Here is a 72,089-nt window from a genome sequence, read left to right as displayed (position 1 = left end):
CTACACAGAGGCAAGATGGCAACAACCCTGAGAGGAGTTCACAGGCTCCTTTAAAGCACAGTCAAGGGGAGGTCCTATGGCAATTAGCTCATCTCAGATATGATTGACTTACAAATGGCAATCATATTGTCATGCACTAATTGGTTAGGGCCAGTCTGGGGCTGGTCAGGGCTACAGTTTTTCATTTCGGGGCAGGCCTGGACAAATCCCAGTCTTTGCTTTTATCTGGTTATCACCTTGACCCTGCTGATTGTGGAGACTGGCTCAGGCCTGGCCTGGCCTGGTCTAGTACTGCACGGACCAGTCCCCCTCCTTGCTGTTGGGGGTGTTGAAGATTGGGTGCCCCTTTATTGTGGCTTTTCCCTTAGAAACTGCTTGTTCAGTCTCAGGAAACTGAAATGGAGGCTGATCTTTGAGAGAAGACTGAGCAGCCTGTGCGGCATCTGCTCGGCCCTTTCAGGAAAAAATGCTGTCTGAACAAAGACTCATTCTGGAAGATTTTCCAGCGGCTAATACTATTTTGTGGACTCCTTCAGGTCTGGCATATTTCTTGCTAATTTTATTCTTTTCTATTATTTGAATATTTCATGCTTTGATGGAATATATTTTGATCAAATCTGTTCCTTACTCCTTCCTCTCCATTTCTCTCTCTATCCACCCAATAACACCTCCCTTCAATTCATGTGCTTTATTTTAAACCCAATGAATCCACCTAGTGCTGTGTGTATTTGCATGGGACTAGGACCATCTACTGGATGATGTATATCCTCTCAGGGTTCACATCCCTGAAAAATTTCTTGTTCTTCTTTCCAGCAGAGCTGAGGAAGTAACTCATGATATTCCTGGAGGAGCTATGAGTAACTTTTACTGTTGGTATTGTTATTGTTGTTTATTTCTGTAGATGTTTTCATTTCCATTATGTTTTTAACAAGGAAAAGCCATGTTTGGTGTAAAAATATTCTCTTTCCCCATATAGGCAATTACTAGTCTTAAAAGTTGTCAGCTTCTCTTATGCCATTCATCTGTCACTTATGCCCCCTGGTACTTATAATAATTATAATTTTTCTAGTTTTTTCTTCCTTTTGTCATTTTTATTGGTTCAATAATCAGGTAACTATTATATTTTAAATAGTATTGGTGATCCTGGAGAGGCTTCTAAGCTGAATAAAAGTGTTTATAGTGTTTAAAATGTCAGCTTAAGGTATATTTCTTTTGCCTTGGTGAGAGCTTGAAATTCAAATTCAAATTTAGCAAGTGTGTGTGCGTTTAGTGAATTTTGAGCTACATAAGTCCCATGTCTTATCTGTAAAAGTGATCACTATATTTTAGCCTTATTATAGTTCTTTCTAGTTTTAAAATAATACTAGTATGTAGGCTCAGCGACAGAGTCTTAGCTCTCAGGGCATGCATACCTCTCTCCATCAGGAGGAAAATAATTCACTGAATGTAGTGAAACCTGCAGGTAGGGTTGCTATCTGCCCTTTGATGACGTCACACCCCAGAATCTATTGTAGATTATGATGATATGCAAATTACATAATTTTATAATATTTGTAGCTGATCTCTTTTTGATTTAAACACATTTCTATTTTCATCCACTTTCTTCTTCAGCATATTATATTACTATAAATTATGCTTGTTTTATTAGCTGCTTGATAAAATTTGTCTTATATTTACTCCTTGAGATTTTTTTATAGCATAATTGATTATTTTGAGCTCTTTTTTATTATTACTTCTTATATTCTGTTTCCCTTAACTAGTTCTTTTTAACCTTCTTAGAAATATCACTTACACAATTTCCTTATTTAATACCAAAATACTTGAAAATATCTATTTTTCTGAAGTTTCTATTTCTGTATGTAAAGCATAGTCTTTTCTCACTCCATTTGGACTGCTAAGAATGCTAGACGAGATGATTTTAAACATAAGGGTTTATCCTTCATAGTTCTGGAAGGAGTAGCGTCAAAGATGATGTTTTTGGAGAGCTGCTTCCTGGGTCAGACAAGGCTATCTTCTTGCTCTGCCCTCACAGTGTGTGTGTGTGTGTGTGTGTGTGTGTGTGTGTGTGTGTGATGATGTGGAGGGTTAAAGAGGAAAGAGAAGTATATGCTTTTTCAGGTCTCCTGTATAAAGGTCACTAATCCCACTCATGGGTCTCTGACTTTGTGATCTCATACAGGAGTCAGAACATGAAAGAAAACAATTACCTATTGTAATCTAGTTGTAGCTGTTTCTTTTCGTTTCAATGAAAATGAATATTTTCATGTTCATATACATCTATGTTGGTTATTTATGCTTCTTAAAAGTTATAATCATTTGCCCATTGCTTAAGTAACAGATTATTTTATTTGTGTCCTAAATTACATTTGAAAATATGCTAGATGTTGATTTTTGGATTGCCATGTGTATTGAAGAGGAGCTGTGTCTTTAATTCACCTTTAATTTGAACCATTACCTAAACTTTAAGTTCTGCACTGTTGTTGGGAAACAACTCCACCAGAGCACACTCTCGGACGCTCTTAAAGTGGAATAGCAGTTTTTATCTCTGACTACTGGCTATACGGGAAACTTTCCAAATTCATGCAGTTGTGAGTCTTTGTGTTTTGTGCACAAAATCCATATTCTAGTTGACACACTTCACTTAGAGAGAAAAGCTAGGGAGGAACAAAACTACAGAAGCCCAAAAGGAAGATGAGTACATTTAGGGACTTTCCTGGATCCTGGAACTACTGACTATGTCTTTAATGGATTAGGTCTTTGTTAGGGTTTTGATGGATGTTGGGTCTACCCGGACAGTTTTAAGATCAAAATGCTGCCTTCACCATGGCATCAGTTGTGTTAGGGTCCAGGACCTGTTACGCTGTGACTTAATCTTGCCTTACTTGGTTTTCACTTTCCTTGTTTTTCCCCCCAAATAGTCAATTACTACAGGGCTAAATTATGGGATAATTTCCCTCAGTCATCTGAGACATTCTCATTAATTATTTTCTTGCTCTCATCCTTCCCCTTTCTCTTCCTCATTCTCTAATTTCAATTTTTATGTTTGTTTAAGATCTGTTTAGTATTTTGTCACATTTTATATGTCTTCTAGATATCTTAATGGAAGAGATTTTGCTGGTTACATACCCATTGGTAGGTTAGGTTTACAATATTTCCTTCATAAATAGCAGGTTTGAAAGGTGCTATAGGGCAGACAGCCTCAGGACCGACAGTGTAATAGGAACAGATACTCTGAGGCTTATACCTATTTGTGAAAACTATGTGTACCTTGACATCCTACCTAGTCTTTGCTATTTACTCCCTAACTAACAACAGTGCTATGGTGTTAATTAAGGTAGGTCAGTTACTTGCTGCAGAACACAGGACTGAGCCACAACAGTGTGCTTGTCTTCACTGTCAGGAAGATTTCAGTGGCCTTGACTAGCTTGCCGTTTGTTTGTTTGTTTGTTTGTTTGTTTGTTTGTTTTCAAGACAGGGTTTTTCTGTGTAACAGCCCTAGCTGTCCTGGAACTAGCTCTGTTGGCCAGTGACCAGACTGGTTTTGAACTCACAGAGATCTGCCTGCTCTGCCTCCTGAGTATAAAGGTTAGTGCCAACCTGCTCAAAGGTTTATTTATCATGTATATAGTGTTCTGCCTGCATGTAGGCCGGCCCGCCAGAAGAGGGCACCAGATATCATTGCATGATGGTGTGAAGTATTGTGTGGTTGCTGGGAATTGAACTCAGGATCTCTACAAGAGCAGCCAGTGCTCTTAGCCACTGAATCATCTCTATAGCCCTGGATAGTTTGCTGCTGTCGCTAATGAGACACTTTGAACTCCATATCATGACTTGGCCCGGTTTATGACCCTTATTCTTCTGGTTTGCATTGAAAGTTGGCAAGCTTCCAGGTTGTCAGACAGGAGAGGGAAAGGGGTGGAGGGGGGAGGGGGAGGTAAATGGGAGGCAGGGAGGAGGTGGAAATTTTTAATAAAAAAAAAAACCCACAAAAAACAGACCAAGCATTCACCTGATGGTAGTATGTATTTTTCCAGAATACACAGGGAAGCATAAGCCTGTGTCTACTTTCAGTGGTAGAGCAGACAGGGTGCCAGTAATCTCTTTTTGGAGAAGAAATTTTTGGACATGCTTTGGCATCTAATTTAATTTGCATGATTCTGGTTATTCTCTCTCTCTCTCTCTCTCTCTCTCTCTCTCTCTCTCTCTCTCTCTCTCTCCCTTCCTCCCTCCCTCCTTCCCTCCCTCCTTCTCTGTGTATGTGTGAAGATGGGTGAGGGTAGGAGGGTGTAAATTTGTGGGCGCATATGCACAGATATGCAATATGTATGGAAGCCCATCGTAGTTGATGTTGGGTGTCTTTCCTTGATTGCTCTTCATGTTTATTTTTTGAGAAAGAATCTATAAATGAGCCCCCAAACTTGTGAATTAAGTTATATAGGCTAGCCAGTGAGCTTTAGGACTCTACCTCTGCCCTGCTCTCTCAGGGTTGGGGTTACAGGCACACTCCATCTTACCTGACCTTTAATGTCGATTCGGAGAATTTCTGAGAATGTGAACTTAGACCCTTGTGCTTGCATGGTAGGCATTTTATCAATGAAGCAATTTCCTCAGTCCTATTTCTATTTAATTAGTAAAAAATACAAACAGGAATCTAGCATGTATATATATATATATATATACACACACACATATACACAAACTCATGTGCAGAGGCGGGGAGGGAGGGAGAGAATATCCAGAAATGTATAAATTAAACCAAAATGTGTATATTTCCTTATCATTTTAAACAGTCAAGATGATTTGAAGATTCATCCATAATTTATGTTGTAGATAGTGTTTATTTATTTTTGCTTTCCAGTTTCTCTTGGGTAAACAAACCTATGATTTGTATGTTATCCTATAATGGTCTTCCATGTAATTTTTAAACTAGGATTATTTAAATAAATGCTTCCCATAGATATGGGAACTGAACATTTTTGTCATGTTCTACATTTTTTAAAAGGGCAAGTGTCTAATCAAAAACAAATGTTTCATCAAATATGTTTTTCCTTCCCTGAGATATATATCTGTTTTTCTCATCTGTTGTGAGAATGACTGTTGTAGCAATAACTGTTTTTTGTTTGTTTGTTTGTTTGTTAGATTTTTTTTGAGACAGGGTTTCTCTGTAGTTTGGGAGCTTTTCCTGGAACTAGCTCTTGTAGACCAGGCTGGCCTCAAATTCACAGAGATCTGCTTGCCTCTGCCTCTGAGATTAAAGTTCTGGGATTAAAGGCATGCGCCAGCACCACCCAGCATGCAGCAGGAACTGTTATGGCTCATATCTACCTTAGTAGTTCATGATGTGCAAACATATCTCCAACTGTCAAAATCAACAATTCTGTCACTGGATGTAGTCTTGGAAGCTACATAGGTATTGCTGTGCTTTGGTCAAGGCAGTGCAATTTATGCTATCTGTAGTTTCCCATGAGGTGAAATGCCTTTGCCAATACATTCTGTATTTTTATTTCTTTTTTGTCTATGCATGGTACTGAACTTGCTAAATAAGTTAATTAGAAGCAAGTCTTCATCTTGTGTCTCGGTGGGACTGAGAATGTCATTGGTGGCTTTTCCAATTTACCTCTCTCGAGGGCACCATGTTTATTTTATATGATGCATTATATTTTGCTGGTTGTATTTGGTTATTATTCTATGGGGTTTAGCGCCTATAGTTGTGAGCTAGAATGAGTCATAATTTCCATTTTTTTCACACTGTCATCATCAAATTTTCTAGCAAGATAATATTCGTCTCACAAATGAACTTGTGGGTCTACTCCCTTCTCCGGTTGCCAGCCACCCTCAGCGAGGAGGTAGAAAGTCAAAGCGAGGGAACAGGGGAGGATGGCTTCTGAGTCAGTGGAGACAGCTCTCTGGGGAGATGATTTAAGTGTTATAACTCTGTTTTCTTCCAGAAAGAAAGGGGAAAATAAAGGCTGGGGACAGTGGTTGAGGCATCACCTAATTTGCATTAAGTGGCATGCTCCTAACTTAAAGCTTTGTATGAGGCAGTGAGGTCCTATAGTAGAACTCCTGGTATAAATCTTAGTAACCCTATGTATAGCAGGGGCTTCTAGCAGAGAATTGTGATGAGGGTCATGCTTAAGATAAATCAGGCAACCAGGATTAGAGACAACTTTTAGATAAGGTCAGTCCTCCAGGGTCCAGGGGCAGGTAGAAAGCAGGAAGTCTCGCTGAGGAGGGAGTTCCCATGTCCTTGAGTTTTGGAAAAAGCTGCCAGGTCACGACAGACTGTGATCTCTGACCAGCAAGGCTTTCCAACAGAACTGGGGAATGGTCCTTAGTTTTGTATGCACTGATAGTTCGTATAAAAGTAGAATTATTATTTTGTTGGATATTTAAAAATGAATTTGCAGCCAACTCTTGCCCACAGTTTTATACTATCTTATAGGCTGTATATGTGTTCTGAGGCCTGTAGGGTGCTATATTTTCCTGATTTCTGGATGTCTTTGGTACATTATTATAGGATCTGGCCAAGCAGACCACTGTGTGGCTAAGAGTCATTGCAACATTGAGGTGAAATACTTGATAAAGTGGCAGTACTTGTATACCTGCCAGGTTTAAAAATATCTTCTTTTTAAAAATTCCATTTACAATAAAGTAGAAGGTGACTCAATGACTGACTGCATGCAGGTGTTGGGAGTGCTGCTCATTTCCCCAGGAAGTGATCCACACCTGGACCAGCAACGATACTTGCATGCAGCACGTGATTATGCTGTGATTATCCATCCTCAAGACTCAGCTGCCTCTCATACCACCAAGGACAGATATGAAAGCATTATCCTTGTAACTGATAGGGTAAGAGTTCTTCATTTTTCCAGAGAAAATGAGTTGTTTTCAGTTGACAAGTTTGATACAGAGGAGAAATTTCAGGGTCTTTTCTAGAATTGTAGTCACTGCCAGGTAGGGCAGAAAAATCTATGTGGAATTTTTTTTTTCCATTTCTAAAGCTACACATTTCACCTGTGTGTTACAAACTGTGGGAGCTCATAGACACAGTGGACTCATTAGGCCTAAAACTCTGACGTATCCCCCAAGTTGCTGAATAGATTACTTCAGAGTCCATAGACTATAATAGTAGTCCTGAGCCATAGTTTGAGAACCTAGTAAGATATAGGAATTTCTCCTTTTCTGGTGTTTTACTTAAAAAGCTTCCTTTTGAAGTAAGGCTGACAGAAATATTTCTGTTAGGAGTGCCATAAAATATTTTTAGGGTCAGTACTTTCTTCCATACAGTGTTCTGGGTTCATGAAATGATTTTGGTGGTGGGCTTCAGTGGGACCGTGACTTCATGATGACTTTGGTGGTAGGCTGTGAGTTTATTATAGTGTTTAGATGTCTGCTTTCAAGTCAAGGAATGGAGAATTTTTTTTTATCAGGTCATGGGAACCTAGTGAGGATTCAAGAAAGGCATCCTTCTGCTTCCTTTAAGACTCCACAGTCAATCCACCATTCTAACTAGGCCATGGAAATGGCTAAGTACTGATGTCTATGTCTCTTTCTTTGGGCAACAGGGGCAGGATGGAAGCCGGCTTGAGTACTGCTGTATTGTTCACTAGGCTGCTCTTCAAATCTTAGAGAAATAGTCTGCTGCCAAGTAGACTTAGCTTAGCAGCCTGGAATAGAATCCAGATGAAGCACAGACTACAGACATGAAGAAGAGCCCCAACCCTGGTTACTTACAGTCACCAGCAGAGGGCAAAGAGCCTTTCTTTATGTGGTTCATCTTTGACTGTCCATTTTTTAATAATATAATGTGAGTTTAGATTATATTTGGCATTTAATTGTTTTTTGGAATGAAACATACCTGTGATTGTTTTGTAAAGTATATCTGTAAAGTCAAATTAATGTATAATAATCTACATGAATAAAACAGAACAAAACTGAAAATACTAACATGCATGAACAAAATAATGTAGTATTGTTTAAATCCTTTCATATATAGTGAAATACAATAAAATACTTTATTATTCTTTATATTTAGGACAATTTCAAATTTCCCATGGTTTATAGTTTATATTATTGGTACTCACAACATCATGTGTGATGATTGCTGCAGTTCGGGCACACAGCAAAGCATTGATTGTAAGTATTCACACATCTGGGGCTAGCAAGATGACAAAAGAATGTGTAGTGAGATTTCAGAAGACCTAAATTTGGTACTCAGTATCCATGTTGGGCGGCTGTACAGGCAACCCGAGCTCCAGAAGATCCAAAGACCTTTTCTGTCTTTCATGGGCATCTTCACCCACGTGTTTACATACACACATATACACACAATTAAAATTAAAAAAATATATCTTAAGAGTCCATATTATTATTTTTCAAAGAACTTTGTCTACCTCATAATGATTTTATTGTTTTATCAATGAAAATATAATACAACATAAGATGGGTTCGAGGCAAATTTTCCCTTGAAAACACTGTAATCTTTTGTTTTGTTTGTTTAGGAAAGGTTTTCATTTTCCAGTTTAGGCTGCCCATGAATTTGTGATTTTCCTGCCTTGGCCTTCAGATGTGCGTTCTTAGCAAGCACTTAGAGATCCTTATCATTTAATCTATTGTCTTCTGAGATTTTTATTGTGGAGAATTCTAAGATCTTAATTTCTGATATTTAAAAATAAGCTTGTGGGTATATGTATGTGATATAATGAATTCTTTTCTCTCTACTTTTTTAAAAAAATCTTTCCAATAAACATCTAGGAATGTCTTCTAATCTGACTGCTCTTTCCATTAGAATAAGGTAGTCCCTCCTCTTTTTGGTTGCAGAGGTGGATATGTTCCAAAACCCCCAGTAGATGCCTGATGCCATGGTTAGTACAGAATATTCTATATACTGTTTTTCCTATATATACTCATCTTTGACAACTTTGAGAACTTTTATCTTTTAACTTAAAGTAAGCAGTTCACAGCTTCTCTTTGTCATAACTGAATTGCTATCATCATTTCTCTTGTGACAGTAATCTGTTGAACATAAGCCCCAGGAAACCACCACAGCGCATCTGGTAGCTAGAATGGCTAAGTACCTAATGGTATGTAGTTCTTGAATAAAAGATTGATTCATAGAGTGATGTGTAGTTTATTACACTACTCAGAATAACATACACTTTAAATTCATGAATGGTTTGGGAATTTTCCATTTACTATTTTCAAAGTATGGTTGACAGCAGGTAACTTAAACTAGAGGAAGGCTAATGTGCCCATGCTTTTACTTTAAATCATGAATGCAGTTACAGTAACTAGTTCATTACATATTCCAAACAGTCCCAATTATTTTTTCAATTTCCTGTCTTGTCCTTGAATAGTATCAACTGTATATTAGCATTAAAGCATGTTAATGTCTCACATGTCCTGAAGTTACACAGTATCAGTATAAAAGTATAAGCCATTTGGTTTTAGGGTGATGATTCAGTGGGTAAATCAGCTACTGCCCAAGTATTGGTGTGACTGAGAATGCTGTAAACACAGGGGATGGGAGGATTCCTGGGGTTTGCTCTCTTCCAGCAGGGTTCCAGGTTTAGGGAGAGACTCTGTCTCAAGGGAATAAGGTAGAAAATGACAGACCATGACACAGCATACTCCTCCGTCCTCAATACGCACACATGAACACTCAGCCATACACACTCACACACAGCCACACACACACAGCCATACACACAGGCACACACACACACACACAGCCACACACACACACACACAGCCACACACACACACAGTCTCACACACACATAGCCTCACACAGCCATACACATCGCCACATACACACACACAAACATAGCAACACACACAAAGCCACAAATACACAGCCATACACACAGCCATACACATAGCTACACAGACACACAGCCACACACACACAGCCACACAGCCACACACACACACACACAGACACACACACACACACACACACACACACACACACACACACACACACAAATACAAACAATTTGGAAACTTCAGTGTTGTTTCCAAAGAGTGTTGTTAACATGATAAACTGTGACTAAGCTTTAGGATGACAGAAAAAGCCTCTCTTGAGAGCAGAATCAAACCTCTTAGTGGGATCTTTGTAAGCTCTAGCTCCCCTTTGTTAGTGCCCCTAGGTTCGGAACCCTCTGAAGATCCCTTGTGTAATCCTGCCTCAGACTCTCTTCAGGTTTCCCCCACCTGTGTTCACAGACTAGCCTTTGGACAACTCTACCTGATGTTTGCTTCAGGAGGTTGGCATGGTCTGTTCCCTCTGCCTGAAGATACTTCTCCCAAATCCTCTGCTTCTTATCATTGCACAACTGCACCCCTAGAGCAACCTCCAGTGACTTCCTAGTCACTCTCTTTTATTCTCCTCCTCTTGGATCTTCACAGAATGTATCGGCATTGCACAATTTTTTGCTTTTGAATGCTTTTCTCTTGTCTCTCACTTCACTCAGGGAAAGACCTTATCTACTTCATGGCTAACATTTCCTGAATGACAGAGAGCTCCCTTTATGCATGAACCATTTTAAATATAAAACTGCTTGGTATAAATTCTTGAGACTTAGAAGACTCTTGACTTTTTGCTTCATAGTCTCAATTCAAAGATAGAATCATCAATTTATGAGTTATCTCAAGAAAGATTGCTTTTACCTCGTGATTATTTTTTATACAAATTAACATGACTGCTAATATATTATTTCCTATATAAGATTAATACAGGAACAATATATTTGAATTTTTGAAAAAATTAAACCATATTTTTTTTTTTTGCTGATTCAGGGTTTCACTATGTAGACAGGTTAGACTTGAATTTATGATTTTTCCCACCCTGCTAAGTCTTGTGGTTATAGGAGTGTGTCCCTATTCCTTTATTTTATTAGCATCTTTTGTAAGAAGTCAACAAATGATATTCTATACCTTTTATTCCATCCATGTATAATAAATTTAAATTGTTTTCTAGGCTTAAAAATATATATTTTATTTGCCAAATATGTGTGTCTGTGTATGTACAAAATGCTTACTTGAACACATTTTGTTTCTGAGACTTGAAGGTAAACCACTTCAAACACAAAGTAACGAGGACTTCTTAGGCTCCCCAAATCATTTATGTATTTCTTTCTCAGGCAAGGAAACCACGACTAAATTACTTTTTAGAAGTAATACATGCAAAGGACTATCTCTATAAAATGAATATCATAAAAACCACTCACATATAGCTCTCTCCCTAGCATCTGTAGATAGATGGCTATATAGGCCTGCCATTGGATATCAGAATATTGTGGGTACTCGAGTCTCTTAGATAAAATGACATAGTGTTTGAAAATGATAAACACCTCCTGCTGTATGTTAAATCATCTCTAATTACTATGCCTAATACAGCATAAACACCGCACAAATAGTTAATTGCCCTGGTGTGCTGCTGAAGAACATGCAGGACTGACTGTCAACGGGGCTGGTTCTCCATGAAGCTTCATTACTAACTCAGATTACAGCTTCTGTTGTAGAGAATTCTAGTATCTTATTTTGTTCGGGAGGATTTTCATTTGCCTCCTTTGTTTTGTTAACGGCCTATAAGTCTCTAAGAAATAAAATCTCTAGCTTAAACTTATGTAAGCAATTTCAACTTATTCTAACTATCTTGTAAAAGATACTATATAACCTTGGAGACAAGGTTGAGAAAGCCAGATACTTTTGCATTTCTATTCATTTCCATAATCATGGCTACATAAAAAAATATAGTCCCAAATGAATATAACATAGTGTACGACTGTTTACAAGGTCTCATTAACAGCTGTATTTTCTGCTCTAATGTTTAAAGTTCCGTACTTTTTTGAGTTTGGAACAAACAGATAGTATGCCATCTTCCTTTATGCAAGTGGAGGGTTGGCTGGACTTTGGTCACACAGTGATACACAGGTCTTTATTATTTTGGACACTGATACAATGAATTTAGTAAGCATTCTCCCCAAACTAGCATGTGCTCTTTTATTACAAGCATGATGAACATTGCTGATATGGGTACAAGCTTGGCTTACGTAGAATTGGCTGATATCATTAATTGGATATTGAGTAAAAATAGAATACATGATGGTTTTTCCAAGCATGGTTGACTTTAAATCAGAATATTAATTGTATGCCTTAATGTATGGCATTCTTTAAGCTCAAAGAGACTTAACAGGTAATATTTACCTATCATTCTATACAACTTTCAGATATTTAACTTTGAAGGAAAATATATTTGTGTGTTAATAAAGTATCACAATTAAATCTTTATTTTTCCCACTAGAATGAAATAATGAATCAAATGAAACAAGAAAAATGGCAAGGAAAGATTTAGCATAAAACAATACTTCTTAAAAGAGAATATCAAGAATGTTATGAAAATATACACATTGCTTATAGAATGGCAGAGTCCAGCCCTTTACCTAGAAAAATTCAAGGGTACTCATGGCCTTCAAGCATCAAGTTAGAACCTTAATCTGGGAATGGACCATTCCTACACAGATAGTGTTCTGAATTTATACTGAAAGTAAATACAATAATCTCTCTGGAAGACTATCTGGATGTGTTTTTTTCTCAAACCATAACTATTCTATTTTGTAAGAGGGACCGTATTAATTGTTATATCTTTCTTTGCCAGAGAAAGATTGATTTAGAATGGGTCTAAACAACATTAATAAAGTCAAAAATAACAAGAGAATATTTAAAACTATGATTAATGAGTGACGATTGAACACCTATCTTCTTTAGTATGGGGTTTGCAGCCATTTGCATATTCTATTCAGCCAACAATCACATTTTAAATTTTAATTAGTAGACATTAAAATATAATTAGCAGCAAATAACAGAATGACAAAGCTAAATATTCTTGAAGAACAAAGGAAGCAGCGTTATTTAGTCTGAGTGTGACATGCTCTTCCAGGAACCTGAGGAGTCAAAATATCTTCTTCAGTTTTCCCACTTGGCCTCATTCTTTATCTGATACAGAATATTGATAACATGAGGAGATCTGTCAAAACCAGGATGTGCATTCTTCGGACTCGAGATCCCCAAACCTCAATAAACACACATATTAAAAACAGCAGCAAATTCCAACATGGTACACACACAACAAAATTAATTCATTTATCAGAGACATATACAATTTAAATATGCATTTTCCAGGAGGAAGCAGAGGACAACAGAGACAAACTGTAGCTATCAAACCAGTGGAACAGAGAGACACACTACAGAATTCACACAATACGTGAGTTATAAAAGAAAAATAATGCTTTAGGAAAAGAAGCTGGTGGCCTAATATATGCTCATGGGTACATTTGCATATAGAATGAAGAAAGTCAGCTTGCATGAGGGTCGTATCTATCTACCTTGAAGTCATATCACACATACTAGAAGCAATTTACAGAATTTGCCAGGTTTGCATATACAGAAATTGCAAAATGAATTAAAATACATTGAAAGAGAGCACACTCAATATGTATGAATATAAACCTCCCAGGATTGACTAGGATTGGCCATAATTGGCACTTGCTACCACGGAACAAGAACGGCAATCAAGGAGAAGAAGGGAAACTCCAAGAAAAATTCCACGGGAGAAAAAGAAGTTGGTTTTTTTTTTTTCCAAAAAAAAAAAAAAAAAATTGCTCTGATTCTTCCTTATGTAAAATGAAGTTGCATGTTGTTGATCCGCAGTGTCCAGCATTTTGCTTTTTTGTTTCCCCAGCTGGGGTGCTGCTTGAAGATAGTTTGCATGTCTTAGGCTTGTCATCTTTGTTTGCTTCATTCGGATTAGGTGTCCCTTAGTAGGAAATTGGTGGAATCCATGGAAATATCTACTATACTGATGACTTTCAGGCCAACTCCTGAGCAGTTAGTGAAATGTAGATTTTATTTGTTGAAAGAAAAGAAGAAAAAAAAACAAACAGATCTTGTTGTTAGAAAATGTCCTAGCGCTTCACATTAATTCTCTTCAAATAAAAGATCAGCGACTTCCCAAAGAAAATGCTATCAATAAAGCGTGTAATAGCCTCTTCACTTATGCTTCCGGAAGCTGATGTTCCTTGTGTAGGTAACTAGAGTACAGGGGTGCAGAATGGTGCTTGGAGTTTAGGGTCAACTTTGCTGTCCGCTCCGTAGATTTTACAGGCGATTTGCTCTTTGCTTTAAGAAGAGAAAGTGATATTGGAAAAAAGTCAGCACTTTAGATTAAAGCAAAGCACCCTTCACAAAGCCACAAACAAGAAGCAGGACAGAAAGTCCATGGCTTGTAGCTATCCTCGCACCTGCGGAAGAAGTTATAAGATATTCGCTCATCTTGAAGATTTCCAATGCTCCTTATTAGGCTGTTTTAAACACATACATATATATATTTAATTAGCTCGCCAGCTTGGCTCTGGTGCTCATGAATGTCTTGGCATGCACTGCAAACAACAACACATACAAAACATTTCAGTCCCACGAAGCTGGTGGTGTCTGATTTTAAACAATGCCATCCCACAGCGGGGAACTCAGAGAGCAAACGCACTCAAACACGTTTTCCTTAAGAAACGGCATGAGAATCACTTCTTGTGATCGTTTGGTTGTTCCCACCCATGTCCCTGAGAGCACATTTTCTATTTCACTAGTGTGTTAGTGTAAAAGTGCAGGACAAATCCAAAGCTTAAGGGCACCATGCTGCTCAGTGCAGAGGACTCTCTTGGAGGCTACTGCCTCGCGGGGATTGACCTTTCTCAAGCTTTTATCTCTCAAGTCTGGGGGAGAGCTAGCAATGCCAGGAACTGAAGGAGTTCTGCATCTAATTGTATGTGGTGGAGAGGGGATGAAACTGCAGTCATAATTCTTTCTTTATTATCCAATCAGCTTCTAGCCTTAATGGCATAATAGCAACTAATAGTAAAAACCAAAAACATGAGGGACAAAAACACTTTTTCTTCTTCTTCCTTCCTTTAGTTGGAGAATGATTAAAGGACTTGAAAAGGAAAATGGGTGAGAATTCAAATTGTTCAACATTTCAGCTCAACCAGGTTGGCTCCCTTAATCGCAGGAATAGAAAGTGATGCCCTCAACCACCTGCTGCGCAGTAGGCATGTGAGACTTGGGAGGAGCCTGTGGAAAGACCAACACTGCTGTTATTCTGTCAGGTGGCTTTGGTGCTGACCCTGATTTCCTTTTCTGGGAGGTGGCCTGTGCATGTTGCATGGTACTTCCTTCCATCAACCTAAGGACTGAAGACTTACTAAGTGTCCTGTATTCAGCTTCTGTGAAAATGTTACTCTCAGTCCCTTGGGGCTCTAAATACAGAGAACAAGCAAATCAAACATGCATTCAAATCCTCTGTTTGTAACTAAGCATGTATTCCTGTGAGATTTTGAAGCAAGATTCTTTGACAGAAAGAAAAAGACAAATTACTACCCAGTTCTCTAAATCGCTGATTGCACTTGATTTGACACAAATATATATGCTACCAAAAGAAGTTTTAAAATGATGAAAGTAGGAAAATCTTGGGAAAAGGGTTCACTCTAGGAGTTATTTGGTGATGCAGCAGTTTCCTTTCCAGGGTGAATGTTAAAAGTTGGGTTCTAACTGAAATTTTGTTTCTTGGAACTCCTTTCTTAGATCTACCCTTTTCAGAACAGGCCTGGCCTATCATCTCTCACACATTAAGGAAGGAACAGCTGCTTCATTTTGACTCAGCATTTTCTGTGATATGTCTAGCATGTGCAAGTTAAAGCATAATTTACATGAATATTTTAATGGGAAATCAAGCCAGTCTGACATGGTTGAAAATATTTGAAAGTAGTCGGAGATTTGAATTGCCTTCAGAGGCACAGTCCACCATTGGAACACAGAACTTCCTGTTCTTCCAGGTTGGAAGCTTTCATTCTCTCTAGTTGCATGCAGTCGGTAGCACATTTCTAATTAAATGAATTTATTTCTGCCAGGACAATCATAAGGACTTCGTTCTATGTGGTAAATTCCACATTCTGTTTCATCACATCACAGAGTCGTTCCATGTTATTTCTCTAAGACAGTGGAATTTGAGACTCTAAAATGCCGTAGTCTGTCTTATGTAATTCTACCAAATTAACAACACTGGCATTTTATGAAGATTTATACTAATTTCAGAAAACAATATTGTCAGCCAACATACTTTTTTTTTATTACATATAAATACCAGAAGCAATTGTTTTTCATCAAGAATGAACCAGCAACTCCCCAGGCACTCGCTTTTTCCCCCGTACAGAAACATTTCACTTCTGTGAAACAGTAAGCCAAGACTGCAGTCAGAAGTCTTGAGTTCCACCTTCCGCTGCCATTCACCTCTGAGATTTCAAGTGACACACTTGTTGTTTTCTAAAACACACTTGTTTTCTAAAATGAGCCTAACTGTGCATGTATTATAATTTTTTAGCTTTTTCTGTTAGTAAGGCCTGATCTGCCTTAGAATAGATTCTTTTCTTCTCTTCTCCGGTCAACCATGCAACCCCACTACTTGCCCGAAAGAATTATACATTTCAGCAACCATTGCCCTCAGACATGCTGTTCACAGCATCTTTTGTCTCCAGAAGATGGGAGTCTCTTTAGCCTCTGAACTTTTCGTGTATTTCTGTTATGCTTCCCTTGTTTCTTCACAGAGTTGACACTGTTTGCAATGAGTTATCTGTATGCATTATCTCACTGACCACATTTACAACTCATTAAAAGAAAAGCCGGAATTGTTTTGAGCAATTGTTAAGTAGACTGTTCATATAAAAAAACAAAGCCTTTAGGGGTTTTAAACTTGCCTCTAACATAGAATATGCTGAGAAGAAGAGATTTGTTATTATCTAACTACTGGAAGGAAAATGTGCAGGTAATATGTCTAGGCTGAGCAAGGTCAGATCTGATAGGGTTTTCTTCCAGGTTCAGAAAGCACCTAGTTTTGTCAGGCGGCTTGTAGTTAGCCAATGATGGCACCTGCCCCCACCTCTCATTGCCTAAAGATGTTCATAGAGCACTTTTGGGTGTGAAGTCAGTAGAGATATTTTCTCTACTGTAAGTAGAAAAGAAGTAGTCAAGCATTCTTAAAAGCCTGTGTACTACAGAAGTCTTCCATTGTCGTCTCCTATGAATTCTCACGGTTTTGGCATTGTCCAGAGACAAAGAGAAGCCCATAATTCTCAAGTGTGAGAAATGAATCTAACCAAGGGGCAATGCATGAGAGAGACTCAACAATTCTGTCATCATCGTCATCATCGTCGTCGTCATCATCATCATCATCTTTGCTACATAATATAATAGAATTTCTGCTTGATTATGTTTAGTAAAATTAAAAATAATCCAAGCTCAGTAACCAAGACTTGGCAAACTCTGTCAGGTGAGTCAGAAATGGTATGTGTTCCACAGGCTGCTAAAATCATCTGTCCTGACATCTATGCTATGTCCAGGTCATCAACAAGAATCACATTCCTAAAGAGGTTTGGCCTCCATCCTCCTCTCATGCGTTAGAAGCAGTTAAATTGTCTCTTTCTGCTTGCCCCTTGCCATTTTCCCCTGCCAGATGGAAGAATTCAGCTCCCCCCATTAGTATTTATTTGTATTGCACATCCAGCTCTGCTTGTGATCTCCAAAGTAGCTAAGATGTATGGGGAACTACTATGTATATGTACAACAAACAGTTAAAGACACAATCTCATTCCTCAGAACAGTCCCAGATGCGTAATGCACAGATTAAGAAAACAATACTCAGAGACAGGAAAGTTGCTCACTCTGAGTTATACAGAAAACAGATTAAGGCAAAGGCATAGGTGTGAAGCCCCAATGCAGTGCCAGCAAAGAGCCCTGATGTGCTCCTGCCTGAACCCTGGGGTGGTAAAACTGCTTCCAGATCCTGGCTTGTGTGAGGTCATCACTGGAAGAGTATGCTTGGGAGATAAACCCATCTCACATACGTTTTACTTTCCTCTAGCTATGAACTGATAAATACCAGCTATGGAAAATATCAATAGGTCCTAAGTGAACTTTAGCTAGCTCAATATATATCACACAACATATGGAGACAATGTTTTGAACTTTTTAATTCATAAACTTTTAGGGTTTAAAATTTTCTCAGTGTCTTATGTTCTTCAGTGCGCTGTCATTCCCCCATCATCCTGACATCCCCTTCGCTAAAAACATTTTCCAAGGTTTTGCTTTAAGACCAAGAAAGGGCAGGCTGAAGCCGGGCGGTGGTGGCGCACGCCTTTAATCCCAGCACTTGGGAGGCAGAGGCAGGCGGATCTCTGTGAGTTCGAGACCAGCCTGGTCTACAAGAGCTAGTTCCAGGACAGGCTCCAAAGCCACAGAGAAACCCTGTCTCGAAAAACCAAAAAAAAGAAAAAGAAAGGGCAGGCTGAGTGTTCAACATGTCATTATTAGTAGGCTCAGTAGAAAGAATAAGAAAACTCATGACTTGGAGGAAATATCACCGGCTATGAGTATCAAATAAACAAGTGGGAAGTGAAATGATGTATCTCCAAATTGAACGCATGCCAATTTTATTTAAATATCCACTTTCTATTGACTTTGAATAGTTTATGCATTACTTTCTTATGCACATAAGACTTTTGCTTGCTGTAGGAACAAGAAGCACCCCTACCGAAGGCGTCTGTCGGACATGCTACATGTGATGTCTGAGAGCCTCCTCTTCTTTCTCTCCCTGATCACCTAATATCATCAAAGGGAGGGAACAAGAAAAAAGAAGAAAGAAATTCTCTCCCTGTGTGGCTTCACTAGTGAGAATGTAGAATATTAATTTGGCAGGAATGAATATCGGAGATGCTCATCGCACGATCAGATCTCCTCTAAGATAAATGCAACAATAGCCTGGTACTTTGTTGTCTGTGAAGTGCATGTCTCTATGTCCTTTAAGCCCCGTAGCAGACGGACCTCTTTGACATGCTTTTCTTTATTACAGATGTCAGGTTTAAGAAGTGAAAATGACTGGAAGAAAATTTGAGCTAACTTTTGATGGAAATTTTATTCAGTTTAGTTTGTGATAAGTCACTACTAAGAGGAAAGATCAAATAATAGTGTGACTTTTATCTTAGAATATGTTAGGAGAATGCCTTTCTATTAGAAATTCTAAGGATCCAGGGACAATTTCTTTTAGAAATCCAGCTTTTTAAAAGAAGTTAGCATCATTTTGACTTAATACATAAATTGCTAACTTTGTTGTGCCCTGGCATGCTGGTAGTAGCAGCTTTTCTTGCTTTCCTCTGGTCAGAAAATTATGGCCTTTTGTTAGAGGCTTTGTATTGAGGACCAGGAAGAAAGCATACCTGCCCCTCCATTCCAGGTATAAATTAACAAGCCATTTGGATAATACCTTAGTCACCATGAAATGACTTTTACATAAAATCAGTCTCTTTAGTGTTTTTAGATATCTACTGTCTAGCGAAGACTGGAACGGTAAGAGGAATGTTGCTTCCCTCCAACTAAGATCATAGCCCATCTTTTATAATGCTTATCTATCTATTAACTGTATGTGTGCAGATGTGGGTGCATGTGTGTGTGTGTGTGTGTGTGTGTGTGTGTGCAGAGGAGACTGTGTGTGCACATGCATGTGGAGGCCAGAGGTGGACCCTGGGCATATTCCTCCATCACTTTCCACCGTTTATAGTGAGCCCACAGCTCACTGGTTCATCTGATCTAAAGAGCCAGCTTGTCCTAAGTTCCCCTGTTTCTAATTACAATGTGTTGGGGTTATAAGAAGCTATCACATCCTGCCTACCACTTATATGGATACTGATACGTGTTTGCACGGGAAGCACTTTTATCCACTGAGCCAATGCCCCAGTCCTGAAGTCGGCGCTTTAGGCTTGCACAGAAGTACTCTAACTTCTGAGTCAACTCCCAGCCTGCTGTCACAGAGCATCTTAACTGAGCACGTTTTTATGGTGATGTCCCCACCCAGTAACACTGATCTTGCCAATCATCTTGTCACCATGACATGACAAATTATGACAGGACAAGCTAATATTTCTTGGGCACTTCTTTTTACCTCTGGCTATGGTCCTGTGATGTTGCCATAGCGTTTTATTGAGAGGATTTTTGCAATTTGTTCAGGTTCACTCAGCTGGTAGTCAGTGGCACTGAGTTTTAATTCAGGTTATATTCACTTTAGAACTCAGATGCTGCCAGCTCATTATCTAATATAGTAATTCCATGTACCTAAAAACACTAAACTTTCCCAATTCTGACTGCTGAAAATAGAGGGGAATATGAGTGGCTTTGACAAAATGGAATAAAAAAGAATAAGACTTGGTAGGTAACCAGGAGGTTTCAGAGAAGGAAGCTTGAATATCACATTTTAATAACAATTCTAATTCATAAATAAGGATCACACATAATTAATACTCTTTCCTGGCGTATGAATAAATACTGCTAATGTGCTTAAAATAAATCCTACTCATAGGATTTATGCTTTCCATATGCATGCTTTTATTATTAGTTAGCAAACTGTTTTATAATGTGAAGTTAAATATCAATCAGATTCTCTGAATAGTCACATTCCACACATGTAGCTTTCCTACACTGATAATATTGAATAGTTCCAAATTTAATGGAGTGATTCTATAGATACACTCAAAGTGAGGAACGTACTAGAGACAATGGCAGGACAATTGGCATTGGAATGTGATGACCCGAGCTATGCACATGCTTCACCTACCAAGAGCATCAAGAACACGGACCCTGAGTTAGAAACCCAATACAAGATGTACCACAGCTAGAATGGTTGAATGTTAAGTACAGCAGTTTAGAGAAATGTATTTTAATGATGGCTGCATTGAAAAAGTAGATGTTGATGTGAATATTTAGGTACTTATTCATTAACTGAAATATAGAATGTCTCATCCGTTTTCTGTATTCTTTAGACCTAAATCCTGAAGGCCATCAAGGTAAATTCCTTATCAGAGAAAGAAAACACCTCATATCTTTAAAAAAAAGACAACTGAGGAATTCAGAATGAAGAAGTAAAAGGAGAGAAACAGCTGTCAAGACACAACTTCAAATTTCATAAATAAAATGCATGTCTTCTTAAATAAATTGAAATGATATCACCATAATTTGGGAAATGATAATTTCGCACAACTTAAAATTTAAGTTTTGCTGCTCAGCAATTTTTGATTTTGAGATGGCAACTATTGGAGTCCCCAGTGCCAACAATACACAGAAACCTTCAGTCTCATTTCCTTCACAATTCACTTCTTCAACATAAAGCAAAGGGGTAAGATTTTGTGCATTTTTCAATTAGTGCAATGATTTACCATTTTGTGAATGTAACTGTTTTAACATTTTCTGAATTAAGATGTTTTATAAAATATTTGTAAAGCAGAGATTTGTATAATCTTCTTGGCTGTCAATATTAGATATTCTAATGTGAATATTTTTAAGAATTGCTCCTTATCAAGACATGCAAATCAAAGGGTCAACACATCTTGGTACCAGAGAATGCACATCTAACGTCCTAGATAGAACTTGTCACTTGAAATACTGGTGTGACTTCTATCATTAAGCATGGAATGAAGGGTGGCCCAAGTGCTGGTTTTCAGTTATCTCTGACCATTACTATAAAAGTGGTTTGAAGTTGTTTTTCTTGAATACTAACCAATTTATATAAAAACCTATGCATCTTCTTAACAGTAATGTATCTTTATGGTTTGCATTGCAGAAAAATATAAATATTCAAATCCTAAGCATTCATTTTAGCCTAATTATACCAGCTAAACAGTCCTAGGGACTACAGTAGCGTTAAAAGCACCAAGGCGTAATTTGTAGCTCCAAATCTTGTATAATACTTTAGATCAATGTTTCTCAACTTTCCTAATGCTACAACTCTTTAATAATACAGTTTCTTCATATGGTGATCCTCATCCATAAAATTATTTTTGTTATTTTATAACTGTAATTTTGCTATTGTTATGAATCAGAATGTAAATATCTGTTTTTTTCGATGGTCTTAGGCAACCCCTGTAAAAAGCCTCCTTTGATCCCCCAGAAAGGTTGTGAACTGCTGCTTTAGATAGTTTGAAATGGAATTTTCAGATTATGTAAGCTTTTAAAAAGTATATTTAGTGGTTGTAATTCTATTGATTGCTCCTTTAATGCAGCGTTTGTTCACATTAAATATTTAAAGGCTAGAAATGAGAGCTTTACCTTCAACCAACATGAATTTGCTTGATCGGAAAATCTAAATGCGAAATATTTTTCAAGCTACCAATGCAACATCCACATATTTGTCTGGAAGCTATCTAAATTATGCAAGAAATGGCTGATTTATCAGTATACCCTGCCGCAGCTTTGCACACACCTTTACATAGAGACATTCAAGAGTATCTGACTACATTATTTAATCTTCACTAAAACATTGACTTTGAAGATAACGTTGCTTCCTTTAATTTCATTTCCTGTCTTCATTTTTCTCAAGAGTTCCATAGTTGTCTGCCTAATGGAACCTGGAACTGGAAATCCTGGCTGCACAATTTGCTTTGAGCCAAACAAGGAGACTGTAAAGCAGTCAGGTTAAACACTCATGTCCCTTGTTTATAAATCTTTCTGTGCATGGATTCTTCTGATATTCCCAGTAATCACACATCACCCACCGTCTTACTGTTTTTTTAAATTGTGAGGCTGAACCATGTCATGGAGAGGGCATAGGATTGCATAATTTTATTTATGGATATTATGCATGCTTGACTTATGAATTCATCAGGCTCAAGTCATTTTGCTTATAAATTATGACATACTAGTCAAATTATCTATTTGGTGTCCAGAAAGTATGGTGTTACATATATGTAAAATACAATATGGATGTAATATTCCTAATTTTATCCTATGGGCAATTTCTCACTATAAAACTTTCATAACAGTTCTTCATTATAAACACGTACATCCATGCACTAATTTTAAACTCGTCATGAACTTCACAGTCACATTTTCTTCACTTGTTCTGCTGTCAGGAGATGCCTTCTTTTATTTTGAACCATTCACATTTTAAATACTAAATTGTTTTTTCTTATAGCAAAGTATCAAGTTATTGTACTATCAGTATAAATACAAAGTCAAATGTCAACATCTTGACATTCTGATGTGAATTTTTATGTATCATTTTTATTAGTTTTTATGAGCATAAATGAGTTAGATTTAAAGTTTTACATATTATGTGTTTTCACTTAAGGGTTTGTATACTATAGTTTCTCATGTTATAGTAGATATTAAATATTCCTATTGCCATTAAATGTTCTTTGAAATACAGTTCTAGAAGCTATATAATATTTAATATATACTCTACTACATTCATAGTTAACTTTTTTGGTTTCAGTCACTGTGTATTTTACGTCATATGAAAATATGTCATGAATATGACTGGTAAGAAGTATACATGTGATTCACTACTGATCTAGACAATTCTTTCCACAAGTACGATTAGAGAGTACGGATCTAAAGCCCATGTTTGACCTTTCCTGTCAAGTCAAATTGCCCTTGGGAAGGGATGTTCCATCTCAGTGCAGAGTGCTGGGACATCCAATTCACTGTGACCATGAGACTCTCATTCCCATAAACAGTATGTGCCACAATCATGTCTGTCAAATTTTAGAAAAACTACCAAAAATTTTTAACTTCATTAAACATAAATACCTGTAAAAAGTCTGTCAATTGCAGTGTTGAGTCTAACCAGCCAAATGCACAGCATGTTCATTTATTCAGCCCTAAATTATCTCAATAAGATGCTCTATTCACATTTATGCTACCTATTATTATTTATTATACTTTTCAAAAATGACTCTTTTACATCTTTTCTTTGGGGTACTACTGAGGATTCTGCATTATATTCTGACTTTTTCCTCCTTGGCTACTGTATTTTGATAGAAGATTGAGTTAAATTTGCACATTAATCTAGTTTTTTATCCACATCACTCAATGATACCCTGCTGTGTGTCTCATATTCACAGCATATTTCACTATTAACATGCTTTCTTCTGTCCCTAAAAGTTATACAAAAAGCACATTGACACAAGTTTTCATTAATTTTTCAAGTGTTTAAGTTACATATAGTAAAATATTTTCATCTGCAAATTATTTCAAAGCCTCAGATCTCTGATTTGATCTTCCTACTTTTGGTTTTATTTTCATTTGGAAATAGATCCTAAATTGCAGTAAAATGTTTTTTTTTTTTGCTTCTTTTAATTTCTCCTTAATTTTTGTTTCTTTTATTGTTTCACACAAATTTAAATTTTACTATCTTTGCTTTCTCTATTCGTATGTGTATTACTTTGATTTCTTCTTAAAGGGTGGCTATTTGATACAATCTTTCAGGAGAGATGAAGAGGGTAGGGAATTTGACCTCCCCGACAGGCTAGGTTTATTTGTTAAATGTTTACGATTCATGATTTCACTCAAGCCTGAGAAATGACCAGGGAGATGAGCATTGCCATCTCAGTTTTGATAAACAAGACGAGCATTTCTAAGCTTCAGAGAGATTCTATGGCCAGACCATTGACAATGAGAAGCTGGTAGAGTGTGAACCTAGCCACCGATCTCTATTCGCCCAGGATCATGATGAACTAGACTTTCATTATTGACTCTTATGTTTTTCTTTGCTATCAAAGTGTTTGAAAGTATCTTCATTTCTGTATTTTTTTTAGCTGTATCTCTAATCATCTAAATTCTTTCAAAGGCTGTTTTGAAAACTTGAATTGGATTTAAGAAACAGAAGGTCTATATACCTACAGCCTTAAAATCCTTGCTACTTATTCAGGTCCTTTTCTTCAAGTTCTTTGGAAATTTGTTCCACTTTAAAATAAGGATCTAATTACAACCTTGGGCAAAATAGCTGCTGGTCGATATGATGCAATTCTATGGAGAGAAACCTACTATTTATTAATTGAATTGCAGCAGAAGGGGAAAGAAAGCTTGGGAGTGACAAGTGACAAGACATGAAGATAGACTTCCTTCCTTAACGTAGCACATTCCCTGCCTCTGAAGGAAAGTATCATAGAACAGGTTGACCCAGCCATTTACACCCTATCTCTTAATCTACAGTTTCTCTTTTGCTGTTTCAATTACCTAAGGTCAACTATTCTCCAAAAATTGATGTTTGACTTACGTGCCTGGGAAGACTGCTCAGTGGTTAAGAGTACTGATTGCCCTTTCAGGGTTTGATTTAGAAAACCCACAAAGCATTCACAAACATCTGAAACTCCAGTCCCTGGGCACTGTATTCATGTGCTACACAGATATGCAAACAGTCAAAACAGCCATATACATAAAATAAAAATAAAGCAAAAATATTAAAAATATTTGTCTTGACTTTTTAGAAAGGGAGACCACATTGCCATGGCTATTTTAAAGTCGCTCTAACTTTGTGATTATTTTTGGTAATCTCTTCCTATGTTTTATTTCCAAATTCAACTGTGTTATCAGTAGGTACACAAAGGAAGAGACTAGCATCTATAGGGTTCAGGTTACCTCAAGTTTCATGAGTCCTAGACTGTTTCCCCTATAGATTAGGATGGACAAGTATGCTCTCATTACTTTTTGCTGGTAATAAAACACAGCTACATGTAGTGAAAGTCATGCCTGCACTGTAATTGGTTATGATTTATTAAGAAATCATTAAGTACCAAGCCTTTAATGTATAATTCTCAAAAGTCTCAGGGAACAAGGAAAGAGAATCATAGAACTATATGTGTTTGATCATGGTCTGATCTTCTTTACTGTTGTACATCATTCCTCTGCTGGCATCAGAGGCAAGGCATCGGCCCCTAGGCCTTCTCATCTGAGATATACACTAGCTGCCCATTATCTTATTCCTCATGGCAGCAGTATTTCTTGGAGGAGTAGTGTTGCTTTTCATTTCTCTTTTAGGATATGTGTTCCTTTGACCTATAGGGTGAGTTATTTCCAGCACCTTTCTAACATTCTGGTTATCTATGCAGAAGATGCTCACATTGCAACAGCTGCTTCCTGAGGTTCCAAGACCTATCAGATACATAATTTGAAGCACAGCCCAGAGTATTGACAGTGTCCTCTGTTAGAGATGACCTAATAATCACAAGTGAGCCTTCACTGTGATCTGAAAAGCCTATAAAGGCTGGAGGTACTAAGTTTTAGTTAGCAAAATCTGCTAAAGGTTTCTGGAGAAGTTAACCAGTATAGACGTCTCATCTACATAATTCCTATTCTGACAGCTCTAGAAGATTCTTTGGCCTGTGGTATCCAAATTGTTGCCTCTCATCTGTTTTTCTCCTTTTTCATTGACAACCCATTTACATGGCAGCCATTTTGTTGATGGAATAGCAATGAACAAATTAACCTACCCTAAATATTGCCATAACATCTGGACTAAGTGATGGTATTGTACCTCAGTGTGGAACAGCACTTACTCATGTGTTCCTCTTCATGAAGGGCCTTAACTTTTTATCCCACCTTCTCATTTACTCTGAAATTCTGATTTAAAGATGTTTGAACGTGGCCACACTTGGAGAGCTCCTGTATTTATCAGCAGCAGAGGAGCTCCAGAGAGCCCTGGGTTTCTGGCAGCTGTTAGCAACAGCTGACTCTCAGCTCTAAGGATAATATCATGGTGGGCACACAAAAATCATGTTTCAGAGTTCAGAGAAACTACATTCCCACTGAGCGACTAGAGGCTGCATGTGTAGCAACAAGACTAACAGCATCCCTAACCACTGCCGGCTGCTTTCCCACTCCCAGCTGTTCAACCCAGGAGCGAAGAAAAGAGCTTTTACAAGTCCTTGCCAACACTAGAAAAATACAGTAGCTGAAGCAAAGACTCTAGAGCATCTTGAGGTACCACTCCAACACTGATAGAGTTATAATTCTTTTGTTGTTTCAAAGGACTTTTGAAAACTAGTGATTCTTATAGTCTACAAACGTAAAGGTGTTCCTTTCTGAATCCATCCTCAGAGGCTATAAGCGAGTAGGGGCTGGGTGGGGTGTTAGCACAGGAGAGCTTCCTGTGGGCTCTTACACAGCGAGGCTGCAGAATTCACTTGAAGAATCATGGTCAATAGTTTACATTGTTTGGAACATTGTGGTATAAATATTCACTTCCTCTAGGCATGTTGAATCCTCTTAAATTCTTGCCGTGCCTACTATCTGCTGCCAAGTGACAGTTAGTGTGACATCTGTCCTAGTTGGCCTGAATCTGACATTTACAAAGCTGAAAGAGGCATGTTTTGCAACATAAGGTACACCAGTGGTTTCACAGCAAGTATGACCATATTGATGAAGGAGACCTGACTGGGGAAACAATAGATTTTATTTCCTGATCAGGGAGCAGGAGAGAGTAGCATAAAGGGATGTGTAAGAATTCACAATCAAAGAAAGACCCACACAGAGGGAAAAAAAAACATTTCCAGGGTTATAAAGGCAAGAGAGTATGTGGAAATACTCAGGAAATACTAAGCATGAAGAATAAGGATCAGGCTTTTGACTGAAGAAACAGGAAATGAGACTATAAAAGTTAGTGGTTGGCACTTTAGAAATAATTATTTTGTAGAAATAATGACTTCTAGAAATAAAATATGGACTGCTGTGATACATTCATTATGTTGGAATTGAAACACAGAAGCTGTTAAGAGATTTAGGATAAAGGAAGCAAGGAGGACATGTTCAGAATAAAATCAGTGTTTGTAGAATAGAAAAAAATGCAATTTTTCAAGGGACATCTTTGGAAGAAAATTAATAGGACAAAATGACTAATTGAGTTGGCAAGTAATAGAGGGAGCAATAAGACATTTCCAAAGCTTTTACAGGAGCTATCATTATGATGATACTATTGGATGTTTGGGAACAAGAGGAAGAGCATTTCTTTTTAGTGAATAAGCTCAGATAACAACAGACAGCTCTGAACATCTGAGTTTTAGATCTAGTGGCCTATGTGGGAAAGTACTACTGTGAAAGAAACTCCCCCATACCCAGTCTTGAAAAAATGGCAGTTAATTATTATCTCTTACTGATCTTTATGATACCTGGGTTGACCTGGGCACTGTTATCAAGAGATGGAATTGGGGCTGAGGTTAGATGATGACTTGGGATGATAGGTGTTCAAGATGACTTCCCCATTGTCATTGGCCTCCAATAGGTAAGGACATAGGTTTTGAGTTCTTATTAGACCTGGAATTGGAATAGTATAGCTTCCCCAATCTTTATTAGTTATATGATCCCAGGTCAGCTCAAACTCCAGCTAAAGAAACACAAACTCTACTTCTCAGCACTGGAGTACCAATAAATGTGTCTCTAGCTTATATTTGCCACAAGACTTAGAAGCCCCACATTCAGAGATGTTTAGGAGACAATTATGAATACTAGTCTGGGTCTCCTGAACGTAATCAGAAGGAAAAATGTGAGTGGAGATATTATCAAGGGAAGATTGGCAGTCAAAACCACAGGATAAAGTCAAGAAGTTATAAATGATAAAAGGATAGCATTATGAAAGAAACTGATGCAAGGGAGAAAAGAAAGCAGAGAAGCAAGGGGCAGGAAACCAGTCTGAATGTAGGAGAGGTCCAAATGTCAGAAATGGGTGGAAACCAGTGCTGCCTAGATGTTGGAAAGGATGACTTACACGGGAACGTTCAGTAGACATCAGTAACTTCTCTGGACACATCAGCAGTAGCCTTAACAAAGCAATACTCCATGGGACTGAGGTCAGAAAAGGACAGAGCATAATACTGCCCTTCTGGGAGGAACTGGTATCAGCTGGGCAAACACTCACAGCTCTTCCCAGTGAGAACACAGAGGCAGGGAATGTATTCCTGTTTGTTTTATTTGCCTGTCTGTTAGGTGGCTTGGAATGATCAGCGGAAGAGCAGAAAACAGGAGGCAGGAGATAGGTGGACTTGGTTAGTGTAGGAGAAATCTAGCTTCTGAAAGACTGGGGGTGAGAAATGGAGGAGACAGGGAGCAGAAGCAAAGCAAGGTTGGTGCATTTGATATGGTAGAGGGAGGAGGGGGCTCGAATAAGTCTTCAACTTTCTGGAGCATAGAGTTAAGGTATTCTACCCTGACAGTGGTCCTGGATTTCCCATTCTGGTCCACCCACACTCTTCTCTGAGAAGTCACTTCACTGTCTCTGTTGTGAAGATGTAAACCCAACCCCTGTGATTGAACCCCTTCTCCCAGAAAGCCTTTGTTGATTCAGACAGGAAGAAAGAGGGTGGCTTACTTTTCAGAACATCTGTAGAACATTTCTTTAACTTCTAATTCCATGCTTTGATTGTCTCATGTATTATATTTGATGGTATTTCTTTTTCTTTCCAAGCTTTGTGTATAATAAAAATAAAACATAGCAGAACAAAACTATGATGGGTTTGATATGAACTTCTGTCTTGTGTACACAGAACTGGAGGACTCTAAAGAACTTAAGATGAGAAAGTTGTAGGAAAGTTTTGTTTATCTCTTTGCATTATATTTACTTTATTATTTCAGTTCTAATCGTTGATTATAAAATGAAATTAAAATTTAAATAATGTTAAACATTAGGGATTTATAACTATTTATCACTTGTAGCATAATTTATAAAGAGAAAGAAAGTAGTTGACAGCAAGAAAGGACAGCATATAGTCATTAGCTTTGAGGAAATTTTTGGAAAAAAAATAGGACTAGTTAGACTAAATTATTATTAAACCCACATCTGGTTGTATGTGAAATGTTACAGGTTATATTTCCACTCTTACTTTTCAAGTTGATTTTGCTTTAGAGTTAAATTAATTTTTAAGACAATTTAAAGATTTTATGTAAAGTTATTTTCAAATAATATGTTTTCTTCATAAAGATATAGAAATTATTTGACAGGAAAATTGTATGAATTTAGAGCTGAGTTTGTGAATCTGGCCAATTAAGCCAAAGAGAGTAATAAAAATAAAGGGCCAAATAAATTAGTTTATTATAGCACAGGAAAATAAGACACTGGCATATATAATAGGCCTCCTTCTATCAGTGGATAAAATATGAAAAGCTAGTATAGCCCTTTGCTACTCAGAACAAGATTTTAATTTTTATCTCTTCACCATAAATATTGTACACTATATAGAATCAACGAGTATCCCTTTTTATGGCAAACTGACCAAACCTTGGAGAGGGAGGAATTGTGCCTTCATTTTTGTGTTCCTGAGTTTGCTATGCCTTGAAGAGATGAGAGGTAAATAAGTGAATGAAAAAAATGAAAAACTGAAATACATTTTATTATCAACTGGGTTATGGGTATCACATGTATAATGTATATAATTTATAATTATCACCCCAATTACTGTACTCTAAGAAATGGTCTTAAAAGCATGAAACTTGCACAGCATACTAGAGTGACTAGGAAATCCCAAGTGCTGAGGGGGCTGTTAGAGACTGTGATAGAAGTACATGAAAGATTTTCCAATATTGTATGGCAGAAAAAGAAATATTGAATGTGTGTGTATATATATACATATATATCTTCATCTTTGCTATAATCAGGAAAGGTTGGTGTACTAAAGTTGTTAGTAAATGGAGGTTCTCAGGAGACAACATCCTTCTCTCTGACTTTTAGGAAAAACTGTTTTATACATAAGCAGAAGGCTGGTGGGAAGTTGCAAAATGAGCAGGAAGTAATTTTACTTGAAAATTTAATTTCCATCACAGCTCTAAGAGACATAGCAAAATAATGCAGATATTTTTAAAAAGTATATTATTTTGTATCACAAGGTGTGTATAATATCTTAGAAATGGAATACTTCATTCTCTTTAGTAATTTAAATAGACCAATTGCTTCGTTTGACTTTACCTAATAGATGCATTTATGGTGCCTAGCTCAGAATATTCTTATGTATGCTACTAATTTCTCTTTCAGGGTTTAGAGGTCTCACTAATTATGTTGTAAATTGACTGCTGAGGACACTCTGTGATTTCTATAGGTAGTGTCCAGCCTCTTAGTATTATAATGTTAAAGAAGATGAAAGGGTCACAACCCCAAGAGGCATTAAATTTGTAAAATAATAGTTAAATCTTGTGACTGGTATTTAGGCATTTGTGTACTCCAACATACAATAACAAACATTTTCAGCTCTACTGACTTTGTTCCTGAATTTGGAAAACAAAGGAGATCACAAAGAGAAAAAGTGATACAAAGCCACAAAAGCTGGACTTCAGAAAGGCTCAGTCACCACTAAACTAAAACGTAACAGGAAGTCTCATCAGCATTTAAACAACAGGACTGCACAGGACCCTAGCCGGGCATCCTGCAGAATCTACATCACATCTATTCAAACAAAAAGCATAAAGAGGAAATGCATGCTGACATACATTATTTTATTAGTTATTATTGATTATTTGACTTTTTTCTATGATGCTGGATATTGAATCCTGGGTTTTATACAAACTAATCAAGTAGTATACAGCTGTGCTATAGAAACCCCGGACCAGACACATCTATTTTTTAAGCATTTTGTTAACCAGCAGGGATTTAGAGGTGTGCATTGGCTATTGCCAACGACTTTCTGATGGGCCTGGGAGGCTGCTGCTCTCTCTCTCTAATTGGTATCAATCACCCTGCACTGCTACAGACCCTTACCCTTCTGCCCCACTTCGGAAAACTGAAGCTTTTGGTGGGTATCTCCAACTTTGCTGTCTGAAAAATTACAGGTGAAAAAAAAAAAAGCAGTAAATGACTACATCAAGTGATTCCATAGATATCAGTTATGTGCTTGATCAGGGAGATCCTCTAATCATATTGTAGGCAAAGCATTTGAGAAGATAAGATTCGGGGGGGAGGGGTCTTGAACACAACTGCTCAACACAGGCAGCCTTGATCCTACATCAAGGTTAGAAGTTCAGTGAGTTTCCATTGGTGGAGTTATTATATAAATTAATGCCATTCAGAATTACTTTAACTTGCACAGCTGACTGGAGAGATGTGTGACTAAGCTTCCAAATTGGCATCCACAGCACATCTGTAGGAGCTGCCTTATCTCTCCAACACTTCCTTCTCCCCACCTCACTTCCTGTCATTATCACCATCAATTTCACCACAGGCTGTGGAAGTTTCTCCTTCAAAATCAAAAGCCCTTGGAGAATAGTTGTGCTTAAAGCCATGGGTCACTAAATATATGGAAGATTACCATGAGTCTTTTTCATTTCCATTTTGATTAAGTGAAAGCCTCTTAAATTGGGTCATAATTGATACATAAATCTGTAGAGAAAATGAACATGCATTTATAATGTAACCACCATTACAAGATTTATTGTTCTTATAATGTGTAAATACAGAAAGAAGGGGGAGAATAAAAGAGTCCAGCTCTCAGATCCCTGGATATGAAACAGTGCCAGGGACTAATGGAGCAAACTCATCCTGAACGTCTAGCCTCCTGCTCTCAATGGCTCACGTCTCCTCATTTCAATCGAACTCAGTCTCCTATTTGAAATGCCGTCTAACATTAATCTGTCTATGCTATTCAACTGCCCTTTTGGTGGAAGGTTTGTGAGTGAGAAAATGAAAGACTCAAAATGGATTTCCATACCTGATTGTGGACTTTGTTTGGGGATTTTGGCTACCGCTTGAGGGCTGGAGGTGGAGTGCGTTCGTTGGTTGGCAGAGCTGTGGATGCTGCTGGGAACCACGGATGACACATTCTTTCGAGGCTTCATGTCTTGTAGCCACATGGGTGAGGCTTCAAAGGCCTGCATTCTCCGCGCATGGCTGTTGGCATTGACTTTCAGGTAGGCCTGGGCCTTGTGTTCCTGTAGCTCCCCGTAGTTAGCATCAGTCACCCTGCACTCATATAAGCCTTCATCCTTTTTCCTCACTTTGGAAATCTGAAGCTTGTGGGAGATGTCATTGCCTTGGACTTTCACTGTCTGAAAAATCGCAGGGGAAAAGAGAAGTTTTACAATGAAGGATTTTATTCGCACTCTCTTAAGCTTGCTAATGTTGGGAGTAGAGGGTCTGCATAGCACAAATCTGAAGTCTCATCCACAGACTTGAGAGGTGAGAAGCTCAGTTTGAGCAGTGTCTGAGTGGCCCTGCTCTCGACACTTCCCAGATTCCCATAACAGCCCTGTTAGTTTTTCAACATGGGATTGGCCTCTGCCTGGTTAACACAGCTGAACGAAACATGAGTAAGGATTTCTAGAATAGACACCCCCCACCCCCTTTTTAACTCCTTTAAATCCAGGGCCAAAAAATGTTGGTAACTTGGATAGTAATATTTTTCTTCTCAGTTGCCTATTAATGGAGCATTGCAGGGCTCAGGCTACCGAGAAATAGCATCTGAAATCAAGGCTCATTGTATATGCCCATGTCATTATACAAACTTGGGATGCTATTGATTGAACATTGATTTGATTTTCAAGACTGAAGTCAACATTATTTATTTTAGTTACTTTATCCCAGATTAATAGCAAGCTCACATGTCTAATGTGTAATATTAATTATATATTATGTAATCCATGTGGCATATATATATCAGCTAAATTGGTATATATCATATGTCAATCTGTGATTGACAGACTAAAAGATGACTTAAATCTGCCAGGTTAAGGATTTGATTAAACATATAAACACAGAAACGAAGGGAGATGAAGAAGGACATTCTGGCTATGGCCATTGTAATTATTACCAAATAGCCTCCTCTTCATATTATCAGTAGTTCAGTCTGGCCTAACAGCAAGTGTAGATTTATATCTGCTTTGGTTTTATATTTTTGTGATTTATTTGAATATTATATTCATAAATACTTTATTTGAATTATGAATAATATCCAAATTGAGTCATATTTTTATTACATTTGAAATTTCTATTGGAAGGCTTAGTTTCTGTTTTCCAAATTTTTTTCTATTAAGAGTAGGACTCCCATTACTTGAATTATTAACATTATTAATATTGAAGTATTACAGACCTTCATTGCTACACTTAGGTGACTGTGAAAAAGATTAAGAAAAACAATGCAGTAATCCCATTAGCTAGCAGATTCATATCCTAGCCAATCTGTAATTATTTACATAATTAAAACATGCAATTTTATTCATGGACTCTAAATTTAGCTCAATTTTTAGGTATTTCATGAGGTAAAAAGAGACAACTGCCTCTCATCCAGAATTTATAAAATTACCTTTTCAGGCTCAATGACTTAAAAGGTTTTAATCTGAAGTCTGTTTTCTATTAATGTTCACCTTGGGCCTTGTGGGCCATTTATAATGCATGTTCCCCCTGTCCCTTGTCCCTATGACACTCACACTTATCTTGGTCCCGTCGTTGTCCGGGTCTCTGTCGGGTAAGAGCGCCACCTGTAGGACAAGAGTGCAAATGCTCATCCGAGTTCCCCAGTCCCGGGCGCCACGGTACCGCAGCAGCGCAACCACCAGGGAGATCCCAGCCTTCCGGTCTTGAAACGTTTCAGTCAAAGCAATTTAAGAGCCAAAAAGAAGCACGACCGAGGTCCCTACCGCACTCAGTGCTGAGGCCAGGCTGGATTGCTTCCCTCGCTCCTCCCTGAAGTTCCCCTCTCCTTTCGTCGGATTCCAAGCAGTCCCTGGGGTCTCCGTGTCTTCCCCGAATATTACTGTGATCTTGGCTCTCTTAGAGAATCCCTAAGGTCCCTGTGGTTCCCACTGTCCAAGCGACACACTGGAGAGTCCCTGTGGTCCCCAAGCATTCCTCTGCTCACCACGGTCCCCATTATTCCCAAGCGTCCCTGAGGTACCCGAGATCTTCTCTATCCTACCGACACCCTGGAGAGTCCCTGTGGTCCTGCATCCCCGCAGGCTGTGCTTTCCCTGGCTGCCCCAGGCTATAGTTGCTGCAAGGCTAGGTTTTCTCCCGCTCAGAACAGTCTGCCCTGTCTGCAGGCTCGGAAGGGTAGGGACAGGCGCAAACCCAGGCTAGGACAGGACCGTGGCAGGAAGTTTTCCCGACAAATTTCTGCATCTCTGCCCTCGTTGTTGAACAGTACCCAGGTTCTTTCCAACAGACTTTCTCGGTTCTGTCCGAGTCCTCTTTTGCTCCGTGGGTCTCTCTTTACCTCTCTTGGGGCTAGGGCGCTACTCTTTTTAGCTTCTTTACGCTTTCCTTCTCTTCTTGCTTTCTCCCTTCTAGTTTGCTCATCTCCTGCTCTACTTTCATCGCCAGTCCAGGGCCTCTCGCTGCTTTTCTGATGCCTCTCCCCATCTCTCCCTCTCCCCATTTTTCTCTTCCTCTCTCCTTCCTTTCCTCCGTCCTGCCTGCCCTTTCTCCCTCCTTCTCTGCCCTCCGCCTCTGTGGCCTCTGTGTGTGTGTATGTGTGTGTGTGTGTGTGTGTGTGTGTGTATGAGAGAGAGAGGGGGCGGGAGGAAAGAAAGAGGGGAAGAGTGGGAGAGGGAGGAGAGGAAAGAGGGGGAAGAGAGGGAGAGGGAAGGAGGGGAGAGGGGGAGGGGAGAGGAAGGAAGGAGGGGAGAGGGAGGGAGGAGGGGAGAGGGAGAGAGCGAGGGATGGATGGAGGGAGGAAGAAAGGGAGGGAGGGAGGGAGGGAGGAAGAGAGAGAGAGAGAGAGAAAGAGAGAGAGAGAGAGAGAGAGAGAGCTAGAAGAGGGATGACTGGATGGGGCCCCTTACCCTTGATGTGGGGGGGAACAGAAGGAAGGCTGGTGAAGGGTACTCTGGTCTGTACCAGAGATACATTGCCAGTTTGAACAGTTCCATAGCACCGGGTATTAAGAGCTGGTTAATTCCGGTCTAAATCGGAAAAGTACCCTGCTAGTGTGACTTCCTAGGTGCTCTTTAACTTACAGTAACCAGGACAAATTCAACCTTGCTCACTCTCATAGATCAGGGAAGGCTCCCTTGGATTCCTGGGCCCTGGAGCTGGTGAGAAATGCCACAGAACTAAGAAACCAACGTGCAGGGGCTCTGTGGGCTTTACGTCATGGCTACCTGAGAGCCGGCCGCCTCGGTTCCATGCTCCAGGTCCTCTGGTCCCCGAAGGAACCACCACTGGATCTCCAGGTACACTGAAGCGGAGCCGCTTTGGAATGCACAGGACATCTCCACATTCTGTCCCTCGGTCGCAGTCACGTTCCGCGGAAACTCGGTAAATTTTGCTGCAAGACAGAAATGCATTATTTTGGCGTATCTCTATACACCAGCTTCGCCAATGTATCTTTCCTGGAGAACTCGACACAAGTTTTTGTTTGTTTGGTCTTTTTCCGTGGGCCTTGAAAGGTGAAAATAAAAGCAGCAATAACAACCCTTCCGACATCTCCGCAGGGCTCCCTGTCCCCCATTGCTTTGCCTCTGAGTGCCTTGCTCTTGGTATCATGCCTACATCACTTTGTTGTTGATCAAGTGCAGATAATGGAAAGGTTAACAAGCTTGCCAATAGCTCTCCTCTGCTAGCCAAGTTGCCAGAGTTAGAGCCAAACATCTTTTGTCAGATTGCAGCATTATCTAAAACTTACTGAGAGATCCAGGGAGGTGCAATTTAGACCGTCTTTCCAGTTGATATACCAGAAAGCCTCTGGATTCTTAAGTTTCTAAACCATCTATGATTAACCGGTGTGTTTCATGTTAGAAATGTGCTGTAAGTAAATGTCAAAACCCACATTCTTAATCTATCAAAATAGTGGTTAGAAATTTTGTTCTTGAGCCCAAGTAGGGAAACAAGTTGCACACTACCTAAGAGGCGTATGGTTTCATTTCTGCAAGTTAACCTTCACGTTTGTTCCCTTCAAGGCATATAAATTGACATATGTCAGGGGACATAAAAATCATACATCCATGTTTAGTTCAGGTCAAAGATTATTTGAAAGACACCATAGAGACTGTGTCTAACCCTTTTGCTAACCTTGACACTGCCAGCTTGTAAGATTAATAGATCTGTGTGAGAGTCAAAAAAATAAAACGCCCCCTCCTCCTTAGGGCATTCCTTGAACATGGGATGATGTTTTTCTTGCTAACTAGATGATTGTTCTTAGCCTGTCTAAGGGGCACTTTGCAAAGAGCTGATGGCTCTCTAGAAGGAGCCTTCTATTTGTGGTTAATAGAAGGGCGCAACCACAAGGCACACATATGAAAGGAGGGTCACTGAAGGGATGAGGGATGGTTTCAGCCCCTTTCTCCTCATTACTTAAAGACAGTAAATCTGGATGTCTCTTTTCACTATTTTATGAAATCTCAAAGAGGACGGATTATGTTTCAAGGGAATAGACACTATCAGAAGGCAGCCTATGTGAATAGGGTTTTCTGCTCACATCGGCCAGCAAAGTGGGCTTATTTCTGCTCACAGAAGTGATGCAGTCTTCAGGAGGCCAAAACTGTGATCTGCTCAGGGTGCTGAAGCAACCACTGCAGCCTGCAAAGTCCTGAAAAACTGGGCCCAGCAGGCAGCTGCTGCTTATGATGCAATTAGGACCTCCTTGTGGACTCTGGTAAATAGGCATGGGAAAGAAGTCACAGGGACCAGAGAAGGGGACTAAAGCTTTTTGCCTACAGGGAAGCCCCTTCCAACCAGCAGCTCTGCATTAGTAATGACTGTATGTGCGTGAGTGATTGCCCTGTTCATGCACACGGAACACACACACACACACACACACACACACACACACACCTGTGTATGTGCCACCAAGGAACTCACCCCATTGCCAGTCTGGCGTCTATTAGAATTTCTTTGAAACCTTGTTGGCTTGCGATTTAATAAACTTTGAAGGAAATTTAAGGAAAAAAAAAGCCAAGCCGAACACTATTCATACTACCTAACACTGTTGGCTTGCTTTGAGCCACTCTCAAGCCTTCTGTCCATTCTTCTAGTTGGTACAACACACACACACACACACACACACACACACACACACACACACACGGCACCACATACACACTACAAGCAACGGACTTACCTTGAGAAGAAAGCCCTTGTTGTACATATAACACGGAAAAGAACACAAATCCAACAGACGCCAAAAAGATCCCCATCATGCCAAGGGAGGGAGGCACATCCGTGTAGCCAAGAGCCCCCAAACCTGAAAAGACAGGCAAGCAAGCTTGTTCACGGGCTGATTTCAGAGCCCGGGGCGCGACACTGCATGCATGCTGCCGCTCTCGGCGTAGATTGGCTTGGGCACAGGGAATTGCGACTGGCGAGGGTTGGGACCAAGCTGGCTGGGATCCGGAGGCTTCAGGCGCAGACCCGGGCTGCCACGCTGCGAAGTGTCTCCGCCGGCGGCTGGCTGCTTCCGCTACCTGGCAGCTCGTCCCACGTCAGCCGCTCGGCTTGCGTGCTCGCCGCCCTCCCCACGCCCAGCGAGCCCGCGGCGAGTGGAGCGGGCGCGGGGCGGCGCGGACTGGGCTCGCGAGGCGCCCAACTTTGCCTCTAATGGCTGCGATGATGCCTTTAACTCTGTGAGCGCCGGCGTTGCGCACCTGCCGGCCGGGAGGCCCTGCCAGACCTCTGAGCTCCCGTACACTTTTATCCCCATTAGCGGGCTTGGGCTTCGCCGGAGCAGATGGCCTTGTGCAAAGAGGACAGGACAAACACAGGGTCTCGGTATTTGCTCAGGGATAGGAACAAGGGATTTGAGAAGGAAGTTGAGGCATTGTTAAAGACAGAGGAGGAATGGGATGGGTTCGGAGTGACTGCTTTGGGGCGATGAACACAGCCCTTGGAGGGAAATGCTGCTTAACCAGTTATTAACTGCTCCAACTAGAGCGATCACATACTATTATTTCACCACAATGTATTGTGAGCAGCTTGCATCCCAGCAGAGGCCATTCGTTCAGGCACCGGATCACTCCAGCTGGCAAAGGGAAGGCACAAAAGTCCTCGAGTCGTGTACTGAGAGAATATTCCAGAAGGAAAAGTCTGCCATGCAATGCGCAGCATCTTTTTTATTCTTATACCCATTGCTTGCTTTGCCTTCCTCCCACAGTATTTCGGGTGGGGGAGGGGTTTCGCAAATCATTTTACAAATCCTGCTTCTCAGAGAGTATAAATAAGGTTCTCTTTACAAGATTGATTTTTGTTTTGTTCAATTTATTTAGCATAATAGTAATTACATAGTAGTCTGTAGGATTATATGAATAAAGAATATTATTTTAAGTACACCCCTCCAAAAAAAAAAAAAAAAAAAAAAAACACAAAGCAGAAATCTCCAGTAAGTTTCAGAACTTGGAACAAGACTAGTCATTTGTCTTGGGAAACCTTGAGATGTATACTGTATTTTTAAAATTAAGGATCTTAAACAAGCAAACAAAATCTGAGAAACTCTTGTCAGTTCTTGTTAAACCTAACCATTAATTAATAACCTTACTTCTTAAAATTTATTTTTCATCAAAAAGCATAGAATAATGTAAAACATTTTCAGTATTTTTACCACGCAGATATATACCTCAGTTCTTCAGAATTAATTGGAAATATGTATTAGTTTTACAGTCTACCAGAAAGCCAATGAAGTTTATGTATTTTCTTCCTGGAAGTTGTGTTGTATTTGGCTGATTCCTTTCCTGCCACAAAAACTTAACCCTAACGTGGCTGTAGGGTCTTAAAACCACGTGTCTTCTACAGCTAAATGCAGTAGGAACTTAAAATATTAAGAAACTAAGGCACAAGAACTTCATAGAAATATAATTTAATTTGTGAAGATTCAGTTGCTGCCATTGTGGATGGAGGCAGAATAGAAGAGTTACAGACAGATTTTGGGGGCATTTTACCTCTGTTCATGTTCACTCTGCATCTGCCTTGCAATCAGTGGAGACAGAGGATTTTGAAGTTTGTAATACTTTTAAAAAAAGCTTTTTTTCGGTTCTAAAGTTCTGTCTTGAAGAAGGTGCTCTATAGATAGAAACTCAACACAGGTGAGGACACCTCCTTCATACCAACTAATGTTTCTTTTTTGAAAGCAAACACTATATTGCAGACATTAAGTGTTCATCTGGCAAGTCATCTTCTAGTTTAAATGTTTTACCTAACTTCTCATGTGGGAGGGAATTACAGGGTTTTAGCTTCCTTTACAGCATTTAGCATAAACAGTTTAATGTGTTCTGGGTATGACCCGACTTCAAGGTTCTCTGCTGCTGAAATAGTTTCCAGTACCAGTCAAGAGCACCCATTTTAAGCAGGAGGTGGGAACCAGTTTAGCAAGTCACATAACTTTAAGTGGAGAAACTGATCGCTGGAGCTGGAAAAGTTCAATGGGAAAAGCTTGAAGGTGCAGAGAAAGAAAAGAGCTATTATTAGACTGACAAAGCATCAAACTTCACAGACAAGAAGTTATAGCACTCACATTATGTAAAGAGGGAGGGAAGGAGGGAGGGAGCGAAGAAGAACAGTAAAAAAGGTAAAACTGGAAAAACATTAGATTCTTCTAAGACAATTGCCTCATAGATATTTTATTTTCAGTTTTTCCAGTGTAGGCCAAAGCATTTTAAAAATATCTATCCCTGCTTCTCAAAGAGTATAAATAGTGCTGACAAACACTTTTGCTTCATTCAGTATGTTTATTTACCTTATAAGAGACAAAATATATGTTAGAGAATTAAAAATGAGAAGCTGTTATTAAAAAGTAAATGTAACTAGTAGAACAAATGAACACTCTGAAACAGTCACTGTAGTACGCTGTATTTTTTACAAGACTGTAGGTAGGAAAGACAGGTTTCCTGCGTCAAGGTGTGGAAAGAACATTTCCTTTCCATTCTTCCTCCCCCAAAAGATGGCTAATGTGTAGGCTTACAGAAATGACAGGAAGTGTCCTCTTAAGGTCACTTAATAGTCACCATTTAGTTTGCAAAATATTTAATTATTTATATTACCACAACTGTCCTCCTCTCCAAAGTTTGCACCATGGATGGTTATCCAAACGTGTGCATCCTTGGAACACAATTTAGCCCCTTTGAGTCTTTCTGCTGTTTTTGCACTAGCCTTTTATTTTAAGTTACATTTATGCACTTTTTGCAAATTCAAAGTTGCTTAACTTTGTCTTTCAAACAAGGTTTCTTTGCAGGCTTTTGCATAAGCTTTTAGAGCTCTTGATCAGTGAGACTCAAAAGGAGAGGAAGGTCTAAGAACCCTCTGGCTAGGGAACCACATACTTTCTTCATCCTAAGAGGTATGTGGGGGTAGTTTTCCACAGTGAACTTGAAAAAGTTCCCCGCATTCTGCTCTCATAGGCACACAATGCACTTACTTTCCATTTTATACTTACAGGTATTTTTTTTTTCCTTAAACTGAGTTCTGGGTACCAAATGAAATTTTGAAAAAAAAAATTGGAATAATTTAATGACAGAAAAATAGACATTTTCTTCACAACTAGTCTTTTAAACATTTAAAATAGCCACGTGTAGAACAAAGTTTATCCCTGTGGATTCAAGAAGATAAGCCTTCTTTTGCCTTCCTGCTGGCACCTCCCTGGCTTAGTTGAACAAAGTACACAGCTTTTTGGTTTGCACCCTTGAGGGCCCTCACTGTGCTGTTTTTGAACACTTTCTTTGGAGATAATGAAACTGCTTAAGAAATGTTTTCTCTAACAATCTTATGCTTGCATTCATTTATTTCTTGCTTGGGGAACTAAAAGGAAGTATTACAAAGGTTGGATGTTGAAGCGTGATAAAAAAATTTTTTTTACAGAGAAATTTTATTTCAACTGAAGAAAATAAGAATCAAGAGGAAAGTCACTAACAGAGTTATCAAAACTGAGCTTCAAAAATTTGATTTCCACTGAACTACACAAACCGAGTCATGTCGCAAATAAATCTTCTGGTATGTTGAAAGGGAAAGATATTATGAAGTTAGGAATGGATTTTAATGACAGAAGGAATGTGACTTCTCTTTCTGCACATGAGCAGGTCATATTATCATTAGGCCCGGGTCTACTTCTGAACTTTTGTGGATTCCAAACACTTCCTGCTGGACTGGTCCTAACACATGGCTGTGTTAAAAAACAAATACTTGATTTATTTCTCTAAGATGCCAAAATCTCAAATGTCTGAAATGGGTTTGGTTCTACAGGTTAGCTGAGAAAAGGGCTTTAGAAGCAGCAAGATTCTTAACTTGTCACTTGGCATTCAACACAGGGATAGGTTTCTTTAACACAGCTTCATGTTGACTTGTGGATTGCGCATTGGAAAGTGAACAGTATATGAAGGATGACTAACAGGTGGACTCTGGAAGAGACTAAGCATGACACAGATGGCTCAAAGATGCCAACTGCTTACTGCACAGCTACTGCACAGCTACTGCACAGTACTGCACAGCTACTACACTTCGTTCCGATCCCCCAGGTGGTGTACTCCCCGTTATCTCTTCCTCTTGTACATGACCGAAATATAGATCTGGCTTTTGTGCTGGGAAATTCTGTGTAACTTTGTAATTGAAGTTCATGACGTTAGAATACAAATTATTCATGAGGTCGTCTTATGTCATTTTAGAACTGTAATGTCTGGCTTACAGGCGACCTCTGGAAAAAGCAAACAACTGAGTCACATTTTCTTTAAATGTTACTATTACTGTCTGCTTAGCTGCCCAGTATAAATGTCATGCCTGGATTAATCTATTTCTTTATAGTCCCTCCTATTCACGTTCTTTTCCTTAAAATGCTTTTATACGAGCATATGTTATATCTGTTAATCTCATTAGCAAAGAACTAACATCTTCCCTCAGAGCACCTTTAGCTACCAAGGGAAAAAAAAAGCTGAGGATTCTGCCTCTGAAGTTACTCTCTCAGGAGAGTTCCCACTTCAGAATTATCCTTCAGTAAAAGCTCAGAACTGTACTCAATATTTACTAGCTCCAACTCTGTTGGTTTTTAATTTTCATTTCAAATTCAGCGGGTTTGATTAGATGTGACTAACCAGAACATGCACCTAATTTTGAGAAACAGATAATTATCTGGAAATGAAAGCAAAGATAAAAAATTCTTTTTTGGTAGAATCCATAATTTCCAAGCTTTTAATTTCTATTTCAATGTTTACAATTTGGATGAAGATAAATAGTTAAGTTTTAAGTATGTTTATGGAAAGGCTTTTAAGAAAAAGCAATTTGTAGACATGTAACTAGTCTAATATTTTAAGTATGTACGTTTTCTAATTAAATATATTTTTTTATATTTAAAATTTTGAATTTTAATGTCAGAGATCTGGCATTAGGTTTTTCTTAATATATGTTCTTTTATAACCTTAACAAGTAACATAAACTCTCTGGACCACATTTCCTGCAAAGAAAAGTTCTAGTTTCACTGCTTGTGCTGATACAATGGGACACTGCACACTATGGTCATGACTTATTACAGTGCATACATTAGGACATCAGATTTCCTGACGATGGCCATTCTAACCCAGGTGAGATGGTATTCAATAACTAGAAATGTTGGTCACCTTAAAAAAAATCATTGGCCATTAATATTTCTTTCTTTTGAGAATTATCTGTTTTTTTAATTAACCCATATCTTGGATGGCAGTTTTGGTGTGAGTGTGTGTGTGTGTGTGTGTGTTCTTTGCAGTGCTTTGTAAATTATGGATAAGTTTTTCTAGTATTCTGTGGGTTGTCTGTTTGCTCTGATAATAGTTCTTTACCTTATTTGTTCATTCTTGAAGCTAGTTCCTCTCCTATTGGAGTACTGTTCAGAATGTTCTTGCTTAAACCTATACCTTAAAGTTCATTTCCTGTCTCTTCCTCTAGTAGTTTTATAATTCTAGATTTAAATTGGACTCTTTTAGTAGAAGGGAGTGGGTCTACTAAAACAAACTTGGTTCAAGGATATTATAAAGATACCTAATACATTATATTGTTTTAATTAAAAAATTAAACTAAGTGTGAGCTATTCAGAAAATACTCATGAATCTGAGGTTTTATAAAACTCCTATGAAATGAAAGAAGTCTCAGTACACTACAGAGAGGTCTCTTTAGGAGTGCTGTATAGGAATATTCTGAGCTGTCCCAGAAGCACACAGGGAAATTATATTCTATTGGTACTGTAGTAATTAAGAACTTGAATAATAGAAAAACCAGAAATTAACTCAAACAAGTAGACTAAATAAATTATGCTTGGGTCTTGAGACTGTATTCACGAGATGTGTGTGTAAAGGGAAACCTTAAAATGCAGTTGCATGTTTAGCTTAGTCATGTTCAAGAATTCTCTTTGGAAGAGGTGTTAGTGTGACTTTAGTGCAAATGGCAACGTATCCCCTATCCCAAATCCAAACCAGGGATGTAGGTAAACAGGTGTTAAGTGATTCTGTTTGCTATTGAGCTTTATTAAAGTTGATGTAGTCATAAATAGAAGAAAATAGTGACTTAGATAAGGGCCTATACTTCATCAAATTTTGAGTGCTTAAACTCCTAAAAGCCCAAGATTTAAGGGACTGTCGTTGAAATCTCAGGTTGATTAAAATATTGGGAACCCAGTGAAAAGGTCCTGACTCATGGCAACCATCCCAGCACCTTGGGAAGTGGCACCTTGTTTCAGAGTACAGTCTGTTTTGGACAAAGCATAGTCTAACTGTAAAAGTTAAAGAGGGATGGGAGGGCCTTAGATAAATTAAGCTAAGGATCACGACAGGCGAGCTTGCAAGGTACAGCTGAAAGATAATGCAAGGCCACTTTAATAGGTCAGCACTCAGTAGTGTGAGGCTATTTGAGGTTGGATGAAAGGAAAGTTTGATCCCAGCAAGACTATTCTATATTCAGAGAGTAAGAGTCAGTTCGCATTCTCTTTGGCGAGCCCACTAGACCCTGTGGGAGTAGCTGTGGCTGTCTGGGCTGAATCATCAATTTAGTCTTGATAGTTGCTAAGAAGGAGCAAAAGCACGGTGAATTTAGGGAAATGTGAATATAGGAAACTAAACCTGGGAAATGCATTGCAATTTAAAAAGGTGGAAAAAAATAGCAATGGAGGCTTTGAGAAGTTCCGGGAGCCTGCTCTGTATTTGGAGCGTTTGATTGCTAACCGTGAAGGTTAGACTCCTTTCTGTTCAAAAGTGAGAAAGGGAAAGGGGCAGGGAGGGAGAGGGCGGGAGCACGTTGTGCTTCATCAGTCAATTTCACACATGTAATGGAAGGGGGAGAGAGGAGTAAATAGCAGGATATGGAGAAATTACAACTGTGAGCCACCAGAGTCTTCCCAACAAAGGACCTCACAGGGTCAAGGGTGCAGAGATAATAGGTATATGGGTTAACCTTTTCATGTTTCTGAGTAAGTATTAGGAGGATGGGTGTGCTTAGAAAGTTAGGGAATCCCATTGAGTGAGGTGAGAAGACAAATTGAAGTAAAATCACTCTGACTCAGAGTTTGAGAAGGGAGAGAAAAGGGGGCTAAGATAGCCCATTTGGAAGTGTCAGAGTAGAAAATGGGGTGGAGTTTGTGAAATAGCCGACTGACTAATGTCTTGCGAGTGGTAGAGTAAAACATCTTATAAACACAAAAGAGTGTGACGTAGTTTCTAAGTGCGTTTGTTCTATGGTGCAACAAATTTAAGAAATATCAAAATACATAAGGAGACATAAAGTCTAAAATGGAAATGTGTCTACTTTAGATTATAAAAACCCTTACATTTTGAGCTTTGAGAATTCTAAATTTTGATTTAATTTTGATTTTTTAGTTCATTTTACATACCAACTACATTTCCCCCTCTTTCCCCTCCTCCTGTTTCTCCCCACATTTCCCCAGCCCATCCCCTACCACTCCTCAGAAAGGGTAAGGCTATTAAGTTGAGGCAGGAAAAAGCTCTTCCACCTGTATCTAGGCTGAACAAGGTATCTGATGGAGGAGAGTTATCTGTCTATGTTTCTTTCATTGGTTAATTAATAAAGAAAACTGCCTTGGCCCTTTAAGAACAGAAAATTAGGTAGGTGGAGTAGACAGAACAGAATTGTGGGAACAAGGAAGTAGAGTGGGGGAGACACTTCAGGCAGTCGCGATAGTGAGTCTCCATGCTGCTCCTCTCCGAGATGGACGCAGGTTAAGATCTCTCCTGGTAAGCCACACCTCGTGGTGCTACCCAGATTACTAAATATGGGTTAAAGGAAGATGTGAGAATTAACCAATAAGAGGCTGAAACTATGGGCCAGGCAGTATTTAAAAGAATACAGTTTCCGTGTAATTATTTTGGGTAAAGCTAGCCGGTTGCTGGGAACTGGGCGGCGGGAACTCAGCCACGCTGCTCCTTCCTTCTACAGATTGGCGCTCCAACGTGGTCACTAAATCCACTTAAAAACCTTGCCCGCTTGGTATCGGAAAGAAAGTACTCTGAGACCATGCCAATGGCTCCCTGCTCCCTGCCTGCACCTGGGCAGATGGCGGAATCAGGCTTAGGCGAGCGGGACAGCGTTTGCGGATTCCTGCCGCCATAGAGAGAGAGGTGTTTTCAGACTGCGCGGTGCTCTGCGCGTCAGATTTGGCTGTAACTTGGATGAAAAGAGTTTTTGTGCTGCACGCTCAGTCTCAGAGTTAAAGTGCTGAGTGCGGCTCCTACCTGGCAGCCCCAGAGCTAGTAGAAAATGGTACATCCTCCATTTTGAAATTGGAGAGAGGTGGAGCCAACATCCAGAGCAGCCCGCAGCTCTGCAGCTCAGAGCTGCAACCGATTCAGAGTCACAAGCGGCTCAGCTATGTTGGACTGGGCGTGGCAAGCCTGCAGTACCTGTTTTTGACCTAGGAATGTCACAGCTTAGATTCTTAAGTGTGTAGCGATTTAAAAGCACAAAACAAAAGTGCTCCTGGATAGTAAAAAAATTACAGATTCACAATAGGAAAGATTCAGACATAGAAGGCCTTTAAATGGCTCACAATGTTGGATAAATATACGTAGGCTTGAGAGAGGAAAAAATAAATATATAGAGAATAAAGTTAATGCCTTAAAAAAAAAGGTTAAAGTCTTTAAAGAGACAGAGTACAGATAGTTATAGATTAAAAGAAGTAAAGTGATAGAGTAAAAATAAGCCACGTAAAAATGGAAAATTCACAGAGAGTCTGGATTATGTATTTTATTGTGTTTTCTTTGATTTTTTTGACTGTAAAGGAGCTAAGTACAGAGAGACATTTCATTATATGGGCTGCCAGGCTAGACCAGAATGGACATCTTAACGGTATGACTTCAGGATTTGGATCTAAGAACATGATGCTTTGGAAAAGAGTTTCTTCTTTTGTTTTCACAGAGGATGAGACTCTGTGGATTGCTTCTATCCCAATATGGTATGATAGACCACGCCCTCCTGAAAGGTTGCTGTGAACACCCTCAAAAAATTACTTCGCTCAACTGCCGACTGAGATGAACCTAGCACACAGGTTACACCATGAAAGACCTAAATAACAGCGCCACCATTCAGCAGGAAGCAGTTTGGAGAGAAAAAACTGCGCCCATTTTCCCAAATATTGCTTATAAATGTTCTTTTACATTTAAAGGGGGAGATGATATAGATATGAATTTGCATTGGTATAGATTTTAAGGTCAATTTTGTTATATGTATATGTATTTCTGATCTTGATTAAGCTATTGTGATAGTAGTTCATTTTAAAAACTGTAATGTATAATTAGGAAATATAGGTTGTTAATGGATAATCATCGATTAATAGTCAAGCTTGTAGTCATGTTAGTCATTTTCTAGATGTGCATAGATATATTTCAGATAGGCATTCTTCATATCTTTCAAAGACTGCAGAATATGGCATTTTAAATGTTTTAATAACTTAGGGTTTTTCATGACAATGAGACACATCTGCTCCTGGCAGCACCAATCTACTTCGAGAGGAAGATGGGCATCGAAGAGGCTACTTATGGAGTTTGTTAGCCATTTGGGCAAGAAACTGCTCTTGCCTGGACTGTTGCATAAACTGGACACAAGGAACCCACAGAAAGAGGACTGCTGAACTTGCCTAAAGGTGAGATGGCCTTTTGGGGTTCCTGATTCATGAAAGAGTCTGCGAGACGTTCTGCAGGACACAGCAGAAAGTGACTGAACTGTCTTTGGAATTTCCTGCTTCATGGAAATGTCTGCTGGATACTGATGGGCCTGTAGGCTGAAGATGGATGCCCCAACGGTACAGAGGAACTTTGGGTGACTGTCTAGGCAGCGAGTTGTCTCTGTCATTTCTAGAGTTTGAAAGTTACTTACTTCTTGTTTACTTAGGTAGTCTTATATCCTTCTGGAGTCTTTGATGGAGTTGAAGAATGGTTCAATAGTTATAGTTTTCCTTAGTTATGATAAAAGATAAAATAGATTTAAATATTGTAACTGTAATATTTGCTTGATAACTGTTTTGTTATATGTAATTTTGCTATGTTAAAGTTGAAGCCTTTCTTTTTTGTTTAAACAGAAAAAGGGGAAATGATGGAGGAGAGTTATCTGTCTATGTTTCTTTCATTGGTTAATTAATAAAGAAAACTGCCTTGGCCCTTTAAGAACAGAAAATTAGGTAGGTGGAGTAGACAGAACAGAATTGTGGGAACAAGGAAGTAGAGTGGGGGAGACGCTTCAGGCAGTCGCGATAGTGAGTCTCCATGCTGCTCCTCTCCGAGATGGACGCAGGTTAAGATCTCTCCTGGTAAGCCACACCTCGTGGTGCTACCCAGATTACTAAATATGGGTTAAAGGAAGATGTGAGAATTAACCAATAAGAGGCTGAAACTATGGGCCAGGCAGTATTTAAAAGAATACAGTTTCCGTGTAATTATTTCGGATAAAGCTAGCCGGTTGCTGGGAACTGGGCGGCGGGAACTCAGCCACGCTGCTCCTTCCTTCTACGGGTATCCCTTCATAGGAAATGGTCTCCAAAAAGTTCATGCATTGGGGATAAATTCTGATCACATTGCCAGTGATTCCACAGACTGGCCAAGCCAAAAAACTGTCACCCACATTTAGAGGGCCTAGTTTGGTCCTATGCAGGTTCTGTAGCTGTCAATCCCTAGTCAGTGAGCTCCCATTAGCTTGGGTCAACCGTCCCTATGGGGTTTCCCATCATGATCTTGACTCCCTTACTCATATAATCCCTCTTCCCTCCCTTTGACTGGACTCCAGGTACTTGGCCCAGTGCTTAGCTGTGGATCTCTGCATCTGCTTCTATCAGTTACTGGATGAAGGATCTATGATGACAATTAGGGTGGTCATCAACCTAATTACAGGCGAAGGCCAGTTCTGGCTCTCTCTACTGTTGCTAGTAGTCTTATATGGGGTCACCCTTGTGGATTTCTGGGAGTTACTCTAGCACCAGGTTTCTCTCTAACCCTATAATGGTCCCCTCTATCAAGATAGCTCTTTCCTTACCCTCCCTCTCTATCCCTTCTTCAACTCAACCATCTCACTCCCTCATGTTCGCCTCCTTTCCCCTCATCGCCCCTCCCCATGTGATCCCAGCTTTCTCAGGAGATCTTTATTTCCCCATCCCAGGGGCATAGATGCATGGCTCTCTTTGTGTCCTCCTTGCTACCTAGCCTCTCAGGGTTTGTGGATTGTCCCTTGGCTGTCCTCAGAAAGGGAATTTTTAAAGCATCATGTTTATCTGTTAGCTGAAGTACCTAAGAGATGATGGTGAGTCATGAGGTATTTTGTTCAGTGGTAAAGCACCAAATAAGTAAGACCATCTTAAAATAAAGACATGTTTTGTGTTTGATATGGATTTGCATAAGTCTCAAATAGCCACAGGTGGCTAATGGTCTAGGCACCATGATTTGAAACTTTAATATTTAATATTTTGAAGTTACAATGCAGCCATGGTGAGTAAAGCTCCTAAAGACACTATGCCAATTTTTTAAAGGATGGATTACATACATTTGTTTGTACATTTGTGAGTGTGGGTGGGTGTCTATTTATGCATATGCATGCAAGAAAGAGGACTTACCAGAGGAGACAATCTTGTTTACCTTAGTAAACTTGAAAGTATAGCGTAAGTGAAGAATGTTTAATCATCCTGGGGAACGACTCCCTGTAGCACAGATGGTAGGGCTACATCCTTTGTGGGAATTGAGGTGAGTGAAATTTTGACTATAAATTGCTTTCCATAAGCCTCCATCATTATGCCATTGATTTCTCTTTTATGCCCTAAGCATTGATTGATTAGAGAATCTCAAGGGGATATGCATACTCTTTTATGAAACATGCTTTCTGATCAATAGGAAGCAAAAAGTTGTGACATCTGTAGACAAACCAGAGATAGTTTAAAACAAGCCTAAATAAAAATTGGTGTAGGTTCTTGATACAGTGTTCCTGAGATATGTATGAGAAAGGGACCAAAGCAACTGTTTGAGTTTTGTATTTGATTTAGCTATGTTCTAACAAAGTTACATTGAACAAAATACTTTGTAATGGCTCCAATATGGATTTTAATTTTACTGTATCTGAGCATAGTGAGAGGATGTTTGTTTTGGTGTGTGTAATGCTTTGAGTCATGCAAGAGCTAATGTTTTGCTTGTTTTCTGTACTTGTGCAGATTGGTAATACTTTCAAAAATAATCATCCATTCAATTTCTAGTGTCTTTGTAATCGGTGTGCTACAACAAAGATCCTTCTATGTTAATATCTTTTCTAATTCTTCAGGGATTTGTTTGGTGTAGTATTGTCCTTTTATCATTAAATATTGTCACCAAACAATTATCTTCACAAAAATAGAAACATATTGCAAGGTTGATCTGCAGTGAAGAAGGACGCTAAAAACGAAATCCCATACTAGCTCAGAATTGAGTATAATAAATGGTTATTTATTTAGGGGTAGACTCAGGGATCACAATCCTCTGCTGGGATGGGGAAAAGCAACCAAATCCTGAAGCCTGAAAAGAGGCTGACCTTGTGCTCTACATTGGCATAAATAGTTTAAGAGGCCACACCCAAGTGGGTGGGTAACTTAAAGGCTACTGGCAGTAGGAATTCCTATAGCACCTCCCCATTTTGTTTAAATAAGAAAGTTGTAAGTCTAATACAAAGTTATATACAATAAGAACAAATATCAGATATAAAAATTAAAATTACAACCAGCATAAGCAATATCAATCAAGAAACGTGATAAATGTTTCAATAATTATCTTATACTAATAAGTTTAAATCTTGTATATAAATAACTTGGCCGAGTCATGACAGGAAAGTAACTACAATTATCTAGTCTTCAACCCCATCGAAGACCCGAGAAGAAAAATAATATTACTTAAGTAAGCAGGAAGTACAATCAAGCAACTTCCAAAATGTGCAACAAATGACAGAGACAACTGGCTACCTGGTCAATCACTCAGTCTCATTTGCAATGTTGGAGCAACCAACTTTGGCTAAGTCCTAGAGCAACTGACAGACCATTTTCAGGGGCAGGAAATTTTTCAAAACTGTCCGGACATTGTGCATTTTGTCAGTGGTTGATGCACACACATATATATATATATATATATATATATATATATATATATATATATATATGTTTTGATCATCTGTCTTTACAAGTCATATTCCTTTTTCTTGATGATCCTTATTGGATAATTATTTTTCCTTCTGTCAGCATCCAAACATCTAGGGTCTCTTGAATTTTTGAAGATGTGTATTTTCCAGTAAGACAAAAGCAGAACCCTGTCTCAACCCTATATGGTTTCCTTACCACCTGTATGGTTGTCACCATTGTGGGTGAGCTGTCATTTCTCTTTCTCAAGAGATTTTTTTTCAAAGCAAATATTTATTTATTTTTATGCTATCCATAGTTTTTCTTCTCCTGTGGAAACAAGAACAAAACCATTTCCCCAATGTAGCAATTCTCCTGGCTTCCATTGTGAGGACAACACATTTTTAAAATACACCAGCTGATTTAATTCAGAAAACTTTTCTATTATCCAGAGTCTTTCTGCTGCTGTTGTCTCTTTCTCATTAGCATTAGGAAAATTCAAGGTTAATGAAGCATTATGTAATCTATGTCTGGGAATATTTTCCATCTCTTTCTGTTTCTTTAACATATTCTTTATAGTTTGATTTGACCTTTCTACAACTGCCTGACCTGTAAGATTGTGTGGTTTACCTGTAATATGCTTTATATTATAATAAGCAAAAAACTAATTCATTTTCTTATAGATATATGCTGGATCATTATCTGTCTTTATTTGTGCAGGTATCCCCATGATGGCCATAACTTCTAATAAATGTGTGATTACTGAATCAGCCTTTTCTGAGCTTAAAGAAGTTGCCTACTGAAAACCTGAATAAGTGTGGTGTATATATATTAATTTTCCAAATTCTGCAAAATGAGACACATCCATTTGCCAGATTTCATTCCTTTGAGTACCCTTTGGGTTAGTCCTTGCAGGTAATGGTGTTTGGTTATAGAAAGAGCAAGTAGGACATCTCTTTATAATCTCCTTAGCTTGTTGCCATGTAATAGAAAACTCTTTCTTTAAACCTTTGCTATTGCCATGATGTTTCTTATGGAATTCCGAGGCTTTCAATCACACTGCCAATTAGTAATCAATCAATTTCTGCATTACCTTGTGATAGAAGACCTGACAGACTCATATGGGATTGGATGTGTGTTATGTATATGGTAGAAAGTCTATTCTGGATTATATCTTGAACCTGTATGAATAATGAAGTCAATTCTGTATCATCTGATATAAATTCAGCAGTTTCAATATGCAAAACAACTCTTTCCACATATTGTGAATTAGTAAATTATATTAAGTGGTTCGTTAAAATCCTTTAGCACCATGAAAATAGCATTTAATTCTGCCTTTTGGATAGAATTATAAGGGCTTTGTTCTACCTTACTTAATTCTTCTGATTTGTAATCTGCGTTCCATGATTTATTTGCATAAGTATAAAATGTATGGGCTCCAGTTATTGGAGCATCACGTACAATTTGGGAGAAGAATCCAAAAAGTTCTCTTTATAAGGTTAAGTCTATTGCTTTGGGGATAATTGCTATTAATTTCTCCCAAAAAATCAGTACAAGCTCTTTGCCATGGTTCATTGTCTTTCCATAACTTTTTTATTTCATCAGTAGTAAAAAGCACTATAATCTCTGCTGGGTCTATATCTGCTAATTGACAAAGTTTCAATTTACCTTTTATAATTAATTCAGAGACTTTTTCCCCATAAATTTTTAATTTTATACTTGGTTTATGTGGTAAAAAGATCCATTCTAAGATAATATCATCCCTCTACATTAAAATTCCTGTAAGAGAAATCTGGAAGGCAACATAACAAGATAGAACACAATTAGGATTTGGATTTACCCTATCCACATGTGCCTCCTGTAATTTCTCCTCATCAATTGTCAATTCCTTTTCCGTTTCAACTGTTAATTCTCTGGGACTATTCAATCTTTATCACCATCTAAGGTTTGTTTAAATGAACTATTACATCAGGTGTTATCCCAACAGCCAGTCATAGACTAGAAATGTCTCCTAACAATCTTTGAAAATCATTAAGAGTCCACAACATGTTATAGCTATAAAGTTTATAACATATTATAACTTTTTAACAAATTTTGATTGTCAACTTAACAATACGAATTCTTTCAGATACCTTTTCAGTATCCTTTGACATGGATTCAATTTTGTCAAATTAATGTTACCCTTTTCAATAGTATTATTTTTCTCAGGTAACTTTTGATTTTTGGTGGTATTAATCCTGCCACTTAGCTATTCATTATTAGTCTGTAAAGACTGTATCATTTCTAAAAGTGCCTCATTCTTGGCTCTGTTATCAAACAATTTTCTTAAGGATATAATGTGAAGAAAAAAACTGAGTCCCAATATCCAATAAATGGATGTATCACCATAACCATGTAAGCCTTGCAGCATATAATCCATAGTATTAGCAAAATGTTACTAAAATTTTCCATAGTAATGTTGTCTGCCATTCTATAACTCTCAAATTCATTGATTTATTAATTAATAAAATATTTACCTGGTATGATGTCCGGTAAATTGTTTCAGGTGTAATAATCTGTATTGTCCAGCAGGTGTCGTGGCTGCAGAGTCACACCTAGCAGCACAACCTGGTGCCATGAACAGTCCTGAGCTGCTTAGGTTTCCCTGCCTTGATGCTGGCTAAATACTAAGAAATATATTTTGCTTGACAAATTAGAAGCGATTAAATCAATTCCGTACACGGAGCGAGAAGCCCAGAACTCAGGAGCCGGGAGTATAAACCGGAAGTCGTGCAAATCGCCACATGGCAAGGACCATGGCAATGGGAGTGGGGGACATGCATGCGCTTTGGAAATTTCCAAGTCTCCCCACACAGATCCACTGTGTCAGGAGTTTTACAAAAAACCACTTAGTAGGTAAAGGCAAGTCAAGCGGGTAGGGGTGGGAGACATGCATGCGCTTGGGAAATTTCCAAGTCTCCCCACACAGTTAGATCCACTGTGTCAGGAGTTTTACAAAAAAAACCACTTAGTAGGTAAAGGCAAGTCAAGCGGGTAGGGGTGGGAAACTTTCTGGGCTGTGGACCTTTTAGGTCTTTAAGCTGATCCACCCAGTAGGCATGAAGTTTGGATCCACGTGGGGTGCCAGATGAAGAAGGACACTAAAAATGAAATCCCACACTAGCTCAGAATTGATTATAATAGAAGTTTTTTATTCAGGGCTATAATACTCTCAGATCACAATCCTCTGCTGGAATGGGGAACAGCAACCGAATTCTACAGCGGAAGGGCTTTACATCAGCATATACAGTCTAAGAAGCCATGCCCAAGTGGGCGGATAACTTAAGGGCTACTGGTGGTAGGAATTCCTGCAGCACTGCTACCACAGGGCTGTTTATATTCTCTGAGACACTTCTATTAATGAGACACTTCTATTAATTAATTAATCCTATTAATGGGTGGGTAGCATCACCCTCTCAAGCAGGAGGAGGGATGGAATAACCTTCAAGAGCTCACCTTCAGTAACTGGCTTCTACCATCCAATTTCCCTTTGCAAAGGCTTTGCAGTCTTCAAGTAGCACTAGAAGTTGGATGCCAAGTGCTTAAATATAAGTATATGGGGAATATTTGAAGTAAATGACCAGTAGAAAACATTTTGTATAAGTGATAATTGATCAATAGAATGTCTTTTTGGAATTACAGGAAGATATGATCATTGAATTATGGTGAACAGGAAAATGACTCAGACTGAATATTATTTAATAAGGACCCAAGACCTCAACATTTCTAGAATATAATGCAAACTTCAATATTCTATATTTTAGCAGAGAAAAAATTACTTAATATGGTGCAAAAATCAACATTTTTAAAGGGAATAAAGGGAGTGATTAATAAATTAAGCTTCATTAAGCTTAATAAGTTCACTAAAATATATCATTAAGTAAGAATGAAAGTAGTTTAGTGTCATAGAGAATTGGGACACCTATAATCAATAAATATCTCATATCCCAAATGAAAAAATTTCTATAGACTATTAAGAAAAAAATACAACTTAAAAAATGACTACAGTCATTTCACAAAGACATTATCTTTCAGTCAATGAATACGAAAATGGTGTTTAGTCATTTTATTAATTATCAAAGGCAAATAAAATGTACAGTGGTATTTCAGAATACTTTGTAATAGTTACACTTAATTATTTCAAGTCAGGGTGTTTCCGTATAGCCCTGCCTGTCCTGAATGTAGACTAGGCGGCTGGCCTTGCGCTCACAGAGATCCCACTGCCTCTGCCTCCTGAATGTTGGGGTTAAAGGCGCACAGCAGCACTGCCAGTCATAGTTAGTTACATTTGAAAGATTAACACCGCTTTCTGCTCTAGTTTTAGTTCTGTTAGCGTGCTAAAATATCTTGACCAAAGCAACTTAGGGAAGAAAGGGTTTATTTTAGAACACAGTTCAGGCACAGTCTATGACACCAGAGAAGCCAAAGTTTCAAGAACTTAAAAAGGCTCAGCTATGTCACCTCTATATTCAAGAGCAGAAACAAACAAATGCACGCAGACTTCTTGCTTGCTTGCTCACTTGTGTTTAGGTCAGTTTCTATACTCACACAGTCTGGACTCCTTACTTAGGGAATTGATGCAGCCCACAATGAGTTGGGCCTATTCACATCCTTAATTTACAACAGTCTTCTAAAGTTATGCCCACAGGCCAGCCCAATGTAGATAATGCTTCACTGAGACTCTCCAAGTGTTGTGTCCAATGTTAGCCTATATCTGAAGTAATTTTGGAAATCTTAAGCATCCTCGTGGGAATACTGCAGACTCAGCAGCAGTTTTTAACCACAATCAATACCATTGTTAGATATACATACATTTATACTAGGAACTCTATTTTCACTCCTGGGTAAATACCAGAAAGAATTTCGGAATATGTACAGTACAAAATTTGTATCAGAACATCATAATAATTACCTTTAAGAATTCACAGTGTAAACCTTACAGAAGAGAAACTGGGAAGTACACTTGAAAGCATTGGCACAGGAGATCACTATATGACCGCAGTAGCACAGACACTGAGAAAAACAATTAATGAATGGGACCACCTGAAACTGAGCACCTTCTCTAAAACAAAAGACATGGTCAACCAAGACAAAATGGCAGCCTACAGAATGGGAAAAGATCTTCACCAACTCCACATTGGACAGACGGCTGTTGTCCATAATATATAAAAAACTCAAGAAATTGGACATCAAAAAACCCAAATAATCCAATTAAAAAATGGGATACATACCTAAATGAAGAAAAATATGTAGCTCAATAAAAACAATTACAAGAAAAGAATTCACAGTAGAAATTTTAGTAGCTCAAAATAGAAAATAAATTGATGCCTATCTACAGTAAAATAGCTAATGGATTATGGTGTATTAACATAGTGAAATAACAAATAGCAAAGAAAGTTAACAAATATACTTATATTAAAAATTGATAAAGCATGTAAACATATTGAACATGAGAAATCAGGCACGTAAGAACAAATACTGGTTAGTACTACACAATAAAGTTGAGCAACTGGTTGATCTGTGCCAGAAATCAGTTTGGAGAAAGAGATGAGGATTATATAGTTCAAGGCTTAAAAGAAGCTGATCATATTCTATTTTTGATGTGGATGTGTTCTACATATTCATCTATTTATCTTGGCATCACTTTCGTAGATTTAAAAAGAAACAAAATAAATGAGAAGAAATTAGAAATCACTATCAATAAAGTTATATCAGTGAACATCAGTTTTGACTAGTTTCCTCAGTGATGTTTACAGCTATTTTTTTCCCCATAGAAATAAAATTGAACATTCCATTTTTTTTCTGATTGGGTCACTTTATATTTTCCATGTTACTATTTCTAAAACTTGCTGGTTGCCTAAAATCCCCATCCACAGGCTTCTTCTTTTGTGTGTACGAATACCTCCTGCTGACACAAATGGTAACTAAAAGCTACTGCAGGAAAAGTTCATCCACTTTGCCACAAAATACACAAACTTGCTTATGGAATTGAAGTTTCCATGTTTAGAAGGCAAGCCTATCAGTAATGATTAAATTTTATAATGCCCACTGATAGCAATGCCTCAGGCAAGAGTGTGCTTGTTTCTTTGTCTATCTATCTTTCATCTATACAGTACCCTGAGGCTCCGAAATCAAGGCTCACCCAACATTCTGCTCTCTAAGCCCCAGACAGCCTGAGTGTGGCCCTGTGCTGATATCTCATATATCATATATGAGTGTGGCCATAGTAGTAGACAGGTGTGTGGGTGAAGGGAAAGGACAGAGGACTGACACAAAAGGCAAGCTACAGAACTGTGTTGTGTAAGAGCATCCTCTAGATATGCTATGAGCTTTCCTAATTTTCTGTAGTACATGCCACACAGATAATGCACGGGTTACATTGTTCTCCCTAACTGTCCTTTTGGGCCAATTTAGAATAGTTCTAAGCATCAGGATGTGGTGGCACTTGGCTTTAGTCCCAGCACTTGGGAGGCAGAGGCAGTGAGGACAATCTGGTTTACAGAGTGATTCCAGGACAGTCAGGACTGCACAAGAAACCTTGCCTTAAAAAAACCTTTTAATATTGTTTTCTCTCTCCTTTGTAGTACGTTTACTGGAAGAGCCTCATTGATGTGCTGCCATCTTCACTGCAACCAGGGCATTTGTACCTGCACAGTCCCCACTGCATTATTTCTTTTTACTACAAATCAAGTAGAAAGCTTTCTTTCAAAATAAATTGAGTGGACTTTTTTTTTTTTTAATAATTCCTTACCTAACTAGACATTTCAATATAACTGACTTTGATGGCCACCTCCCACCTCTCAGTTTCCCCTTGATATCACAGTCTTCCACTACTCCTATTTCTGTTTGCCCTCATGCTCTTTTTCCGAAGTCCCCCTATTCTGCCCTCCATTCAGTGTTAGTGCTTTTGAGAACTCTCTTCTCTGCCATCTTTTCTCATCCTTCATTCAATTCGGAACAACCTCTGTTGAGAGATATTTGATCACACTGTGAAAAGACGCATCACTGTGATTGGTTTAATAAAAAGCTAAAGGCCAATTGCAAGGCAGGAGGTATACGTAGGACTTCCAGACAGCGAGAAGAAGAAAGGAGGAGTCACCAGCCAGACTTACAGAAGCAGGGCATACAAGAGCAGAGATAAAAGCCACGAGCCACATAGCAGCATTCAGATGAACAGAAATGGGTTAATTTAAATGAAACAAGCCCTAGGTAGGGCTGAACTTTTGTAATTAATAGCAAGTCTCTTATCTTTTTGTGAACTGGTAGCCCCACCTTCCATACCCCCACCACCAAAAAAAATCCATCTACAAACCTCAGCTCCTTCAGTTTCAGTCACATCATTGGCAATGTGCAGCCACACATCCTTCATGCAAAACTACACTTGAGATCTAGAATTGTCTTTTTGGTGAAAACATCTACTTTAATATCCCACTAAATTAAACATATGTATTTATCTGGTAACCTTACAAAAATTAGTACACATTTTTCTGTTTCCTAACTCATCTGGGATATCACGAAACATTTGTTCAGTAAGGAAAGTTTTTTTTTTTTTTTTCTCAAAAACCTAAATATTTAGGGTCTGATATTTATTAACTGTGAACGTGCTAAAACATCTTTTTTTTTTCTCATTTTTATTAAAAATTTCCATCACCTCCCCTCCTCCTCCCTCTTCCCTCCCCTCCCTTCCACCCATACCCCCACTCCCTCCCTTTCCAGGCCAAAGAGCCATCAGGGTTCTCTTAACTATGTTAAGTCCAAGGTCCTCCCAACTCCCCCTAAGTCCAGGAAGGTGAGCAACCAAACTGACAAGGCTCACAGTAAGCCCATCCATGCTGAAGGGTCCAAGCCCATCGCCATTGTCCTTGGTTTCTCAGTCCTCCTTCACCATCAGCCACATTCAGAGAGTCCGGTTTGGTCGCCTGTTCCATTAGTCACATTACAACTGGACTTGGTGATCTCCCATTAGTTCTGTCCGACCGTCTCAATGGGTGAACGCACCCCTCACGTTCCTGACTTCCTTGCTCATGATCTCCCTCTTTTTGCTCCTCATCAGGACCTTGGGAGCTCAGTCCGGTGGTCCAATGTGGGGCTCTGTCATTTTCTCCATCCAAGGCCAGGTGAAGGTTCCATGGAGATATACAAGATATTCATGAGTATGGCAATAGAATCTGGACATTTCTGGCTCCCTCTCCTCAGCTGCCCAAGGAACTAGCTGGGAGCATCTTCCTGGACACCTGGGAACCTCTCTACAGTCAAGTCTCTGCCAACCCTAGAATGGCTCCCTTAATTAAGATATATATTTCCTTGTTCCCACATCCACCCTTCTTATATCCCAACCATCCTATTCCCCAAGCTCTCCCCATCCTCCACTTCACACTTTTCTCTCCCCATCCCCCCATCCCACCCCACCCCCAAGTTCCCATTTTTTGCCTGGCAATCTTGTCTACTTCCAATATCCAGGAGGATAACTATATGTTTTTCTTTGGATTCACCTTCTTATTTAGCTTCTCTAGGATCACGAATTATAGGCTTGGAAGGTTTTGTATCATCTGTTTCCTTCTGTTTGGTTTTGTTTCTTCAGGAGTTAGCATTTACAGTACTCTTAACTTCAATATCTGCTCACCCTCAGCTGTTTGCTGTCATCTCCTACCTGGATGGCTTTGCAGCCTTTGAATAATCTTCTTTATTCATTCTTGATGAAGTCACCCAGTGTCTTAACCACTACTATGTAGTAAGTTATTTTCAGAATTGCCAACTGTGAGTAGCCACCTTATATACAAACAATAAATGGTCTGAGAAAGAAATCGGATATAGCACTCTTCATTATAGCCACAAATAGTATAACGTAGCTTGGGATAACTCTGACCAAGCAACTGAAAGACCTGTAGGACAAGAACTTCAAGTATTTGAAGAAAGAAATTGGAGAAAATATCTGAGATGGAAAGATCTGCCATGCTCATGGATTAGTATGATTAACATTGTAGAATTTGTCATCTTATTGAAAGAAATCTACAGATTCAACACAATCCCATCAAAATTCCAAAACATTTTTTGCAGACCTTGAAAGAACAGTACTCAACTTTATATGAAAAAAATACAGGATATCTTAAACAATCCTGTACGGCAAGAGAACATCTGGAGGTATCATTATCCCTGGTCTCTAGCTCTACTACAGAGCTATAATAATAAAAAACAACATGGTATTGACATAGAAACAGACAGGTGTATCAGTGGAATCAAATCAAAGACCCAGACATAAATCCAAACACCTATGGACACCTGATTTTTCAACAAAAAAGCAAAAATTATACAATGGAAAAAGAAAGTATCTTCAATAAATGGTACTGGCACAACTGGATACCCATGTTGAAGAATGCAAGTAGATCCATATCTATTACTCCACACAAAACTCAAGACAAAGTGGATAAACATAAATCTAGTTATGCTGAACCTGATAGAAGAGAAAGATGGTAATAGCATTGAACACATTGGCACAGGAGGAAACTTTTTGATTAGACAAAGTAACACATATACTAAGATTTACAATTAATAAATGGAACCTCATAAAACGGTAAAGCTTCTGTAAGGCAAAGGACACTGTCAATAGGAGAAAATGGCAGCCTACAGAACGGGAAAAGATCTTCACTATCCCCATGTTTGACACAAGACTGATCTCCAAATATATAAAGAACTCAAGAACTTAGACATCAAAAAAAAAAAACCCAAATAATCCAATTTAAAGATGGTCTACAAACCTAAGTAAAATTCTCAACAAAAGAATCTCAAATGGTAGAGAAATACTTAAAGAAATCTTCAACATCCTTAGCCATCAGGGAAATGCAAACCAAAATGACTTTGAGATTTTATCTTATGCCTGTCAGAATGGCCAAGATCAAAACCACAAATGACAGTTCATGCTGGAGAGGATGTGGAGCAAGAGGAACTTTCCTCCATTGCTAGTCGGAGTGCAAACTTGTACAACCACTGTGGCAATCAATATGGCAGTCTCTAAGAAAAACTGAGAATCAATCTACCTCGAGATCAAGCTATGTCACTCTTGGGCACATACCCAAAGGATGCACAATCATACCACAAGGACACTTGCTCAACTATATTCATAGCAGCTTTATTCATATTGTCCAGAACCCAGAAGCAACCCTGATGCATCTCAAGGAAGAATGGATAAAAAAATGTACATTTACACAACAGAGTATTACTCAACTGTTAAAAACCCGTGGCATCATGAAATTTGAAGGCAAGTGTATGGTACCAGAAAATATAATAATACTAAGTTTGGTAACCCATACCCAGAAAGACAAACATGGTATGTATTCCCTCGTAAGTAGATATTAACTGTATCATAAAAGACAATCTTGATATAATCTATGGACCCAGAGAGGCTAGGTAACAAGGAGGTTCATTAAGGGACACCCAGATCTCCCTAAGAAGGGGAAATAGGAGAGATTTCATAGATGGACTGGGGAGGGTGGGGGATGGGGCTTGAGGGATCAGGTTGGTGGGGCAGAGGGAGAAAGCAACCCCACCTATCCTTTTTCTGTCTAGTTATTGGCCATTCAGCTCTTTAATAGACTATTCAGGTGCAGGTGAGGTAAAAAGAGTTGCAACACATTTTTACATAATTGAATAAATGTAGCATGAACAAAAATAACACACCTTTACACAGTTAAAGTAATATCTGCAACATAAACCAATGCAGCACATCTTTGCATAGTTAATATTCTACAACATTATCTTATCCCACTTTTCTAGTTTTTTTCACCAGCTTATTCTAATTCAAAATAAAGTTATTTTAATATTCTTTCTGGAAATTCTCACTGGTCTATTTATTAAATATATCTGTTCCATGAGGCAGCCACCCCATTATATATTTAACAATATATAAAACTTAATTATGCTTGATTATTGGTTATTAATATTTTGTGTTTCATGATATGCTATTTGATGTATTTATTTACAATCTGAGTTATTGCTGCTATATCCACCTTTGTGTCTGTCAGTTTTAAAACTTGTACCTGGGAAGTATTAATAATAAATTTAACACGTTAAAATTGAGTACTAAAAACCTGAATGTAATTTTGCTCAATTTTTATACCGTTAGTGAAATAAAAGCCTGCTTGCTTTAATAATGGAACTTGTCTAAATCTATTTCTATTTCTTCAAGAGATATTAAATAAATCTTACTTCGTGATCAAAAATAAAGATATAATGATACAAAGGGAATTCAACAGAAAGAGGGTAGCATTCTCTATAAATAATGGCTTACAATAGGAACTACTTATATAAAATTTACCTTATACCACTCTTAGAAGTCACCTCTAAAAGTATAATAATTGGCCTGCCAGAAAAACAGGTATCTTGCCTGCAGATTTTCTTTTCTCCCTTTGTTCTCAGAGAATCAATCCCCTAGTCTCATACTCAGTTCTGCATCAGAACACATGTGGCAGTCTCCCCTGACCCCTATTGTCATCTTCTGTGGATCCCACAGACCTTTCTCTCATGCCCTTACCCCCACACTCACTGTGTCACCCCAGGCCCCAACCCTTACAAGGACAATGGCCTCTCCTCCTAGAGCAACAAGTAGGATGAAGACTGATCCACACCTCTTATTTTGTTCCTTCAGTTCCACCTCATTTCCCCAGTCTCATTCCCAGCTCTGTAGCAGAAAAGCTACTATAGTCTCCCTTTTCTCTCTGACATCATCGCAATGGACCACAAAGACCTTCTCCCCCAGCCTTCCTTCACCTAACTTATCCCAGCATCCTAGCCTTCAACACCAGCAGGCATTCGCTGTCAACACATCAGCAGAGCAGGTCAGGTAAACAGGTAGCACACAGTCATTCCACTCTCCAAAATAGCCAGAGAAGAAAGAAGGCTTTAACCAATGAGGACAAATCCAGAAATTAGCACCTAGACCTATAATCATACGAAACTCAGATACCCAGGCACCAGCATAAAAACACAATTGATAATTGGAAGGGAAATATGTTTCCACTAGAGTCCAGCTATCATATCACACCAGGCCATGGATATGGTCACATAGCTGAAATACAAGGAAAAGACGTTAAAAATAACCATATGATGATGATAGAGGTCCTTAAAGAGGAAATGAATAAATCCCTTAGTGAAATGCAAAGGTACAAACAAAAAGAGGGAAAAAACCAAATGAAAAATAAATAAGGAGTCAAGGAAATGAATAAAACTGTTCAAGACCTGAAAATGGAAACAAAATCAATAAGGAAAGCACAAACTGAAGGAATTCTGGAAATGAAAAATTTAGGAATTTAAAGAATAACCACAGAGACAAGCTTCACTTACAGAATGTAAGAGACAAAAGAAAGAATCTCAAGCATTGAGTAAAAGACAGAAGATATTGATACATCAGTTAAAAAAGTTAAAGTTTAAAAACCTCCTAACACAAAATATCCACCAAATGTGGAACACTATGAAAAGACCAAACTGAAGAATAATAGGAATATAGGAAGAATAAGAATTCTAGCTCAAAGGGCCAGAAAGTATTTCTGACAGAATCATAGAACAAAATTTTTCTAACCTGAAGGAGATGCTTATAAAATGACAAGAAGTAGATCGAACACCAAATAAATTGAATGGGAAGAGAAAATCCCCTCACCACATAATAATTGATACTAAACATATGATACCAACCATACAGAACAAAGAAAAATATTAAAAGCTGAAATGGAAAAAGAGTAAGTAACTTATAATGGCAAACCTATTAGAATTACACCTGACTTCTAAGTAGAGACTCTAAAAGCCAGAAAGACCTGGATAGATGTCTTCACATTCTAAGAGACCACAGACTCCAGTCCAGAAAACTATATTCAGAAAAACTTTCAATCAGCATAGATGGAGAAAATAAGATATTCCATGATAAGGACAATTTTGAACAATGTGTATCTACAAATATAGCTCTAGAAAAGGTACTAGAATGAAAACTTCAACCTAAGGAGATTAACTATACTCATGAAATTAAGGAAATAAAATATTCAGACCAATAAAATCAAACATGAAGAACACACACACACACACACACACACACACACACACAGAGCATACCATTATATCAACCAGTATCACCACCACCAACCACCACTCCCACCAAAATAACAGGAATCAATGATCATTGGTCATTAATATCTCTCAGTATCAGTAGTCTCTCTAATAAAAAGTTATAGAAAAACAGAATGGATATGAAAAAGAACCCATGCTTTTGCTGAATTGAAGAAACACACCTAAGCATCAAGGATAGATATTACCTCAGGGCAAATGATATGAAAAAAGATATTCCTAGCAAAAAGACACAAGAATCAAGCTGGTGTTACCATTTTAATAACTAACAAAATAAACTTCAAATTAAAAGTAACTAAGAGAGACAGGGAAGGACACTTCATACTCATGAAAATAAAACTTCATCCAGATGAGATTTTAATTCTTAACATCTATGCCCCAAACACAAAAGCACCCATGTTTGTAAAAGAAACACTCTTTTAAATTACATATTGATCCTCACACACTGGTAGTGGAAGACTTCAATACCTTACTTTCACCAATGGACAGGACATCAAGTCTGGAGAATTCTGGAGCTAAGAGACTTTTAAATAAAATGAACCTAACAGATAATTAAAGAACATTTCACCCAAACACAAAAGAACATGTCTTCTTCTCTGCATCTCATGGAACTTTCTCCAGAGCCAATCACATAGTCAGACACAAAGAAAGTCTCAACAGATAAAAAAAAATGGCAATAACTCCCTGAATTCCATCAGACATTAAAGGTGGATATCAATAACAACAGTAACAACAGAAAGTTTACAAACGTATGAAAACTGAACAATTTTTATTGAATGAAAAATGAGTCAAGACAGAAATTTAAAACAAGAATCTCAAGAATCGAATGAAAACAAATGCACAATATACCTAAACTTACGGGATACAATGAAAGCAACTCTAAGAGGCAAGTTCATAGCACTAAATGTCTACAAAAAAAGAGGAAAGATTTTATACTAGCAACTTAACAGCACAACTGAAAGCTCTAGAACAAAAAGAAGTGATCACACTCAAGAGGAATAGATCACAAGAAACACTCAAACTGAGGTGATATTAGTAAACTAGAAACAAAGAGAACCATAAAAATTTTGATGAAACAAAGAGTTGGTTCTTTGAAAAAGTCAATAAATAGGCAAACTCTCATCTAAACTAACTAAAATCCAATGAAAGAATATTAATTTTCATGAAATCAGAAATAAAAAAGAGGGACATAACAACAGTATGTGAGAAATCCAGAGGGTCCTAAAAACATACTTTAAAAACCTGTACTCTATCAAACTGGAAAATCCAAAAGAGATAGATAATTTTATCAATAAGTGAAAATTACCAAAAATGGAATCATAATCAGATAAACAATTTAAATAGACCTATAACCTCTCAGGAAATAGAAGCAGTCATATATAATAAAGGCAATTTACAGCAAGCGCATAGCCAAAATCAAATTAGATGAAGAGAAACTCAAAGCAATCCCATTAATGTCAGGAAGAAGACAAGACTGTCCACTTTCTCAATATTTATTAAATGTAGTAGAGCAATAAGACAACTAAAGGAGTTTGAGAGGATACAAATTAGAAAGGAAAAAGTCAAAGTATCATTATTTGCTGAAAATATTGTATTTCCATATGATGCATATACATAAATCATCCTAAAATTTCTACCAGAAACTCATTCAGCTGATAAACACTTTCAGCAAATTAGTAGGATATAAAATTAACTCACAAAATCAGTAGCTTTTCAATATACAAATGACAAACGGACTGAGAAAGAATTTAGGATAGCACATCTTTCAACAATAGCCTCAAATAATATAAAATATCTTGTGGTAACTCTAACCAAGCCAGTGAAAAATCTGTATGATAAAAATTCAAGTCCTTGAAGAAAAAAATTGAAAAAGATAACAGAGTCGGGAAGATGTCCCATGCTGATGGATCAGTAGAATTAACATAGTAAAATAGGCCATCCTACCAAAAGCAATCTACAAATTCAAAGCAATCCCCATCAAAATTCCAACACAATTCTTCATAGATCTGGAAAGTATTTAAGTTCATATGGTAAAGCAAAAACGCCCAGATAGCTAAAACAATCCTGTACAATAAAAGAACTGCTGGCAATCTCACCATTCCTGATTTCAAGTTATACTACAGGGCTGCAGCAATAAAAATCACATGATATTTGCATAGAAATGGATACATTGATCATTATAATCAAATTGAAGATCCAGTTATAAATTCACACACATATGGGCACCTGATATTTTTAAATAAAAAATCCAGAAATACATATTGGAAAAAGACAGGGTCTTCAACAAATGGTGCTAGCCAAGCTGGATGTCTACATGCAGAAAAATGCCGAGATGTATGCTTATCACCCTCAACAAGACTTAATTCCAAGTGAATCAAAGACCTCAACATAAAGCCAGCTATAATGAACCTGATATAGAAGAAAGTGGTGGAATAGCCTTGAATGGTTTTGCATAGGATACAACTTCCTCAACAGAACACTGATCGTGGAGGCACTAAGATCAACAATTGGTAAATGGGACCTCGTGAAACTGAAAAGGTTCTGTAAGGCAAAGGATGCTATCATTTGTTATAAGGTGGCAGCGTACAGAATGCGATTTTTTAAACAACTCTATATCTGATAGTAGCCTAGCATCCACTGTATACAAATAACTCAAGAAACTAGATACGAAAAAAATTAAAATAGTTCAATTAAAAATGGGGTACAGCTATAAAGAGATATTTTTCAACAAATGAAATTTAAACAGCTGAGAAACACTTAAAAAGTGTTCACCATTCTTAGCTGTAATTGCTTATTTATTCATTTATTTTTACTTTTTGGGGGCCCACCATCCAGCTCCCAAATAAACACACAGAGACTTATTCTTTTTTTTTTTTTTTTTTTTTTTTTTTTGGTTTTTCGAGACAGGGTTTCTCTGCAGCATTAGAGCCTGTCCTGGAGCTAGCTCTTGTAGACCAGGCTGGTCTCGAACTCATAGAGATCCGCCTGCCTCTGCCTCCCGAGTGCTGGGATTGAAGGCGTGCGCCACCACCGCCCGGCCACAGAGACTTATTCTTACTTACAAATACGTGGCCTTAGCTTGGCTTGTTTCTAGCCAGCTTTTCTAATTTAAATTATTCCTTTTCTCTTTGACTATGTTTTGCCTCTGGGATTTTATCTCTCTTTTTACTATATATATTTCCTTTTTACTCCATCGCTGGCTATGTGCCTGGGTCTCTGACCCTTGGAATGCTCTCTCATTCTCCGTGTCTCTCTCCTTGAACCCTTTCCTAGAATTTAATCCCAGCACTCGGGAGGCAGAGGCAGGTGGATCTCTGAGTTCGAGGCCAGCCTGGTCTACAAGAGCTAGTTCCAGGACAGGCTCTAGAAACTACAGGGAAACCCTGTCTCGAAAAAACAAAACAAAACAAAAAAAATAGAATTCTCCTCCTACTTATTCTCCCTGCCTACAAGCCCCACCCATTTATCTCTCCTGCCTAGCTATCGACTGTTCAGATCTTTATTAGATCAATCCGGTGTTTTAGGCAGGCAGAGTAACACAGCTTTACAGAGTGAAACAAGTGCATGAAAGAATGTAACGCATGTTTGCATTACCAAACAAGTATTTCTCGGCATAAACGAATGTAACACATCTTAAACTAATATTCCCCAACATTTAGCAATTAGGGGAATGTAAATCAAAACCACTTTGAGATTCTATCTTACACTTGTCAGAATAGCTAAAATCAAAAACACAAGCGGCAATTCAAGCTGGTGAGAATGTGGATTAAGAGGGACACTCAGTCTTTGCTGATGGTAGTGCAAACTTGCACAGCCACTATGGAAATCAGTGTGACAGTTCCTCAGAAGGGTGAAGAGAAATCTACCACACGATCCAGCAATACCACTCTTTGGCATATTCTGACAGGATGCTCCATCCTACCACAAGAACAGTTCAACCATAATCATTGCCGCTCTATTCATGGTAGCCAGTTTTGTGCATGGTGATAGATATGGGTCCATTTTCATTTTTCTACATGTTGATATCCAGTTATGCCAGCACCATTTGTTAAATATGCTTTCTTTTCTCATTTGATATTTTTTGCTTCTTTGTTAAAAATCAGGTGTTCAAGAGTGTGGATTAATATCCGGGTCCTCTATTCAGTTCTGTTGGTCCTCCTGTCTGTCATGCCAATACCAGGCTACAGCTCTGTAGAAGAGTTTGAAGTCAAGGATTGTAATGCCTCTAGAAGTTCTTTTATTGTACTGGATTGTTTTGGCTATCCTGGGATTTTTGATTTTCCATATGAAGTTGAGTACTGTTTTTTTCTAGGTCTGTGAAAAATTTTGCTGGGATTTTGATGGGCATTGCATTGAATCTGTAGATTGCTTTTGTTAAGATTGCCATTTTTACTATGTTAATTCTGCCTACCCAAGAGCATGGGAGATTTTTTTCCACTTTGGTGTCTTCTTTAATTTCTTTCTTCAAAGATTTAAAGTTCTTGTCATACAAGTCTTCCACTTGTTTGGTTAGAGTTACTCCGAGATATTTTATGCTATTTGTGCCTATTGTGAAGGGTGATGTTTCTCTAGTTTTTTTCTCAGCCCATTTATCAACTGAGTAAAGGATGGCTACTGATTTTTTTGAGTTAATCTTGTATCCTGCTACATTACTGGAAGTGTTTATGCATTGTGGAAGTTCCTTGGTAGAATTTTTGGGGTTGCTTATGTTAGTTATCATGTCATCAGCAAAAAGTGAGAGTTTGACTTCTTCTTTTCCAAATTGTATCCTTTTGATCTCCTTTTTGGTGTCTTATTGCTCTAAGACCTCAAGAACTATATTGAATAGATATGGAGAGAGTGGACAACCTTGTCTTGTTTCTGATTTTAGTGGGATCGCTGTGATTATCTCTCCATTTAGTTTGATGTTGGCTGTTGGCTTGTTGTATATTGCCTTTGTTATGTTTAGGTATGTTCCTTGTATCCCTGCTCTCTCCAAGACCTTTATCATGAAGGGATATTGTATTTTGTCTGAAGTGTTTTTGGCATCTAATAGTCAGAAAGTCTAAACAACTGAGATGTATCTCAAGAGAATAATGGATAAAGAAAATGTGGTACATATTCACAATGGAATATTACTTGGCTATTAAAAAGTTGCCATTATAAAATTTGCAGGCAAATGGATGGCTTTAGAAAAAAAAACCCGAGTGAGGTAACCTAAACCCAGAAAAACACATATAGTGTATATTTGCTTATATGTGGACATTGCCTCTTAAGTAAATAATAACCAAAATAAAATCTGTAAACCCAAAGAGGTTAGGTAGGTGTAGAGGAAGTGTCTAGGTCTATCACATATATATCCCTGAGAGGGAGAAATAGAGTAAAATTTTCAGTTGCACTAGAGGCAATGGGGATGATAACAGGAAGATTAAGCAGGGAGGGCAATAGTATAGTGGGAGAGGATGTGTAGAGATACATGTGAAATTGAGGATCTCTTGAAAGATGATATAGAAACAGTACAGTGGAAACTTCCTAAAATATATGTAGTGGTTCTAATTGGGGGTATTGGGTCTTAACTCACCATCTCTTGTTATAAAACCAGGGTTCCACTTGTAGGACTGAACTGCATTCAATAAAATTGTTGGTTAAGGGGGGGTCACATCAAAATTCCTAAACAACCCAGGCTTCTGCTCAGACAATGGGTTGCTTTCAAGAAACTGACAGTGGGGCTCCACTGCTCAAGACAACACCCATACAACTCAGCGAACATGGAGAAATCTAGCTTTTTTTTTTTATGAAAGCTTCACCCCTACCTTCTAGTGTCTTTGTTGTTGGAAGATTCTCCGCAAGCTATTCAAAAGAAATGCAAACACAACCCAGCCACAAAACCCTTGACACTACAATCTGTCATGTTTGCACATATGCTAGGAAAATGGTGGCACAGAACCTGGTGAATTAGCCAACCAAGGTCTGATTTGACTCAAGACCCCTTTGAGTAGATAGAACCCATATCAGACACTGCTTTGGTAGTCAATAACCAGAGAATAGATATCCTGACACCTAGGGTAAAACCAGTCTAAAAATGTATCAATAAGATGATTCCTAATGGTATTCTGCTATATTCATATAATAGTGTCTTATACAGCCATCATCAGAGATGCTTCTTCTGGAACCAAATGAGAACAGATGCAGAGATTCACAACTAAACATTACACAGGGAGTCTCAATTGGAGGTCTCCATCACATCACTTCTCTCAAGAGCTCATGGAACCCTGCAGAAGAAGAGATAGGGTGAAAATGTCACAGGGAATGGACTACTTCAGAAGAACAAGGTCCTCTGTATTAACTAAGCAAGGCTCATATGAGTTCACAGAGACTAAAGCAGCAAGCACAGGGCCTACACAGATCTGCACCAGGTTTTCTCTGTATATATTATAGCTTTTAGCTTAACATTTTTATGGAACTGAGTATGTGAATTAGTGTATCTCTGATTATTTTCCTGCTCTTTGGACTCTTGCTTGCTCTTTGGACTCTTTTCCTTCTTTTGAATTTGCCTTGTCAAACTTGAATATAATTGCTTTTCTTTATCTTATCATGTTTTATTTTTTATGTTTGATTGTTATCCTTTAGAAGCCTGTTGCTTTCTAATGAGAGATATAAAGGGAATGGATCCAGAGGAAAGAAATGGGGAGGAACTTGGAGGAATAAAGGTTGGTACCTCATTATTGAATGTTGAGCAAAACAAAAAATAATAATACTCATGTGTATGAATGCTTGGTCCATAGGGAGCACCTCCATTAGGAAGTGCAGCCTTATTGGAGTAGATGTGGCCTGTTGGAGGAAGTATATCACTGTGGAGTTGGGCTTTGAGTGTCATATATACTCAAGCCGTGCCCAGTGTGGCAGTCTCTTCTTACGCTGCCTGTGGATCAGGACGTAAAACTCTCAGCTCCTTCTCAAGTTCCATGGCTGTTTGCATGCTGCCATGCTCCACCATGATGATAATGGACTAAACCTTTGAAATTGGAAGTCAGCTTCAATTTCATGGTTTTCTTTGTAAGAGCTGCCGTCATCATTTTGCCTCTTCACAGCAGTAGAAACTCAAACTAAGACAACGCATACATTCTGCTTTTGTTTTTTTATTCTTCTCTTATACATTACATCATAACCATATTTACTCCTTCTTCTAGTCTCACTCCTGACAACCACTCTCCACAAGATCCACTTCTCCTCTCTTTCCCTTCAACTAAAAGAGAAGGCCTGCCAGGAAAATTAACTGAACAAGGCATAACAAGTTACAATAAGACTAAGGATAAACTCTCATATCAAAGTGGGATGAGGCAGCCCAGTAGGAAGACAAGGGTGCAAAGAGTAGGCAGAAGAGTCAGAAACACTCCCACTCCCTCTTTTAGGAGTCCCATAAGAACACCAACCTACACAATTATAATGTATATGCAGAAGTCTGTGATTCTTGCTTCAGTCTCTGTAAGCCTCTAAACTCCTGCTTAGTTGATTCTATGGGCTGTGTTCTCATGGTGTCTTCAACCCCTCTGGCTCCTACAATCCTTCCTCCCCCTCTTCTTCAGCATTCCACTGGCTTCACCTAGTGTTTGGCTGGGAGTCTCT

The 72,089-nt window shown here is 38.5% G+C and overlaps 1 protein-coding gene across 2 annotated transcripts; it reads right to left on the bottom strand.

Annotated features, from left to right (window-relative positions):
* Window positions 1–14,059: 14,059 nt before the first annotated feature.
* On the bottom strand, window positions 14,060–37,977 carry Vstm2a (V-set and transmembrane domain containing 2A). Of its 2 annotated transcripts, none has more exons than XM_038314935.1 (5): window positions 37,899–37,977; window positions 35,941–36,107; window positions 34,270–34,320; window positions 32,556–32,892; window positions 14,060–14,184 (listed from the first exon to the last, which is right to left on the bottom strand). In XM_038314935.1, exons 1-5 carry the CDS (start codon window positions 37,975–37,977, stop codon window positions 14,060–14,062), a joined length of 759 nt encoding a protein of 252 aa, XP_038170863.1. The 2 variants fall into 2 exon arrangements, with proteins under 2 accessions (XP_038170863.1, XP_038170867.1); XM_038314939.1 differs by lacking the exon at window positions 14,060–14,184 and adding an exon at window positions 14,230–14,306.
* Between the last annotated feature and the right edge of the window lie 34,112 nt (window positions 37,978–72,089).

The sequence above is a fragment of the Arvicola amphibius genome, chromosome 1 (assembly GCF_903992535.2).
Source record: "Arvicola amphibius chromosome 1, mArvAmp1.2, whole genome shotgun sequence".
NCBI lineage: Eukaryota > Metazoa > Chordata > Mammalia > Rodentia > Cricetidae > Arvicola > Arvicola amphibius.
The sequence above is the reverse complement of the archived record's forward strand: the minus strand, read 5'-3'. Positions and strand labels throughout refer to the sequence as shown.

Coding starts and splice junctions, on each gene's coding strand:
- Vstm2a (XM_038314935.1), bottom strand. CDS start 37,977: ATGATGGGGATCTTTTTGGCGTCTGTTGGATTTGTGTTCTTTTCCGTG. Junction 32,893..34,269: donor ACGACGGGACCAAGATAAGT/GTGAGTGTCATA, acceptor GCGATTTTTCAG/ACAGTGAAAGTCCAAGGCAA. Junction 14,185..32,555: donor CAAACAAAGTCCACAATCAG/GTATGGAAATCC, acceptor CTCTTCTTAAAG/CAAAGAGCAAATCGCCTGTA.